Here is a 72,089-nt window from a genome sequence, read left to right on the forward strand (position 1 = left end):
GTTGTATGGATAACCCTGCTTCTAATTTTTATCAGGTTTTGCACTGTGCAGAACATTTATGAGTGGAAGAGCACCACATCTTTACTTTGCTCACAGTATTTGAATGAGGTACTACAGTTGGTACCCAGCGTCAGACTGGAACACCTTGGGCCCACCAGAGAAAATCATTCTTGGGGCCCACTATGTAGCTGCATAGAGTTAAATACCAGACCACCAATTATGCGGTAAAACACGCTAATATCCGGGTATAATATAAGGTTGTACATGTCTTAATTATGTAGCAGGAGTTGGGGAGAGATAGAGATAGAGATAGAGATAGAGATAGAGATAGAGATAGAGATAGAGATAGAGATAGAGATAGAGATAGAGATAGAGATAGAGATAGAGATAGAGATAGAGATAGAGATAGAGATAGAGATAGAGATAGAGATAGAGATAGAGATAGAGATAGAGATAGAGATAGAGATAGAGATAGAGATAGAGATAGAGATAGAGATAGAGATAGAGATAGAGATAGAGATAGAGATAGAGATAGAGATAGAGATAGAGATAGAGATAGAATAATAATAATAATAATAATATAGACATATATAGATAGATATAGAGATAAATATATATAGATAGATGGCTATAAATAAAAATAGATATAGAGAGATAGATAGATAGATAGATAGATAGATAGATATAGAGATAGATATAGAGACAGATAGATATAGAAAGATAGATATAGAGATAGATATAGAGATAATAGCTAGATATAGAGATATGTATAGAGATAGATAGATATAGAGTTAGAAAGATAGATATAGAGAGATATAGAGATAGATAGAGATAGCTAGATAGATGGATAGATATAGATAATAGAGATAATAGATAGATATAATAGATAGATATAGAGATAGATATAGAGATAGATGGATAGATCAATAGATAGATAAAGAGAGAGATTGATAGATAATGAGATATAGAGATAGATATAGAGATATAGTGTTAGATAGAAATATAGATATAGAGATAGATAGATATAGAGATAGATATGGATAGAGAGATAGATATGGATATAGAGATAACAGATATAGAGATAGATATAGAGATAATATATAGATAGCTATAGAGAGAGCGATATAGAGATAGAGATAGAGAGAAACAGATATATATAGAGATAGATATAGAGATAGATAGGTAGATAGATATAGAGATAATAGATATAGAGATAGATAGATATAGATATAAAGATAGATAGAGATAGAGAGAGATAGATATAGAGAGAGATAGATACAGAGATCGATAGATAGAGATATAGATAATAGATAGAGATAGATAGATAATAAATATAGAGATAACAGATAGATATAGAGATAGAGTAAGATAGAAAGATATAGAGATAGGTAGATATAGATAATAGAGATAGCTAGATAGACATAATAGATAGATATAGATATAGATAGATATAGATAGAAAGATAGATATAGAGATAGATGTAGAGATAGAAAGATAGATATAGAGATAGAGCGATAGATAGAGATAGATATAGATAAAGATAGATAGATAGAGAAAGATAGATAGATATAGAGATAGATATAGAGATAGAAATATAGATAGATATACAGAGAGATAGATATAGAGATAGAGATAAATAGATAGATAGATAGATATAGAGAGAGATATAGAGAGAAATGGATATAGATATAGAGATAATAGATATATATATAGAGATAGATAGATATAGATATAGAGAGATAGATACAGAGAAAAGATAGAGATAAATAGATAAAGATAGATAGATATATAGAGATAGAAAGATAGATATAGAGATATAGAGATAGATAGAGATATATAGATAGATAGCTATAGAGATAGATATAGAGAGAAATAGAGATAGATATATAGATATAGATATAAAGATAGATATAGATATAGATATAGAGATAGAGCGATAGATAGCGAGAGATATAGATATAGAGATAGATAGATACAGAGAAAAGATATAGAGATAGATAACGGATAGATAAATAGATAGATAGGTATAGAGATAGATAGATATAGATATTAGATAGAGATATATATAGATAAAGATAGATAGATATAGATGGTAGCTAGATAGATAATAAATATAGAGATAATAGATATAGAGATAGATAGAGTAAGATAGATAGATATAGAGATAGATAGACATAATAGATAGATATAGAGATATATATAGATAGATATAGAGATAGATGTAGAGATAGAAAGATAGATATAAAGATAGATAGATAGAGATAGATAGAGATAATAGATAGAGATAGATATAGAGATAGATAGATAGATATAGATAATAGATAGAGATAGAAAGATAGATAGATATAAGAGAGATATATAGAGATAGATAGATAGAGAGAGACAAATAGAGAGAGCGAGAGAGATATAAACAAAAAAAACAAAACACAATACTCACCTCTCCTCCTCGCTCCCACGCTGATCCCGGCTTCAGTGTCAGGAGCTGTCCCATCTGCCAGACACACAGCGGGTGCGCGATGTAGTGACGTCATCGCGCACTGGCTGTGAGTCAGGAGCAGAGAGGACTGAGGGCGGCGCCGGCCCTGATGCAGAGCAGCTTACTGGGCTGGGGTCGGGGCCTCTGGGGGTGGAGACCTGAAATGAGATTCACTGCTTCGCAGTGAATATTCATTTCTCTTTAGCAGCGGGGACAGGGGCTCCTGCCTCCTGACACCCGCTGCTGCTCCGCTGGCAGGGGCCCCCATAGCAGCTGCATGGTGTGCGACACACCACTGGCTGGGGGCCCCTGGAGCAGCGGGGGCCCTAGGCAACTGCTGGCCCTGTATGCCTGCAGGTGCCAGGGCCCACCAGATGCCAGGGCCCACCGGAGAATCCTCCGGTTCCCCGGTGGGCCAGTCCGACGCTGTTGGTACCTACGATGGTGTATAGATTACCCTGCTTGCAATCTTTGGAAGGCTTTGCACTCTGCATAACTTTTAGGAGTGTAAGACTACCACAACTATACTTTGCTCACAATATTTGAATGTTTTATTACAATTGGTGCCTTCAAGGTTGTATGGATGACCCTGCTTGTAACATAATATGCTCACAATATTTGAATGAGGCACTACAGTTGATGCCTTCAAGGGAGTATTAATGACCCTGCTTGAAAGACGTAGTGCATAGCCTTTATGAGTCTAAGAGTACCACTACATGAGTACCACTGCATGACAATATGAATATAATTATGTATGACGCAGGTTATATCTTAGTCTCTCTGTCATCAAATTTTTGGCAGTTCTTGCTTCCTTCATAAATTATGTAGAAATTTCCAATTTTTTTTACTAAAAATTAAAATTTTGGTTACTTAAGTTATTTTTTAAAATGCTTTTTAAATTGTGCTTTATATAAAAGTCAATACACAGGAAACAATGTTTTTTAACATTTTTTATTCATTTTAAGTCCAATGTCTTGTCAATTTTGAATGTTTTTTTGTCAGTCCTTTAAGTGGAGTAAAATTGTGACACCATTGTTCTCAGCAGCGATCTAGGAGTCAGAGATGCTTCCATGGGTCATCCCCATTCTGTTCTCCATTCATTCCTCACTTTTTCCTTCCATTTCAACATTTTCACTGCCCCTCAGAGTATACTCGTTACTCAAAATGTGCATTCGAGCATTAAGACTCAGTGTGAGTAACGAACAGACGAACATTTTAGTGCTGACTTGTCTTTATTAGTTATGCTTCAGGCACACGGGCATAACAACCGTGGTCGCAGGGCATGAGACCAAGACTAAGCCTGTGAGTAATGTTGGTCCTGTCCCTGCAGGGCCGCCATCAGAACTGCCATGAGGGCATTATTACTGCCCTTATTGGTGTATTGGGCCTGGTGAAGATGGGTTCCCGGTCAGGGCCCCCCTGCTTATCGTGCCTCAGGGGCAGGATTCGGCCATTTACTCAGTAACAATCTCTTTCCATTCAGGACCAGCTTCCTGCACTACAATAGGAGCCACCAGCCAATCAGAGGCTGACAGCAGACATTGACACATACGTCGAAGGTGTATGACTTCATTGTAATGCTCTGGCACGTCCGCACCCATGTCTGCCCACAAAATCCTCTTGGGGTGGGCAGACTGATACCCATCCCCTGTGCTCATACCTATGAACCCTGATGAACCCCCTAATAAATATGGATGGTGAGAAATGCGTCGGGACCAGGGATGAGTTTACCTCTAGAGCTGGATTAAGGGATTGACCTTGAACATACTGCTAAGGCTTCCTTTACCTTTGGAGCTATGTACTGTATTGAGCACATCTGCTCTTTATCTTTTGGAGGATTATCCTCCTTGATAGTGCCTTTTTGTCTCCCTGTTAGCATTATCTGAATAGGTGGATAATATAGCCTTTTTTTGCTACATTTGAATTTTGATTTCTATGCCATAGTGTTTTTTTTTTTGTTTTTGCTTCTTTTTCATATTGATCACCACACTAGTATTGTTAGATTGCTATTATATATATACTGAATATATATATATATATATATATATATATATATTCAAAATTCTTAAACAGACTAAGATCTTTCATCTAGGCCATACTAGTGGATACCTAGACTGTGCAACTATCAGTAGAGATGTATATGTTTAGAGGCTAGATGTGCTTTATCTGATACAGGTGCATTGGATCCACCTGGACCCAAGTGCATTTCTGTTTTTTTATGTCCTTTGTATTGAATAGGGATTGCTATGGATTGAAGGGATAGTCGTCGCTGAGCGGGGGTGCCACATCACAATATTAGGGTGCCAAACTCCGCTGTTAGGTAGGCTATCAGATTCTAGAGCCTGCTAGGGGAAGCTTTAGGTATATTATTTACACCTTTTTTCACCATTTTTTATCCTCTACCCCTTATCTGACCGCAACCTTGATTCCCTAGTCAATATCCCTAATCGGGTGTTTTTAAACATATATTGATGTGTAACTATCATTAATAAAATTCATTTTTTAGGGGAGTTTTTCTTTTTGGTTTAGTTTGCTACATATTACCCCCCCTTTTTAGCTTATCGGTATAGGTTTTTGGAGATGAGGGCAGGATGAAGACAAATAGAGGGGCAGGATTGAGACATGGGGGCAGGATGAAGGCATTTGGGGCAGGATGGAGACATATGGGGGCAGGCTGGAGACATATGGGGTCAGGATGGGAGGACATATGGAAGCAGGATATAAGAGCATATGGGGGCATGATGGAGACATGGGAGCAGGATGGAGACACATGAGGAAGCAGGATGAAGAGTTATGGAGGGGTAGGATGGGAGGGCATATGGTGGGTTAGTGGAGCGCCCCGCAGGGCCGTGGGTTACTTGGTACCGGGCCCGTTAACTTCAATGGGGGACATCACGGTGGCAGTGACCCTGTCTGTGGCCCTGGGATTCCAGTAATAAAATTGAGGAAAGCTGTGTGATGTTGAAGTATGATGCCACCCGTGGTGTTCAGCAATGAGTGGCTGACGCTGCGGTTTTGGTCCTCTGGGGCTTAGGGTGACGCAGCAAAGAATGGTTTAGCTCCCCACGGGTAGAGCGGGTGCCCCAGGGCAAAGATATATTTGATTAATTGTTTGGATGGCGGTGAACGTTGGGGTGCAGAAAAATAAGAGAAGGACACAGAGAGGTGCAGGTTTCTTTACCTTTTAATTGCAAGCGGTTGCAATCCGGGGTACCACATACAGGTGATGGATTGAGTCTGGCTCTCCTGGAGGCATTCAGGGGATCCACCCTGCCAGGTGGGGTTTGGGACCTTCCTTCTGCGCTTTGTTTGTGGGTCCCTGCTATTTGTAACTAAGCTGCGACCCTCTCTTGCGTGATGGTTTCTAACCTGTATGGCTGACAGCATGAGCCTATATCACGGGTACCGCCCTTTTCACTGTCAGACCCAGGCTCTTCATCTGTTGCCATGCCTTCAGGTGTTCAATGTCGCTAAGGAACTTGCAGTCCCCTGTACTTCCAGATTCAGCGATCAGGGCGTACAGCTCCTTTTCAACCTTGGACTCTGGCGTCCTCTTTCTATACCAGCGCTTTGCTCTGGGGTCAGCTATATGCAATTTTAGCTTCCCCAGAGCCTCTTATCTCTGCTCCTGTCCTTTTCCCTCTTCACAGATCAACTCCCCGTCACCAACTGACTAACTGTCGTGTCATGAGCCCTCAGGCTGCTCTCCTTTCCATGACAACTCCCTGTTTGCTCTCTCAGCTGAATACTTGCTGACTCACTAACCCCATCTGCTGGTCAGAATTTATAAGGAAGCTCCCCTTTCTGACCTGCAGCAGGAATTGTCATTTAATCTACGTTACCTGGCATGGGGGCCCCCCTCCTGCGTTCAGGCATGACTTTACCCCTTAGAGGGAGGCAATGTCACTGTGACAACAGGACTCTGGGGTGTCACATTCCCCCCAGTGAAGTTCAGTACGCCGGACTGAGGAAACATAACAAGAATTGTTAACAACAACAATTAATGAAAATCTACAAAGTCATAAAAAAAGTAAAAATTACCAAAAACCATAAAAGAAAAAGAAACAATAACACAGTTACTGCAGCGACCAGTCCTTACGCTGCCATCCAGGAATTTTCCTTGTCCTTGTACCTGGGGTTTGGTTGGTGAAAACCGCCTTAGCCCACTTTGTGTGTCATCCCTGGGCATGGCTACAGGGCACTCTGTAGATGGGCCTGTTTTTCAGCCACGCCGGTGGCTTATTTTCAAGGCCAAGATGGGGTAACTATTTACAAATAAATTTCTGACCACACATAGTCCTGTGGCCCAATTGTCCTTTAACTGGTTATTATGAATGCTTAAAAAGTTCATACAGTAGGTCTCTGTAGGCTATCATGCTTAACGGTTACAACTATACATTCTTATTAATTTATTTACATTATGTATTCTTTATAACGGACAGGGATCTAACCTCTGGTACCATACGAGTGAATCTATGCAGTTTAGGTATCTCTGATGACCTGACATAATCTCTAAAGTCTACTGCTGGTGCACTAGTCACTATGCTATAAGTGGTCTTGCGTAATATTGGTATTCTGGACTGCTTTCTCTTGACTCTTAGACTCACCATGAAATTGACAGATTCGCTGCTAGCAAAGGACAGATTTCCGCATTCCACTGCAGATGTGGCATCTGTTACTGGAGCCATTTCATTAAGAGTCTCTGCTTCATCCAGTGCAGTAGGCTGGTGAAAGGTTAGGACTGGTACTACGATTGCCCGATTCACTTGTGTCCACGTCCGAGGAAATTCTCCAAGGATAGTATGGATCTTCTCTTCCACCTCTACTGTAGGCTGTGGAGTGTCTTGGACTTCCTCTTTGTCTTTCAATTGATCAGGGCACACCTTTAGATGATCTCTTGAGACTGCCTCTGAGGTTTCTCCTCCATCCTTGCTGATGAGGCATACCTTGGTATTTTTAAACTCTGAAGGTATAACGGTGTATGGCTCTGCCTCCCACTGGTCATCTAGTTTGTGAACTTGTCTCTTTCTTTTGAGTACTTGTTCTCCTGGTGTCAAGGGAACTGCAGGGTCGTGTTGATTGTAATTCCTTTCCTGCCTCTGTCTTGCTTGGAACAAACTTTTCTCCACACATTCTTGCACTTTGCGTTATTGTTGCTGCTGCTCTGTACCCCAGCCTGCATCTGGTGATGTCGTCTCAGGTGTTAAGACTCCCATGTCTAAATCAATGGGTAACTTGCCAGGTCTTGCCCTCATCAGGTAGGCCGGAGTGCAATTGGTGGCGTTTACTGGTATATGATTATATAGATCTACCAGATCTGGGAGTTAACGTCACGTGATCCAAGGCTGCCAGTTCAAGCGGCTGTTTTGTGGTGATCGTCTGTAATGGGGCTCACTGGCTGTTGCGGTCTTTCCTGCGCAGGTTGCATGGGCCACATTCTCGGCACCACTTCTCAATGACCCTCCTCATGCCAACCCAGTAGAATCTTTCACGAAGTAGGACCTCCAACTTCTTCCATCCGAAGTGTCCTGCTCCTTTGTGGTATGCCTCCAAGACCATTGGCGCATCCCGCTTCGGGACTACCACCTGCCAGACCAGTTTGTGTGTGCGCGAGTTGATGTTCCTCCGACACAGTTTACCCTCGTATATGAACAGCTCGCCTCTCTCTTCCATAACTGCTGTGCTTCCTGTAGGTCATCTGGACCACGGTGTGGATCAGCTTGTGCCAACCACTCCTTTACTAGGCGAACAGCTGGGTCACTATTTTTTGTCTCTGCCCACTCATGATGGGGTCATGGATTCAACGTTACCTCTCGTACGATAAAGCGCTTATTCCTCAACCCTTGGGAACGCTGGGCTGCAACTGGACGGTGGAAGGCTGGTAACTCGATTTCTTCGAGCTCTTCTGGATATTCTCCCCCGTCTGGTGAATTGGGCATCCTGGACAGCGCATCCGCATTAGCGTTCTTATGTCCTGCTAAGTACTTGATGGTAAACTCGTAGATGGACAGCGGGGCCATCCATCGCTGCTCAAGTGCCCCTAGCTTTGCCGTTTCAAGGTGGGTTAATAGATTATTGTCCGTGTAGATGGTGAACTTTGCTGAAACCAAGTAGTGCTTGAAGTGCTCTGTTACTGCCCAGACTATGGCGAGGAACTCCAGTTTAAAGGAACTGTAGTTGTCGGGGTTCCTCTCAGTGGGATGAAGCTTCCTTCTGGTGTAGGCAATCACTCTCTCTCTGCCTTTCTGCACTTGTGACAGCACTGCTCCCAATCCCACGTTGCTGGCGTCAGTGTAAAGTACAAATGGTTGGTCATAGTCAGGGTAGGCCAGGACCTCATCTCCCGTGAGGGCCAATTTCAACCTGATGAAGGACTCTTCTATCCTTTTGTTCCACTCGAACAGAAGACTCTTGTTCATGGCTTTCTTGGATTGACCCACTAGAAGATCTTGCAGGGGTGCAGCTATTTTGGTGAAGTCCTTGATAAATCTTCAGTAGTAGACTACTAACCCAAGAAACTGCCTTACTTCATGAATAGTGCTGGGTCTTTGCCAGTCCCTGATAACGGTGACTTTGTCAGGATCGAGTGCCACACCTTCCACGCTCACCATATGGCCTAGGTACTGCACCTTGGGTTTCAAAATGTGACATTTGGACGGCTTTACTTTCAAGCCAAAGTTGTACAGGGTTTCGAATACCTTGGCTAGGTGCTTCAAATGGTCTTTGGAGGTTTTGGAGAAGACGATGATGTCATCCAGGTACAGCAGAATGGTTTTAAAGTTCTTATGTCCATGGCAGCTGAAATGTTCCTGGCGCATTGCTGAGCCTGAACGGCATGTAGTTAAACTCGCAGAGGCCCATTGGTGTTGTAAATGCTGTCTTCTCTTTATCTGCCTCTTCCACAGGAAGCTGCCAATACCCACTGGTGAGATCTAAGGTAGAGAAATAGTTAGCGGTTCTCAGTGCAGCTAGTGATTCCACAATTCTAGGTAATGGGTAAGCATCCTTATGTGTAATGCTGTTAATCTGCCTGTAGTCTACACACATTCTCATAGTACCATCTTTCTTTTTAACGAGGACTAATGGAGCTGCCCAGGGGATACAACTATCTCTGATTACCCCAGCCTCTTTCATCTCCCGTAGCATACTCTTGGCACATTGATAGTGTGCTGGGGGTACAGGCCGGTACCTCTCTTTAATGGGTGGATGATCTCCGGTGGGGATATGGTGGGACCCCTTTTGCCTGCCCAAAGTCTAGAGGATGTTTGCTGAAGACCCATTCAAATTCTCAAGCCACCTGGTAAGCCCCATGCTTTTGGTGCGTAGGGGTGGAGTCAGTGCCTACGTGTAGCTGCTGACACCAATCCTCCTGCTGCCCTTCAGAGCCATTCTCTTCCACCTTGTCAGATGGAAGCAAGGGTTCTAGTGCCTCTATTGCATTGTTACTGAGAGTGAACAGCTTAGCAAGGGTGGCATACTGGGGTAAATGGACCTCTCTCTCCCCACAATTTAAGATGCGTATTGGTACTCTCCCCTTGCGGACATCAATTACCCCTCTGGCTGTCAGGATAGTGGGCCTACTATCAGAGTACATGGGTTCTACCAGGGCTTGTTAATCTTGACCCCTGAGGCCTATTGCTGCCCGACACCAAATTAACATTTCACTTCTGGGCGGTACTGCAATGAGGAAAGGATCACTTACTCTGACACTGCCGACTTCTCCACCAGACAGCTTTACCTGTTGTCTCTGCATCAGGGCTCTGATCTCCTTTTGCAGGACCCGCTGCTGACTGGAGCTGGCGGTCTCGGCTACCTGTTGTAACAAAACAATAATTTCTCCAAGACAATTTTCAATTACATTAGTGCCTAAAGTGATCATAGGATGGCATTCTCGTTTGTCAATATCAACTATAGTTAAACCTTGCGATTGCAATTCTACTCGGCCAAGCTTGATGGTCACCTCTTTATATCCCATCTGAGGCAAGGGCTGACCATTGCTGGCAAAGATGGCAAGGTCTTTATCTGGGCTGTGAGTAATTTCTGAATCAGCCCAGTACTGCTTAAAGAGAACATATGGCATTGTTGTCACCTGGGAGCCGGTGTCCAGTAAATCGTTCATCGGAAAGCCGTCAATCACGACGGGCAGGACCGGCCGTCCTCCTACGTACTTGTCTCACCAATTTGGTGGGCCTGGTCGTCTTACTCCTGAGGGTTGGACTTTTGCCCCAGGGGTTGCTTGTTTAAATGACAGAATCTTGCTAGGTATTCCACCTTGTTGCAGCGGCGACAGATGGGCTGTCCTTCCTCGTCGTAACGATCACTATCTCTCCCTCTGGTCGGTGGGATTCTCCTCTGCTGTTGCCATGGGACATTATCTGAACTGGAGGCCAGCTGGATCTTTTTCTTTGGAGCCACTTGTAGGGACTATACAGTTTTTATGAGTGCAGCCACACTTTTGGTTAGTTCCTTGACTTGAAGACGTAAGTTTGCAGCAGAGTTATCATCTTGGGACGGCGTGTCAGTCTCAATAGGGGTCTTTGGAAAGGATGCTGCCTCCTGATGGTATGTAATTGCTGGATGCCTAGAGGGCTCTATGCTGCAAGGATTTGGTTCACGCAGCACTCGGATGGCTCTATCCTTAAAGTGCACAAAGTCCAATTCAGGATTTTGTAGGGCCATTATACACAGCTGTGTCCTTTGATTGTTAGACTTGAGTCCCTCTATAAACTGCTCCATTAGTAATCTATCTTCATCTTGCACGATCTCAGGGTCAACCTGCTTTACGGCCCATAGCGCCGCCTGAAGGTTAAGGGCATAGTCCCGTATACTGTCCTGCACCCTCTGTTTGCACCCAAAGAATCTCATTTTTATCTCTGTTGCAGTGCGGATATCAAAAGTGTTCTTCAGTCTGGCCAAGATTTGTTTGACAGTTCCTTTATCAGTGTCCAGCCAGGACTTTACTTCCCTCTGGGCCGCACCAGTTAACTGGCCAATGAAGATACTGACTTTTTGACTCTCAGACAGGGGGTACTGTTATGAATGGGTCACCGAGGAGAAAAAAGCAAAACAAGCTAAGCCACAGAAAACCAGAGTGCTTGGTAACTATGCAGATTGCAGATCCCTGATCTTACCACACAACTAGCAGTAGCCGTGGAGCGTGCCTACGATGAACCTAGACGCCTCGTCACAGCCGGAGGACTACATAAGCTAAAGCAAGAAAAGGGAAAACTAACTGCACCAGAGCAGACCCCAAAGGAATAGATAGCCCCCACACATGTATTGACGGTGAAACAAGATGAAGGCACAAACACAGGCAGGAAAATAGGCTGAGCAAATGATGAGGCCCAAACTAACTAGACAGGAAAGGAAAGGGAACTCACAACTGGTGAACCCGAGAATGAACTCACAACAGTACCCCCCCTTGAGGAGGGGTCACCGAACCCTTATCCACGCCACCAGGCCGATCAGGATGGGCCCGGTGAAAAGCACAAACCAATCTATTGGCATGAATATCGGAGGCAGAGACCCAAGAATTATCCTCCTGACCATAACCCTTCCATTTGACCAAATACTGGAGTCTCAGTCTAACCAAACGATAATCCAATATTTTCTCTACCTCATATTCCACATTGCCTTCGACCAACACAGGGTCAGGAGGTGCTGCCATAGGAACCACTGGCTCAACAAACCTCTTCAACAGAGATTTGTGAAATATGCTATGGATCTTGAACGTAACTGGAAGAGCCAATCGAAACAAAACAGGATTAAGAATTTCCAAAATCTTATAAGGACCAACAAATCTTGGCTTAAATTTAGGAGATGCAACCTTCATAGGAATATTCTTAGACGACAACCAAACCATATCACCCACTTTAAACCGGGGAGCAATGGTCCTATGCCGGTTGGAAAATCACTGGGCCTTTTCCTGAGAGAGTGACAACTTATCCACCACTTGGTCCCATATCTGCTGCATTCTCTCAACCACAGTGTCCACACCTGGGCAGGACGAAGATTCCACTTGCCCTGAAGAGAATCGAGGAGGAAACCCAAAATTACAGAAAAAGGGTGACATCAAAGTGGCAGAACTAGCTCTATTGTTCAGTGTGAATTCGGCCAAGGGCAAAAACGAGACCCAATCATCCTGATCAGCAGATACAAAACATCTCAAATAAGACTCCAAGGTCTGGTTTGTTCTCTCAGTCTGTCCATTGGTCTGGGGATGAAAAGCGGAGGAGAAGGATAACTGAATTCCCAGATTGGAACAAAAGGCTTTCCAGAATCTGGAAACAAACTTGACTCCTCTGTCGGACACAATGTTCTCAGGAATCCCATGTAACCGAACCACCTGTTGTAAAAACAAGGGCACCAACACAGCAGAAGATGGCAACTTTGGGAGTGGTACAAGATGGACCATCTTCGAAAATCTATCACAAATCACCCAGATAACAGTCATTCTCTGTGAGACAGGAAGATCAGAAATAAAATCCATTGAGATATGGATCCATGGCCTCTTGGGCACCGGCAAGGGCATCAGCAACCCACTAGAACGAGAACAGGGTATAGACCGAGAACAAGTCCCACAGGACTGCACAAAATTCCTGACGTCATGAGATATGGCAGGCCACCAAAAGGACCGACTCACCAAATCTCTGGTACCAAAAATACCTGGATGACCAGCCAATGCGGAGCAATGAATTTCAGACATCACTCTCTTTCTCCACTGGTCAGGAACATACAATTTTCCCATAGGGCAATGCTCAGGTTTATCCTCCTGAAATTCCTCCAGGGCGCATCTCAAATCTGGCGAAATGGCGGAAAGAACTGCCCCCTCACCTAGGATGGTAGTAGGCTCAGTCACACTAAGAGAATCGGCAAAGAAACTCCTAGAAAGGGCTTCTGCCTTAACATTCTTAGTGCCCGGAAGAAAAGAGACCACAAAATTAAAACACGTGAAAAGCAAGGCCCATCTAGCCTGTCTAGGATTCAAGCGTTTGGCCGACTCCAGATAAATCAAATTCTTGTGATCGTTGAGGACCACAACTTGATGTCTAGCTCCCTCCAACCAATGTCTCCACTCCTCAAATGCCCACTTCATGGCCAGCAATTCCCGATTCCCCATGTCATAGTTGCGTTCAGATGGGGAGAACTTTTGAGAAAAGAAGGCATTCATCTTAGAAGTCACAGGGTCTTTTTGGGACAAAACAGCTCCTGCCCCAATCTCAGAAGCATCTACCTCCACCTGAAATGGAAGTGAGACATCAGGTTGCCGTAAAATTGGAGCTGAAGTAAATCTCTGCTTAAGCTCCTGAAATGCTGAGATAGCCTCAGGAGACCAATTCAGCACATCAGCGCCCTTTTTGGTCAGATCAGTCAGTGGTTTGACAATACCAGAAAAATTACCTATAAATTTACGATAGAAAATAGCAAAACCCAAAAACTTCTGGAGGGCCTTCAAAGAAGTAGGCTGAACCCAATCATAAATGGCCTGTACCTTGGCCGGGTCCATTTCAATAGTCGATGGAGATAAGATAAATCCCAAAAATGAAATCCTCTGTACACCAAAGAGGCATTTCGATCCCTTAACAAACAGGGAATTCTGCCTCAAAATCCGGAACACAATCCGGACGTGTTCCACATGAGAATCCCATTCACTAGAAAAGATCAAAATATCATCCAGATAGATGATCAAAAACTTATCCACAAAGTCACGGAAAATATCATTCATAAAGGACTGGAAGACAGAAGGGGCATTAGTGAGCCCAAAAGGCATCACCAGGTACTCAAAATGTCCCTCCGGAGTATTAAACGCCGTCTTCCATTCATCCCCGTGCTTGATGCAAATAAGATTATACGCCCCCTGAGGTCAAGCTTAGTAAAACAGCAGGCACTCTTAACTCTGGAGAGTAAATCAGACATCAGAGGTAACGGGTACTGATATTTAACCGTCATCTTGATAAGGGAACGATAATCAATACACGGTCTTAATGAACCTTCTTTCTTGGCCACAAAAAAAACACCAGCACCTAAAGGTGACAAGGATGGTCTAATACGACCCTTCTCCAATGACTCCTTAATATAGGATCGCATAGCATCATGTTCGGGTACTGATAAGTTGAAAAGCCGACCCTTGGGAAATTTACACCCAGGCATCAACTCAATTGCACAGTCATAACTCCTATGAGGAGGCAAAGACGCAGACTTGCTCTCACTAAATACATCAGAAAAATCGGCTAGATAATCAGGAATATCATGAGACTGGGGAGAGGTGGAGAAAACAGGAGCGTCCCTAAGAACACACTGACAACCCCAACTCACCACAGACCCAGATTTCCAATCCAAAACTGGATTATGAGTTTGCAACCAAGGAAAAACCAGAACAAAAGTATCATGCAAATTATGCAGCACCAAAAATTTACAATTTTCTTGGTGGTCTGGGGCAACCCGCATCGTCACCTGGGTCCAAAACTGAGGTTTATTCTCCGCCAAAGGAGTAGCATCAATACCCCTCAAAGGAATAGGCATCCGCAGAGGCGTCATGGAAAAACCACAACGTTTAGCAAAGTCCAAATCCATCATATTCAACGCTGCTCCTGAATCCACAAAAGCCTTCGTGGAAAATGTGGATAGGGAGCAGATCAGAGTAATTGCCAAAAGAAACTTAGGTTGTATACTGCCCACAGCAAATGTGTGTGCAAAACGTTTCTCTCATTTTGGGCAGACAGAAATAATATGAGAGACGTCTCCACAGAAAAAACACAGCTTATTACGCCTTCTAAACTCCTGACGTTGCGCCCTAGACAAAACTCTATCACATTGCATAGGTTCAGACATTTGTCCAAAAGGTATATAACAAAAATGGGGCGCACCAACTGTACCAATCACAAATATATAAATGAAGGTTTAGGTGCAGCAACAGTGGAATAATAAACATGAGAAGAGGTGACAACTCCTCTCGTGTAGTTTTGCGTTCACGTAAACGCCGATCAATTTGAATGGCTAATAACATAGAATTGTCAAGACCAGAGGGAACAGGAAATCCCACCATAGTATATTTTACGGTTTCTGACAAACCATTCCGAAAGAGAGCTGCCAAGGCACCATCATTCCAGGTAGTAAGGACCGCTCACTTTCGGAATTTTTGACAGTATAACTCTGCAGAATCCTGACCCTGGTTCAATGCCAATAGGGCTTTCTCAGCTTCATCAATAGCATTAGGTTCATCGTACAACAAAATAACAAAGCCATTGAAGAAGACTCAGGTCTTCAAAAATTCATTTATAACAACAAGCAAAAAGGCAGCAACACTTACCTGCCCAGGTCTAGAACAAATGCACTGCAGGGTGCAGCCAGCCCATATAGCAAGATGTCAGCAACACAGGTGCAAAATACCAGACTAACAGCCACTCTCCACATACCCATTCCTGGAGGGGGTGACTGCCCAGTACACAATTGCACAATGAGGGTCCGCATAGGGTACCGTTCACACAAGGGAACTGCATGGTGTCTGGTTCACAGCCCATTAGTAACACCCCCACTATTCGATTAGGCGGGCTGGCCAGCACCCTCTCAATGCATCCCAGTGTGAACACCCCTCATACGAGACCAAACGTGTCTGGGCTCGGCTGCACCCCGAATAATGTAGTGCAAAAAATTTTTTTACCAATTAGTGAGGTATTAGCTGATATTTTGGCCAAAATACTTGAGCCCGTAAACTGCGCCAAAGTTCCTCACGCTTACGGGTCCCTACACTAAACTAAACTAAATAACAAAGCCATTGAAGAAGACTCAGGTCTTCAAAAATTCATTTATAACAACAAGCAAAAAGGCAGCAACACTTACCTGCCCAGGTCTAGAACAAATGCACTGCAGGGTGCAGCCAGCCCATATAGCAAGATGTCAGCAACACAGGTGCAAAATACCAGACTAACAGCCACTCTCCACATACCCATTCCTGGAGGGGGTGACTGCCCAGTACACAATTGCACAATGAGGGTCCACATAGGGTACCGTTCACACAAGGGAACTGCATGGTGTCTGGTTCACAGCCCATTAGTAACGCCCCCACTATTCGATTAGGCGGGCTGGCCAGCACCCTCTCAATGCATCCCAGTGTGAACACCCCTCATACGAGACCAAACGTGTCTGGGCTCGGCTGCACCCCGAATAATGTAGTGCAAAAAAATTTTTTACCAATTAGTGAGGTATTAGCTGATATTTTGGCCAAAATACTTGAGCCCGTAAACTGCGCCAAAGTTCCTCACGCTTACGGGTCCCTACACTAAACTAAACTAAATAACAAAGCCATTGAAGAAGACTCAGGTCTTCAAAAATTCATTTATAACAACAAGCAAAAAGGCAGCAACACTTACCTGCCCAGGTCTAGAACAAATGCACTGCAGGGTGCAGCCATCCCATATAGCAAGATGTCAGCAACACAGGTGCAAAATACCAGACTAACAGCCACTCTCCACATACCCATTCCTGGAGGGGGTGACTGCCCAGTACACAATTGCACAATGAGGGTCCGCATAGGGTACCGTTCACACAAGGGAACTGCATGGTGTCTGGTTCACAGCCCATTAGTAACGCCCCCACTATTCGATTAGGCGGGCTGGCCAGCACCCTCTCAATGCATCCCAGTGTGAACACCCCTCATACGAGACCAAACGTGTCTGGGCTCGGCTGCACCCCGAATAATGTAGTGCAAAAAAAAATTTTACCAATTAGTGAGGTATTAGCTGATATTTTGGCCAAAATACTTGAGCCCGTAAACTGCGCCAAAGTTCCTCACGCTTACGGGTCCCTACACTAAACTAAACTAAATAACAAAGCCATTGAAGAAGACTCAGGTCTTCAAAAATTCATTTATAACAACAAGCAAAAAGGCAGCAACACTTACCTGCCCAGACACCATGCAGTTCCCTTGTGTGAACGGTACCCTATGCGGACCCTCATTGTGCAATTGTGTACTGGGCAGTCACCCCCTCCAGGAATGGGTATGTGGAGAGTGGCTGTTAGTCTGGTATTTTGCACCTGTGTTGCTGACATCTTGCTATATGGGCTGGCTGCACCCTGCAGTGCATTTGTTCTAGACCTGGGCAGGTAAGTGTTGCTGCCTTTTTGCTTGTTGTTATAAATGAATTTTTGAAGACCTGAGTCTTCTTCAATGGCTTTGTTATTTAGTTTAGTTTAGTGTAGGGACCCGTAAGCGTGAGGAACTTTGGCGCAGTTTACGGGCTCAAGTATTTTGGCCAAAATATCAGCTAATACCTCACTAATTGGTAAAAAAATTTTTTGCACTATATTATTCGGGGTGCAGCCGAGCCCAGACACGTTTGGTCTCGTATGAGGGGTGTTCACACTGGGATGCATTGAGAGGGTGCTGGCCAGCCCGCCTAATCGAATAGTGGGGGCGTTACTAATGGGCTGTGAACCAGACACCATGCAGTTCCCTTGTGTGAACGGTACCCTATGCGGACCCTCATTGTGCAATTGTGCACTGGGCAGTCACCCCCTCCAGGAATGGGTATGTGGAGAGTGGCTGTTAGTCTGGTATTTTGCACCTGTGTTGCTGACATCTTGCTATATGAGCTGGCTGCACCCTGCAGTGCATTTGTTCTAGACCTGGGCAGGTAAGTGTTGCTGCCTTTTTGCTTGTTGTCATCGTACAACAACCCCAAGGCTTGAAAAAATGCATCCACATTAGTCAGAATAGGATCTTCAGGTGTCAAAGAAAACGCCCAATCCTGAGGATCGCCGCGCAGAAAAGAGATGACAATTTTAACCTGCTGCGCAGAGCTTCCCGATGAATTAGGCTTCAAGGCAAGAAATAATTTACAATTATTCTTAAAATTCAAAAATTTAGACCGATCCCCAAAAAACACATCAGGAGTAGGGAACCTTGGTTCAGCAGCATGTGAATGAGCGAGATAGGTGGAAATTCCCCACACTTCAGCAGTGAGCTGCTCCACACGATCAGACAATTGCTTAATCTCCATTAAAAAAAAAAAATCCTCATACGGCCCCAAAGAAAAAGAGGAAAAAATATACATATAAAAAACGTTTTTTTTCTTTTTTTTTTACAATTCTTTCCTGCTTTTGAGTACCTTAGAATCTGCATTATGGCTGGTGATTCTGTTATGAATGGGTCACCGAGGAGAAAAAAGCACCTAAACGCCTCGTCACGGCCTGAGGACTACATAAGCCTAATGCAAGAAAAGGTAAAACTAACTGCCCCAGAGCAGACCCCAAAGGAATAGATAGCCCCCACACATGTATTGACGGTGAAACAAGATGAAGGCACAAACACAGGCAGGAAAATAGGCTGAGCAAATGATGAGGCCCAAACTAACTAGACAGGAAAGGAAACGGAAGACACTCTCTGCAACCTGCAAAAAACCCTACAAAAATAATGTCCAACACTTCTGATAACAAAATAAACCCTGAAGTCACTAGACTTCTCCCACTATATCAGCACTCTGAAATATTCTGAGACAGAGCAAAAAGAGACCGAACAAGTAAGGGACAAAAAGCCAATTGGCAAAATACTGATAAATAAGAGTGGAAATTCAGCTCAGCCCCCAGCCGGGGCTGGCAGACCACACAAAAAACTGAATAGACCAACAAAATCAAGTGTGAACATTAACAGAAAAACTTAGCTTTAGATGACTGGAACAGAGCTGAAAACCAAGAGCTGACAAGCCAGAAGGAATCACCACCAACTGAATAGGGCGTCGGCTCTCTTAAATCCAATCTCAGAATCCTGAGATCCAATCGTCATCCTCATTCTCAGGTGGCAGATCTCCACCGATCAAACCAGCCACACCACCTCCCATCACCACCAGAGGGAGTCCAGAAGGGGAACTCACAACTGGTGAACCTGAGAATGAACTCACAACAAGGTACACTTTGATCAAACTACATAGTCTTTCCTTAAAATCGCTCAGGGTGTGTGACTCCCCTGAATACTGTGGTAACCAGGCCACTCCTGGTATATATGGCATTGATAATGGCATTATGGAGGCTGCGGCTGCGACCGCCGCTGAATCTCCACCAGAGTTTGGCATTTTCTTCCTCCCTGAGTGTTCCTTTACTGTTGTCAACAGCTGCTCTCTGACGGGCTGGATTGAGCTCTTCCTTGTCTTCAAATCAGATCTTCCTGCTTTTCACTTGCTCACAATAGAGCTCAGCTCCAGCTTCACTTTGCCCACTTACGTCAGAGTGCTGGCAGGGCTTCACGTCGTGCTTTATTTCTGGCTCTGCCCACAATGGCACGCCCCTCTCTGCTCGCACACTGTGTGACACAGTTATGGTGGTTATTTGTAAGCTCATTAAAGTCTCTAGCACACAATTTAATAAAGTCTATGGCACACAGTACCCAGCTTTGCCAGGCGCCTTGTACCCAGCTTTGCTAGGCTCGATAAATCCTGTTCATCGTGACGCCAGTTGGAGCGCCCCACAGGGCCGTGGGTTACTCGGTACCGATAACTTCAATGGGGGACGTCACAGTGGCAGTGACCCGGTCCGTGGCCCTGGGCATCTAGTAATAAAATTGAGGAAAGTTGTGTGATGTTGAAGTGTGATGCCACCCGTGGTGTTCGGCAATGAGTGGCTGACGCTGCTGTTTTGGTCTGCTGGGGCTGATGGTGGCGCAGCAAAGAATGGTTTACCTCCCCACGGGTAGAGCGGGTGCCCCAGGGTAAAGATATATTTGATTAATTGTTTGGATGGCGGTGAACATTGGGGTGCAGAGAAATAAGAGATGGACAAAGAGAGGTGCAGGTTTCTTTGCCTTTTACTTGCAAGCGGTTGCAATCCGGGATACCACATACAGGTGATGGATTGAGTCTGGCTCATCTGGAGGCAATCAGGGGATCCACCCTGCCAGGTGGGGATTGGGACTTTCCTTCTGTGCTTTGTTTGCGGTCCCTGCTGTTTGTAACTAAGCTGCGACCCTCTCTTGTGTGATGGTTTCTAACCTGTATGGCTGGCAGCGTGAGCCTATATCACGGGTACCGTCCTTTTTACCGTCAGACCTGGGCTCTTGATCTGCTGCCGTGCCTTCAGGTGTTCAATGTCGCTAAGGAACTTGCAGTCCCCTGTACTTCCAGATTTGGCGATCAGGGCGTACAGCTCCTGTTCAACCTAGGACTCTGGCGTCCTCTTTCTATATCAGAGCTTCAGTTTGTGGTCAGCTATATGCAATTTTACCTTCCCCAGATCCTCTTATCTCCGCTCCTGTCCGTTTCCCTCTTCAGAGATCAACTCCCCGTCACCAACTGACTAACTGTCGGGTCATGAGCCCTCAGGCTGCTCTCCTTTCCATGACAACTCCCTGTTTGCTCTCTCAGCTGAATACTTGCTGACTCACTAACCCCATCTGCTGGCCAGAATTTATAAGGAAGCTCCCCTTTCTGACCTGCAGCAGGTATTGTCATTTAATCTATGTTACCTGGCATGGGGGCCCTCCTCCTGCCTCCAGGCATGACTTTACCCCTTAGAGGGAGGCAATGTAACTGTGACAACCGGACTCTGGGGTGTCACATTAGGATAGCGACATATGGGGGCAGGATGGAGAGATATGGAACAGCAGGATGAGAGCGCATATGTGAGGACAGGGTGGGGAAATATGAGGGCAGGATAGAGACATATGGGGTGGGACGGAGTCATATAGGAGCAGTTTGGACACATAAGAGGGGGCAGGATGGAGCGATAAGGAGGGGCAGGATGGGAAAGCATATGGACAGGGTGCAGACATATTGGGGCAGGATAGAGACATATGGGGGGGAGGATGGAGACATATGGGGCCAGGATTGGAGAACATATGGGGACAGGATGGGAAAACATATGGGGGCATGATGGAGATGCGGGAGCAGGATGGAGACATATGAGGGAAAGGATGGAGAGATATGGAGGAGCAGGATGGGAAGGCATATGGTGGGTCAGGATAGAGATATATGGGGGCAAGATGGAGAGATATGGAATGGCAAGATGGGAGCGCATATGGGAGGACAGGGTGGAGGCATATGGGGGCAGGATGGAGACATATGGGGCCAGGATGGGAGGACAAATGGGGGGCAGGATGGAGTCATATGGGGCCAGGATGGGAGGACAAATGGGGGGCAGGATGGAGTCATATAGGAGCAGTATGTAGACATATGGGGACATATGGAGAGGAGACTTGTGGGGGGGCAGAATGGAGACTTTTGGGGGCAGGATGGAGACATGCTAGAATTTGCTCTTATATTGTTGTAGCCTTATAGTGTCCAATTCAAGGATTTTATACCTCTTATCTCATATGAAATGTTTTCAAGAGTCTGCAAAACCATGTTCTGGGTGCATGGTAAATAAAGATCATCATGACCTGGGTAACAAAGGGGGCTACATGAGTTACATTGATTCACATTGCTGTAAATGGTATAAAATACTGCATTCTTGTGTGAATAAATGGGAAAGTGACTTGCTCACAACCAGTGTGAATTCTTCCCTCCGAGCGCTCATTATCTGAGGGCCAAATCTCTTAATTCAGCCTCACTGGTGATCCAATATATCTGAATTTGGGTCACAACAAAAACAGCTACAGTGGCGAGGATGGGAGAACATATATATAGCCAGGATGTGAGGACATATGGGAGCAGGATGGAGACACCTGGGGTCATGATTGAAGAATATATGGGAGCAGGATGGAGACACATGGGGCCATGATGGAGGGGACATATAGGAGCTAGATGTAGACACATGGGGTCAGGAATGAGACACATGGGGCCAGGATGGGTTACACTATTGCAGGAAGGTGCCAGGATGTAGGACATTATTACTTTACAACCTAATTAAGGGATATTATTACTGCTGTTATTGATTTTATTTTTGAGGATGCTGTTTTCAGTGGGGGTCCTGGTGCTGTGCAGGGAGACACTGTCGCTTTTTCTTCATCCAGCATAGTGTAGAAGTTGTGGAAAAATTGAGGAATGTGCTCTAGATAACTGTGTTATTTTCTGCAGAGACGAGTCCTGACAGGAAGAAGTATTGGCGATCTGCGCTGGATGAAGAAGCAAAGTGAAGATCAATATCTTCAACTGGAGATGTCACTGGTAAGTCAATGTGTTACCTGTACACTGATACTACATAAAGAGTTCCTGTGCGTATTGTCATTGGTTATCACTGTACTACTTATACACTGACATTATACACTGTATGCTATGTACAGAGCTCCTGTGTACAGTATAATGGTACTTATGGTAATAGTAGTATTGTGTTTTTTTATTAATGATCAGTATTGTAGTATTCGGTGGTGGTAATATGTGGTCTGGTCATGGTGTGGCAGAATCTCTTCCTTGTATGTGGCATTATTTTGTCACTATGTGGTGATAATATGTGATCTAGTCATGGTGTGGTAGAAGTTCTTCCTTGTATGTGGTATTATTTTGTCACTATGTGGTGGTAATATGTGATCTGGTCACGGTGTGGGGTATTTGTCCCTTGTTAGTGGTATTATTCGACCATTATGAGGTGGTAATATGTTGTCCGGATGTGGTGTGATGGTATTTTTCCCTTGTTTGTGGTACTATTGGTCATTTTAAAAAATGTATGTGACACATTCCCTTAAAGAAAAATGAATAAAAATATATCTAAAAAGAGTATTGAATATGTTAACAAATGTTTAATAGTTAAGAGTAGAGTAAGGCCCAGCTAGAAGAGTCTGACTTGTTATGATGGTGGCTTAAAAAATCTTTTGGCCTAAACAGAAGCTGATGACTATGTATGTGATGTGGTGTTTGATGGGAACTGTTAATGTGTGATTGGTGAGGAAGTGGTGCACAAGTGGAGTTTTTCCAAGGGTGGGCGGTGGGACTGTGGAAGGCTCGTGGGGTGGAGGCAGAGCTGGGGCGTAGCCTGAGCGGAGTCTCGAAGGGACCCGGAAAGTTTGCCAGTATGGGGCCTTGAAATTCCTTGTGGCAGCCCTGCACACCAGTACTGTTTTCAACTGTACAACATACCTCCAGTTGAAAATGATTGGAGAGGAGAGAACCACTGACTTAATTTCCTATACTTACTCTACAGTTGCAGGCCTATCAGCATACCCGCAGCTACAGAGCACTATGACATAACATCAGCATTATACCATCATGACGTTATTACATCACCTGCAGCATGACTTCAGCATGCTCTGTAGCTGTGGCCTCAGACAGGCCTGCAGCTGTAAAGTAATTGTGGGGCAGGGACAGGAGAACAAATAGGAGGATCGAGTGGCTCTGCAGGGTGTTACTACATGGCAGCTAGAATTAGGAAACAGTATTAATTTGGGGGGACCAGATTTGAAGCACGCTGTTAATTTATAAGGGCAGGAACTGGAGGCCAATATTGACTTATGAGGACCAGATTTGCAAGACATTATTAAATAATGGGTGCCGGCAGAATTAATGGACAATATTAATTTATGGGATACTATAAATTAAGGACATTATTAATTTATAGGGGGCAGAATTAGATGATATTATTAGTTTATGGGGCCAGAATTAGAGGGCATTATTACTAAATGAGAGCTAGAATTGGAAAACATTATTGATTTATGGGGGCCAGATAAGGGGACATTATTACTACATGAAATCCACATAGGAGACATTATTATGATATTGGGGCTACATAGTGGGTCATTATTATTATTATTAATTTTTTATTATTATTATTATTATTATTATTATTAATTTATATAGCACCATTAATTCCATGGTGATGTAAATTAGACGGGGTTACATCAAAATACAAATATCACTTACAGTAAACAAAATTAACAATGACAGACTGATACAGAGGGAAGAGGACCCTATCCTTCCAGGCATACATTCTGCAGGAATATGGGGAAGGAGACAGTAGGTCGGGGGGTTGCAGTAGCTCCGAAGTTGTTGAGGTGGCTTTGTGGTCATTACAGGTTGTAAGCTTTTTCGAAGAGATGGGTTTTCAGGTTCCCTTTGAAGGATCCAAATGTGGTGGATAACCGGACATGTTATGGCACAGATTTCCAGATGATGGGGGAAATTCGGGAGAAGTCTTGGAGGCAATTGGGTGAGGAGCAAATAAGCATGGAGGAGAGTAGGATGTCTTGGGAGGACCGGAGATTACGTGAGGGAAGATATTGAGAGATTAGTTCGGAAATATACGGAGGAGAAAAGTTATGGAATTTTGTAGGTCAGTGTTAGTAGTTTAAACTGGATAAGCTGGGAAATTGGGAGCCAGTGAAGGGATTTGCAAAGAGGCGAAGCAGGAATGTAGCGAGGAGAAAGACTAATTATTCGGGCAGCAGAGTTAAGGAAGAACTGGAGGGGTGTGAGAGTGTTAGAAGGTAGGCCACAGAGGAGGATGTTGCAGTAGTCGAGTAGTCGAGACGAGAGATGATTAAGGCATGAACAAGCATTTTGGTAGAGTGAAAGCTGAGGAAAGGACAGATTCTGGAAATATTTTTCAGCTGGAGGCGACAGGAGGTGGCGAGAGCTTGGATGTGCGGTTTGAAGGACAGGGCAGAGTCAAGGGATACTCCAAGGCAGCAGATTACCGGGACAGGGGAAAGTGTGGATTCATTAATTGTGATAGATAGATCAGGTAGGAAAGGTATGCGAGATGGAGGAAAGATAATTAGTTCAGATAGACACTCTGGGATTCTGTAGACCAGAGAGGTGACATCTGGGCCAGAGAGGTACATCTGAGTGTCATCAGCATATAGATGGTACTGGAAGCCATAGGACTTTATGAGTTGTCACAGGCCAAGGGTATAGATTGAGAAGAGAAGGGGTCCTAGAACAGAGCCTTGAGGGACACCAACACAGAGGAGGCGAGATGAAGAGGTAGTATAGGAGTAGGAAACGCTAAATGTGCGGTTGGTAAGGTATGAGGAGATCCAGGATAGGGCAAGGTCTTTGACATTAAAGGAAGAGGATCTGTAGTAGGAGGTAATGGACAACTGTGTCGAAGGCAGAGGACAGGTCTGGAAGGAGGAGTATAGAGAATTGTCTGTTAGCTTTGGCTGTGAGTAAGTTATTAGTAAGTTTGGTCAGGGCAGTCTCAGTGGAATGGTGGGGACGGGAAACAGATTGTAGGTTGTCGAAGAGTGAGTTAGATGCAAGGTGAGAGGAAAGTTCAGTGTGAACGTGCTTCTCAAGGAGTTTGGAAGTAAATGGGAGCAAAGATATGGGGCGATAGCTGGACATAGCGCTTGGGTCAAGGAATGGCTTTTTGAGGATAGGTGTGATTGTGGCATGTTTGAAAACAGAGGGGAAGGTACCAGAAGTTAGTGATAGATTGAAGAGATGGGTTTGGGATGGGATAACTGTGGTGGTGATGTTGGGGTGGAGGTGGGATGGGATGGGGTCAAGTGCACAAGTGGTGAGGTGTGATTTGGAGAGAAGATGAGCAAGCTCTCCTTCAGTAATTTTGAAGAGGGAAGTTATGGGTTTAGGGCATTGGTCTGGCATGCAAAGGGGTTGTGGTGGTCGGACAACAAACACTTGCCTTGTTTGGTCTATCTTATTTTTGAAGTGCGTGGCAAAGTCCTTGCAGAGATTAGGGAAGTCGAAGGGGGCCGTGGTGGGCGGAGGATGGAGTTAAAAGTGTTGAACAACTGTTTGGAGTTGTGAGATGAGGAAAATAGAAGAAGTAGGCCTGTTTAGCAGAGGTGAGAGCTGATTTGAATGTGAGTGTTGCTTGTTTGAGTGCAGTGAAATTATCTTGCAAATGCATTATTATGATGTACGAGCCACACAGCGTGACATTATTAATTATAGGGCCAAAAAATGAAATGTAACTATTATGTCAAGGACATTATACCTGTGTAGGGCCATAATAGGCTGACAATATTACTGTATGGTTTTCATGGAGGAGGAAATTCTACTGCATTTAGGCAGAAAGGGAACACAACCTTTAATATTATATGGGGGACACATACGGAAACATTAGTAGTGTACTGTATTTTATTTTTGAAGATAATGTTTCTGTGGAACAAAGAGGAGGTACTGTTACTGTAGAAGTAGGGAAATAAAGGAAAGGGTGATCTAAAAGTGATCAGCCATAAGTATCTGTGTTTTGCAGAGACCAGTACTAGCTGGAAGAAGTTATAGGATCTTGCGTGGATGAAGAAGAAAAGTGAAAATTAATTACTTCAATTACATATTTCGCTGGTAAGTATTGTGAGTTATCTGTTTATTGCAGTTTTTGGTTTATGTGGTTGACATTTATGGCATGAGTTTATGATGCTATAATGAGGTGTTTGGGCTGTCATGTGATTGAGATTATGTAAAAGGTGTAAGTATGGGAGTTATAGTCTATAAATGAGATTCACAAAGATGCAGAGAAAGAATAAAACATTTTATTACACATTATGCAATATATGGAGTCCAAACGTTATTGCAGTGCTTTTTTCATTATGTAAGACAATATAAATAGTGATGGGTGAACCCATGGCTGTTTAGGTACGTCGGGTTCTTCATAACATCTAAAAAAAAGTTTGGTTGGGGTACATAAACCTTAACCCAGACCCCAATCAAATGAATGGGGGGCCTAAACATCTGTTGTTTGCCACACTGTCATCTGCATGACAATGCGGAAATCACAGGCTTTGATTGGCAGTAAGGTTATTATCACCGGTCAGAGAGCTATGGTTCCCATGATGTCAGAAGACTGGTTGAGGCAGCAGCAGCGTCCGGTGGTAAAATGTTTACAGCCGGCCACAAGCGTAGAATGATGAAAGAGTACTACTCCCATCAGTGTATGCCTGCTGTCACAGATAACAGTGACAGCAGGAGCCTCTGATGGAAGTATTCTTCAGCCGGCACCTGTGCTATAAATAAAGTTTAAAAAAAAATTAAGTGAGGTCTCCTCTATTTTTTATAACCAGCGCAGGCAAAACTAACAGCTGTGCACTGTCCCCATGTGTTTTTTTTAATTATTGAAATAAATAATTTAAAAAAGCAAAGTGGAGTCCTCACATTTTTGCCAACCAGCCAGGCTAAAACAGTCATCTGGGGATTGGTATTCTCAAGCTGGTAAGGTGCCATAGAAATTTGTGCCCCCCAAGCTTAAAAATAGCAGCTTGCAGACGCCTCTCCATTACTAACCCAATAGTTAGATTGTAAAAAAGACACAACCAGAATAAAATTCTTTATTTTATAGAAAGACACTGACCCTTTATTTTAAGTAAAAATAAAAAAGCAAAGTTATACTCACATTATACCCATTCCATTGAAGCCCTTGTCCCTTGTAAAAAAGAGAAAAATAATAACCAACCATATCCCCCATCTGCACAAAGTGAAGATGTCCCATGCTGTAATCCATGCTTGCGATATGTTGTTTACAACCTGAACATGTTTGGTATGGACCCCAAACTTTGCTGTTTGTGTTTGCCCATCTCTACATATGAAGATTTTGCATTACATGTAACTCTCCATTCCATATTAATTTTGCATCCAAGGAAGAAGCATCATTCTATTTCCAAAAAAAGCAGTAAAAAAGCTAAATTCATCTCTGCCTCAAACCTCTTAAAGAAAGAAAAAAAAGAAGCATCATTAAAAACCTATAAAGTCACCAAAAATAAAGTACTTCTATCTGTTGTTTGCATACATGTATACTGTACATATATACAGTACATGAAGTATTTTGCATCATACTTTGAAATGAAATGTTTCCAATAATTAAATATCAGAGTTGATGCAGCGAGGGTTATTTCTAAGGCTCAACAGTTAAATTTACAAAGAAATCTCAAATTAAAAAAAACTCAAATCATTCTAAATAAGAAGTAGAAATAATTAAGAAACCGCATAATCTTGAAAAAGCATTCCCATGATTATTAAAGCTATGGATACTTTTTTTTAATCTTTTTGTGATGTTATTATTATTGCATTAAAATTTATAATGTGGAAAAGATATATTTCAGTAATTGGCTTTGAAAACTTTTTTTTAACTAATTTGCTTTTGCAACTTGTTAGTGTTACAGTACATTAGAAGCAACTACAGCTCTGGCAAAAATTAAGAGACCACTGCAAAATGTTCAGTTCGTCTGATTTTTCTCTTTATGGGTATATTTTTGAGTAAAATGAAAATTCATCTTTTATTCTATAAACTACTGACAACATGTTTTTGAATTTCCAAGCACTAAGTTTTGTATTTACATAGTAACATAGTTTTGAAGGCTGAAGGAAGACCTTATGTCCATCTAGTTCAGCCTATTTCAGAAATTCATTTTCATTCAGAAATTCATTTTTCATATTACATTTTCAGAAAATGAGAAACGGCACCCTGGTTGGAAATCTGCCAGAGCTAGCTATCTATCTATCTATCTATCTATCTATCTATCTATCTATCTATCTATTCACACGTAATGTCAAGCTTGAGGTTTAGTAATGAACAGTAGTGATGGGCGAGCACTAAAATGCTTGGGTGTTCGTTGCTCGGGTCGAACAAATTGGAATGCTCGGGTACTCGACCTGAGCAATGAGTCCAATGTTAGTCTATGGGAGACCCAAGCATTTTTACCTCGATCCCCCCCGGGGGTCCTTTCAAGGCCTAAAAACATCTGAGAATGATGGAAACACTGCTCAAATGACACGGGGACATCATCGGGATCGCCCCTGGAAGCATTCCTGACTCCTAGTTCACAGCTTTAAACAATGTTGTCAGAGTTTCATGCCATTTTTACCGGTGCACCAAAAAACATACCAAAACAGATTTTGCTGGGAAATACTGTAGGTTAAGGTACATCCTTTCTAGGTTAATGACTTGTATATAAGGCAAAATAATTAACCCCAGACCAAAATGTTTCTCCACCACTTTGGCTATGTTCAGATGCAAACACACCAAGTATGACATGGACACATGGTTTAAATTACTACTCTATGTCTCATGCTTTCCATGTGCCCATTAGGATTACAACACCTATCATCACTATCTCATAGAGTCACAAACAAGAAAAAAGATGATCAAAAGGCTATGTTTTATCAAAAAACATATAAATTTTATTATTTGTAGAAAATTCCTTTTTAAAAAAAATTACATAACATTAGTAAGGGAAACCAGGAAGATTGAACATCACGCTTGTAAGATGTGTATACACCGACGCATTCATCCAGGTACAGAGCAACCTTGTACTCTTTTATAGAGATTAAAAAACTATAAAAACTCGCACTAAAGTGTATATCTAAAGGGTTAAATCATATAGGACAATATTATACACCAACAAATGTTTATAGATAGGGCTAAAATTGTATATATATTCCCTTATATGCAAACATGGAAATGCTGACACCAGAAATCAGATAGTCCTTTTCTTGAAAATTTAGGAGCGCACAGTAATAATATACTATATACCTAGAGGGTTAAATCCTGTAAGGTAATTTTATATGCCCAAAAATAGTGCCTCCAAATAGGGTTAAAGTGGCAAATGTATTACCTTTTATGCAAGCATAGGCATACTGACGCTGAGATCCCAAGAACAATCCTTGTCAGCCAGGGAATCAGGTAGTCCTTCACATAAAAATTCCACGGTGAGATAAGATCCAGAAGTCTTGAGCCAGAAAGTGAGCAAGGTATGAAGAACAGACGTAGTCCCGGCCGGTGACTAACGTCTGTCTGTAGATCTGCATCAGCTGTCTGTGTGAAACACAGGAGCCGCGCTGGAGAAGCCTGCAAGGTGCAGAGAAACTGCAGGACCTTGCGTGACGTCACAGTCACGTGGGTTAACACGTGACAGGCTAGGGAGCGCTGCTGAACGCTCAAGGGGCTTGAATGCTAGTCCTACGCGTTTCAGAATCTCGGATTCCTTCCTTGGCTGACAAGGATCGTTCTTGGGATCTCAGCGTCAGCATGCCTATGCTTGCATAAAAGGTAATACATTTGCCACTTTAACCCTGTTTGGAGGCACTATTTTCGGGCATATAAAATTACCTTACAGGATTTAACCCTCTAGGTATATATAGTATATTATTACTGTGCGCTCCTAAATTTTCAAGAAAAGGACTATCTGATTCCTGGTGTCAGCATTTCCATGTTTGCATATAAAGGAATATATATACCATTTTAGCCCTATTTATAAACATTTGTTGGCGTATAATATTGTCCTATATGATTTAACCCTTTAGGTATACACTTTAGCGTGAGTTTTTATAGTTTTTTTTTTTCCTTTTGGTATATTTCATTGGATGAACTGAGTGGTTTTGTCCTGAAAACTTGCTGCTTAGGTGGTGTAAAACGCAGCGCCGATTGTTATTGTATTTATTTCTTTTATAGAGATATATGTGCACATTTCATCTCTGTCCATAAATTCATATGCATAGATAACTATCATTATAGCTCATGTATATTGCTATACCGCTATCGCTAATCCAAGATTCCATCCATAATTACAAATCATAGCGGCCCATGCATATAAGAAGCCATGCTTCCTACTAGCCACTCAAATCCACTATAGTAAATATCCCAATAATAAAGAGACACTGCTCAAAAAATCATTATATTTACCTGTGAATGGCTGACAGGGAAAAGGGCTATGCTGCTGACCGGATGAGCGCGTCTGCCACCAATGTGTGATTTGGACCTCACCTTTCTCAAAGGGCTTTGTGTGCCTGTGGCACACACAGACACACAAAACAAAGACTAAGACAACTTTTGCCCTTGAGAAAGCTGTAGTTTTTTTAATTATGTTTTAATTGTGATTGTGTATCAATAAAATTCATGTTATTATATTGCAGTGGTGTGCATATTTTCCAGTAGTGCTTTTTCTCTCAGTTTCTTGGCTTCCACTATGTTAACCCAGTGTGTCGTCAGCGAGATGTAACGCCCCTAGTCACAAGCACTTGTTGACGTGTCCGTGGTTAGGTGTACTTTCCCAGTAACTCTATTGTTGAGGGCACGGGTAATGTTGTGGGACACGTGCTTGTGTAATGCCGGGACAGCACAGCGGGAGAAATAGTTCAGCTGGGGACTGAATACCTTGGGATGGCCTCCGCCATCAGGTTGCGGAAAGCTTCCATCTCCATGAGCCTAAAAGGCAACATTTCGACTGCAAGCAGATGAGAAATATGGGAATTGAGTACTGTGGCCTGTGGGGCATTGGTTGCGTATTTACGCTTACGTTCCAATGACTGGGGTATGGACAACTGAGGCTGCGCTGGGACAAGAACGTGGACGTGCTTGATGATGCTGGTATTTGACTGTGGCCAATGGCAGGTGCAGGACGGAGGCATCTTCGCATGCACCGTGGACAGGGGATTGGCTTGCATGCACAACAGTGAAAGAAGCAGTGGTGTCACCTGCAGACACTGTTCCTGGAGCCTGGGGTGGGGCACACAAATTTGGGTGCTTTGCTGACATGTGCTTGATCATGCTGGTGGTGGTAAGGCTGGTAGTTTTGCTACCCCTGCTGATGCTGGCATGACAGGTGTTACAAATGGCCTGTTTGGGGTTATTGGCAGAGTCTTTAAAAAATAACCAGACTTGGGAAGACCTAACAGTTGGACTGGCAACTTCCGTCAGGTTGGTGTTACGGGGAACGGTTGCATGCCTTCTGTCTGTGGCCACCACACTTCTTCTTCCTGACATAAAATGATTCCAAAATGGGGTTGGAATAGAACAAGTTTAGATATAAAACCCTCTTTCAATTTTTAAAAAGCCGTAATAGCATCTGGTGGCTAAACCTTGAGATTGGCCCCATCACGTGTGAGGTCAGTAAGAGGTTTAGCAATCTGATTTAAAAAATCCTAATGAATTTCCTATAATAGTTGTCAACGCCTAGAAAACATTGCAATGCTTTCAGGTGACTAGGTTGAACTCAATCATTTATGGCTTACACCTTCCCATGGTCCAATCCTAAACCCATCAGCCAATAAGATGAACCCCAGGAATGAAATTATGAAATTTTCTAAACAGAAAAAATAAATTTCTCAATTTTAACAAAAAAAGAATTATCCTTTTGAGAGTTAAAATAAAATTAAAATATCATCAAGGTATAGCACAAAAAAATCAGAAAAAATATCATTCATAAGGTGTTGAAATACTGATGGTGCATTGGTTAACCCAAATAGCATGGCAAGATTTTTGAATAAACCCTCGGAAGTTAAAAATTCCACTCATCACCCTTCTCGATGCGTATCGAATTGTAAGCTCATCTAAGGTCAAATTTTGAAAACAATTTAGCCCCCATCAGCTGATTATATTGATCGGTGATGAGTGGAAGTGGGTATGTATTCTTAACCATGATCTTGTTCAGTTCTCGGAAATCGAGGCAAGGACAGAGGCCACCATGATTCCTTTTTACAAATTCGAAACATGCTGTTAAAGAGTCAGAAGGACAGATATGACCTTTCCGTAATACCGTAATGTGACTTTTGTTTACATAATTATTCATGGCTGTAAGTTCAGGCCCACACAAATTGTCCAGGTGAACTTCAGGTAATTTAATGCCAGGGATAAGATCAGTAGCACAATCATAAGGACAACAGGTAAAGTATCCACCTCTCTTTCTGAAAACACATCTCCAAAGTCTTTTAGGCACCCTGGTAGACGCTCCAGACTAACAGAGCATATACTGTATGTACAAAACTGAGACATTTATTGTGTCATTTAATGCTCCACTTAACAATTTCCTTCTGACACCAATCAATAATAAGATTGTAAATAAGAAGCCATGGAAGTCCCAGAACCACCCCAGCAGGCAAATTATCCAAGACAAAGCAGGAAATGGATTCAAAGAGAAGTGCTCCCACTTAAAAAGTGTATTCTACTGCTACCTGTTTAACAAAGTTAGGAAGTAACTGTTTTGTCAATAGCAAGAATTTCAATTAATATTTCCAAACGAACTGCTTCTAATCCTAATTTCATATGCAGTTCCTAATCAATAAAATTATCTGCACACCTGCAGACAATGAAAGTCAATGCTGCCAAGAACTGGTTCTTGAAAGAAAAAAAGTATTAAGCAGTACTTTATCTGAGGATAAAAAAGGTACCTAGAAGTCTGCGTGACCCTCTCGACAACCACCAAAATTTAGACAATTTCCTGACGGCTTATTAACCACAAGGAGAGTTAGACAGTCCTTTATAAAGATCACAGTATAAAGTCCAAGATCTTTTCTACGTCTTTTCTCCACAGCACGAAAACTGGCAACTCCCACCTCCAATGGCGCCACCTCCGATAAATGGACCTGGTCCAAACAGACAACTTGCTGCTCACTATGTATCTCATGAATTCTGCAGTCTATTCATATGGCCTGCGTCAAGGCCTTCACCAGAGAACAATAGGAATCATGAAGAAACAGAGTGTCCTTAAGAATCTCTTAAAGACCTTTGCAAAGGCCGGCAGCAGAAGGCTATAGAAAATTCTCAATAAACTAATTATCTAACCCTGCAATTGATATTGTGACAATTCAAGACTCTGAAATTCATTAGCCAGATCCTGAATCATCAATGTAAAGGCCCCATTACACGCAATGATATTGTGAACAATATTGTTGCAACGTCACCAGTTTGGTGATGCTGCAGCAATGTCGAAACAACATCACTGCGTGTGACACGTAGCAACGATCAGTTGGCTGATCGTTAATCGTTGCCTAATAGTCTGGGCCATAAATTTATCATTGGTCTCCCGCTGGGCACCCACACATCGCTGCATGTGACAGTGAGAGACCAATGATCAGCGAGCTCCCAGCACCATACAGCAGATGCTGGGAGCTGGTATCCAGGGTAAACAACGGGTTACTAAGATCCGCTCAATGCTTAGATACCTGCTGTTTACCCTGGATACCAGCGTGCTCACTGGTCCTAATTGGGTATCCAGGGTAAGCAGCAGGTAACTAAGAGCCGCGCGGCGCACCCACGGTTTACCCTGGATACCAGCGTCCTCGCTGGTCCTGATCGCTGGTGAGTCTGCCTATGTGACAGCTCATCTGCAATCAGCTAACTATGTCCCAGTGATCTCATCCACGTTGGATTGTTGGTGGTGGGATCGCTGGGACATTGAAGCGTGTAATGAGGCCTTTATATTCACCACCTGGTCACAGAGCATCCACACTGGAAAGCAAGACAAACGTGTCGGCCAGTTGTAATGTGATGCTAGTCAATACTCATGGACATGCTGTGAGGTGGGGAAGTCAAGGAGTCCGAGGTCAAAAGCAAGAAGGGCATGTCATAAACAGAGAGGTCATGTGCAACTGGAGAAAGTGGAGATAAGCCCACGCTGCCAGTAGTATTAGATGCAGTACAAATAAATAATTGGGTATAAATGGCATTTTTATTTATCAATGCGTTTTGAAGCACAGCTACTTCTTCCTCCAGACAAACTGCAGAAGTAAAAATACAGCTCACGGGACGTTAAAATAAATAGACATCTTGTTTAAAAAAGGTCCTCTGAAATCATATGACCAAGAATAACATCATCATATTGAAAAAAATGCATGTAAGTGTGTGACTGCAATCATTTCAAAATTAATATATGTATTTAGAAAGGCAAGGGAAGGAAAAATTTAAGGTCTGAATTGGGCTAAAATATGACGCAAAATATTATTATTATTTCAATACAATTAATTTCTTACATTTTTCCTCCCCTTGCCTTTTCTTGCAAGATAATAGCGTTATTTTACATGACAGGTTGTCTTTAAAATTCAATGGCATCTATCAAAATTCAATGGGATTTGGAAATGGATCAAACATATCATAGCTCCAGTGAGAAAGAACAAAGCCATAGGAAAAACAGGATTACCTGCTTTTTTATGCTCAAAATACGTATATTTTTATGTTGTTGCTTTAATAAAAAATATACTGAATAGAGTAAATATGACTGAAAACAAAGATCTTTATTCATTCACCTTTTCTATATACTTTTTGCCTGGCATACATTATAACATATTCTATACGATAGATATAATATATAAAAAAAAAGGATTTTTCCTCTTATTCCCTCAAGTGTTTATCTATTTTATATCCAGAAATCTCCCCCCTCCATATTTTTCTAGGTTAACTATGCAAGTTCACAGGTATTATGAGGCAGCATAAGCCCTCTCTGTCCTTCCTCACAACAGCAGAAATAAATCATAGTACACTGGAGACTTTGGTTTCAGGTATCATGCTGGGAACTTCATTACTTGAGCTGTGTCACATATTACTATGCATATTGCTACTGATTGGACACAGTCTCATAAATGCAGCCTATTTCTGTCATAGTCTTTGGGAGAAGAGATCTGTTTTCTGCTTAGACAGATGCTCTACCAGAGGGAGGGGTGTAGGGAAGGGATAATGACAAAGCTACGGTGCAGCTGTGTGTCCTTGCCCCCCTAAAAAAGATGCCTTTGCTTAATGATATGTCTAATTCATTGTTACACTTCCTTACACCCCCATTGCAATCATTCTCCTTTATAATTTACAGGTTAAATTTTGTCATGCCGGGTAGTCTCCGTTTCTTGTTGCATGAGCAGATTCTTTCACCTAGGTTGTCTAGGTTTATAGATATTACATGCAGAAAAATGATATAATATACTGTAATCTTCTGCCATCCTATCAGCAATGTCAAGCATACAAGTGTTTTTACTTTTTTTTTTCAACAACATAAAATTAATGAACCAAATGTAGCAAATTAATGAATATATCCATTAGCAGGCTTTTGATAGACTAAGCAAGCAATTATTGCGTGCCATGCATTTCCATAAATTATAATTTACTTGTTCAGAGATTACTTCATGAATGGCATATAACTTTATACGTGGAAAAATGAAAAGGTAGATAATATTACTGGATCACTGGTTTTTCCCACTTATTTTCTCTATTTAGTGGTTTAATCAAGCTGTAGCTTGGAATAGACATAATCACTTTACTCACATAATATTTATTTGTTAACTCAAGTAGCTGTAATAAATGTATTAATTTTCTTTTTTCAGTATTAGCTAAACTGTCTGTCGAGGCTGTTCAGTGGCACATGGATTACCTTCTGCTCTGTACGGCATGTTCTGCCATATTGTTCCTCTGGACAACATTGTGCTTTTGGAGATATCACCAAAGAAGCATCGTTTCTTGGTAAGATACTGTCTGTAAAAAATAACCAATGTAATGATTTTTCTCACCTGTCCTGGCTCTGGTGTTGGACTCTCCAAAATCTGACTTTGGCGGCTTGCTCTGTCTGTTCCTGTGATTATTAGGTTGTCCTGGTAGACCTGCAGACACCAAACCAGGGCCATTTCCCCTCCACAGAGATATAGACTTCAGTCCTAACAGAGGATTTTTCATAGGTTCCCATTCAGAAGGAGACTACAGTCTTAGTGAGGATTGGCATAGAATAGGGACCTGGAAAACGAGAAATGCCTTAACGGGGCTTCCAGGTACACATAACTTGGCCATTTTATGCGCTAAACTTTCTCAATTTTTCATACTTCTAATGCAGTAATGCAATTCATTTTTCATGATTGCATGGTTTGGTGCTACAGTGTGCTTCCTTTTTTGCTTGAATGTATATGAGTTGGTGACTCTAGGTTAAGCACCTGTTCACACTATGCTTATGATTGGATGTGACGGTCAGTTTTTGAAATGACTATAGGGAAAATTCGGGGTCCGACTGAAACACGAAACCCAATGCAAGTCAATGCAGACGGTCACAGGCTCAGTATGGATTAGACAAAAATATAAAAATTTACAAAAGGGTACAGTATTAGAGTTGAGCGACTTTTGGTTTTTTAGGGTCGCGTTTCGTTTCGTGAAACCCGACTTTTCCAAAAGTCGGGTCGAGCAAGATCGTCCGATTATAGGGAAAAGTCGGGGTCGTCCCGAAACACGAAACCCAATGTGTCAATGGGGAATAAAAGTCGGCAGTGAGAGGAGGACAGGAAACACACCTACAGTGCCCATTTGAATGCCAAAAGCATCAATTCTTCTTACTTAAGCTTGTCAACCTTAATTAACTTCATAATACAAGTTATGCACTGAAAAATGGGGGTTATTTGGCTAAAGTTGTGGGGGGGGAGGGCTGGCTGCAGGTTTTCATGTGCCCTGGGCGAAAGAGCGCCCCTTTAACACATACCACAACTCATCATGCTCCGATACGGCAGATAAATAGCGGTATAGTACAATGAAAAATACCTCACTTTTTACATCTCATGACGAGGCCCATCTATTTCTCCATACAGAATCATTGGTCCCATATAATGTTTGAAACAGTATATGATGAGCTCCACATAATGCTACAGTATATGTTGGTCCCCATGGATGAAGCTCCACTGTCTTATGGGCCCAAATAATGCTCCAAACATAATGGGCCCCATTTCTAATGCTCTAGTGTATAATGGGCCCTGTAAATGCTGCTCCAGTGTCTGATGTCCACCTTTGGAATGTTCCAGTGTATGGTGGGCCCCATCTATCATTCTCCAGAGTATAGTGCTCCCCAAAAATTGCTGTCCCAACATTGAAAACAATCAAATAAGTCTCCTCGCTAGGGAATCCCTGTACTTGTCTGGACAGGTGCTGTAGCTTGCTTAACAGCTCGCCAGCCGTTCTCACGCCCAGTATGGATTGCACGTGATTGCACAAAGGTTAGAAAGGGTACCGTATCCCTGGATAACATGTATGGATAGCATACACATTCAAAATATATGTCTCAGGAGGCAGGCTCAGACGGTGTTAGGCCCAGTATGGATTGCACGTGATTGCACAAAGGTTAGAAAGGGTACCGTATCCCTGGATAACATGTATGGATAGCGTACACATTCAAAATATATGTCTATACAGCATGAGGCAGGCTCAGACGGTGTTAGGCCCAGTATGGATTGCACGTGATTGCACAAAGGTTAGAAAGGGTACCGTATCCCTGGATAACATGTATGGATAGCGTACACATTCAAAATATATGTCTATACAGCATGAGGCAGGCTCAGACGGTGTTAGGCCCAGTATGGATTGCACGTGATTGCACAAAGGTTAGAAAGGGTACCGTATCCCTGGATAACATGTATGGATAGCGTACACATTCAAAATATATGTCTCAGGAGGCAGGCTCAGACGGTGTTAGGCCCAGTATGGATTGCACGTGATTGCACAAAGGTTAGAAAGGGTACCGTATCCCTGGATAACATATATGGATAGCGTACACATTCAAAATATATGTCTATACAGCATGAGGCAGGCTCAGACGGTGTTAGGCCCAGTATGGATTGCACGTGATTGCACAAAGGTTAGAAAGGGTACCGTATCCCTGGATAACATGTATGGATAGCGTACACATTCAAAATATATGTCTATACAGCATGAGGCAGGCTCAGACGTTGTTAGGCCCAGTATGGATTGCACGTGATTGCACAAAGATTAGAAAGGGTACCGTATCCCTGGATAACATGTATGGATAGCGTACACATTCAAAATATATGTCTCAGGAGGCAGGCTCAGACGGTGTTAGGCCCAGTATGGATTGCACGTGATTGCACAAAGGTTAGAAAGGGTACCGTATCCCTGGATAACATGTATGGATAGCGTACACATTCAAAATATATGTCTATACAGCATGAGGCAGGCTCAGACGGTGTTAGGCCCAGTATGGATTGCATGTGATTGCACAAAGGTTGGAAAGGGTACCGTATCCCTGGATAACATGTATGGATAGCGTACACATTCAAAATATATGTCTCAGGAGGCAGGCTCAGACGGTGTTAGGCCCAGTATGGATTGCACGTGATTGCACAAAGGTTAGAAAGGGTACCGTATCCCTGGATAACATGTATGGATAGCGTACACATTCAAAATATATGTCTATACAGCATGAGGCAGGCTCAGACGGTGTTAGGCCCAGTATGGATTGCACGTGATTGCACAAAGGTTAGAAAGGGTACCGTATCCCTGGATATCATGTATGGATAGCGTACACATTCAAAATATATGTCTCAGGAGGCAGGCTCAGACGGTGTTAGGCCCAGTATGGATTGCACGTGATTGCACAAAGGTTAGAAAGGGTACCGTATCCATGGATAACATGTATGGATAGCGTACACATTCAAAATATATGTCTCAGGAGGCAGGCTCAGACGGTGTAAGGCCAAGTATGGATTGCACGTGATTGCACAAAGGTTAGAAAGGGTACCGTATCCCTGGATAACATGTATGGATAGCGTACACATTCAAAATATATGTCTCAGGAGGCAGGCTCAGACGGTGTTAGGCCCAGTATGGATTGCACGTGATTGCACAAAGGTTAGAAAGGGTACCGTATCCCTGGATAACATGTATGGATAGCGTACACATTCAAAATATATGTCTATACAGCATGAGGAAGGCTCAGACGGTGTTAGGCCCAGTATGGATTGCACGTGATTGCACAAAGGTTAGAAAGGGTACCGTATCCCTGGATAACATGTATGGATAGCGTACACATTCAAAATATATGTCTATACAGCATGAGGCAGGCTCAGACGGTGTTAGGCCCAGTATGGATTGCACGTGATTGCACAAAGGTTAGAAAGGGTACCGTATCCCTGGATAACATGTATGGATAGCGTACACATTCAAAATATATGTCTCAGGAGGCAGGCTCAGACGGTGTTAGGCCCAGTATGGATTGCACGTGATTGCACAAAGGTTAGAGAGGGTACCGTATCCCTGGATAACATGTATGGATAGCGTACACTTTCAAAATATATGTCTATACAGCATGAGGCAGGCTCAGACGGTGTTAGGCCCAGTATGGATTGCACGTGATTGCACAAAGGTTAGAAAGGGTACCGTATCCCTGGATAACATGTATGGATAGCGTACACATTCAAAATATATGTCTCAGGAGGCAGGCTCAGACGGTGTTAGGCCCAGTATGGATTGCACGTGATTGCACAAAGGTTAGAAAGGGTACCGTATCCCTGGATAACATGTATGGATAGCGTACACATTCAAAATATATGTCTATACAGCATGAGGCAGGCTCAGACGGTGTTAGGCCCAGTATGGATTGCACGTGATTGCACAAAGGTTAGAAAGGGTACCGTATCCCTGGATAACATGTATGGATAGCGTACACATTCAAAATATATGTCTCAGGAGGCAGGCTCAGACGGTGTTAGGCCCAGTATGGATTGCACGTGATTGCACAAAGGTTAGAAAGGTTACTGTATCCCTGGATAACATGTATGGATAGCATACACATTCAAAATATATGTCTATACAGCATGAGGCAGGCTCAGACGGTGTTAGGCCCAGTATGGATTGCACGTGATTGCACAAAGGTTAGAAAGGGTACCGTATCCCTGGATAACATGTATGGATAGCGTACACATTCAAAATATATGTCTCAGGAGGCAGGCTCAGACGGTGTTAGGCCCAGTATGGATTTGACAGCCCAGATTACACAGCGGAGGAGCAGGGAGAGGTAAAGATTGCAAATGCTGGGGCCCTGCCCAAGCAAGGGGGACCACTCGTGGGCGTCGGTACTGGCACTGGGCCCCTCATAGTACAGCGGTGTGTCTGACGTTGGGTGTGCACCACCACCGTCAGAGACACTTGATTGCACTATGAGGGACCCTGTGCCAGTGCCCGCGCCCAAGAGTCGGCCTACCCACCTGTCCAGGGCAACGGCACTTGCACGGTGTCGTGCGCTAGGTGTTGACCCCGGCCATGGGGGGGGAGGCAGCACAGTTAGGGAGTTTTAGAAAGTGGCATATGTTGATTTTGGACATTCAGCTGATGCAAAAGGCGAAATAAGTGAAGTACCAGGAAGAGGTGGACCAAAGCAAGCCATTTTTCTGTCACCCTATGTGTCATCAGGGGAAGGTGGGACAAAATCCTTGGAAACCCATGCGTGGTTCATTTTAATGAAGGTTAGATCATCCACATTTTGGGTTGACAGACGGGTCCTTTTTTCTGTCAGGATTGATCCAGCTGCACTGAAGACTCTTTCCGATAGCACACTTGCAGCTGGGCAAGCGAGCTCCTGTAAGGCATATTGTGCCAATTCAGGCCAGGTGTCCAGTTTAGCGGCCCAATAGTCAAAGGGGAATGACCTGTGTGGGAGAACATCGATATGGGAGGAAAAGTAGTTTGTAACCATTGTTGACAACTGCTGTCTCCTGTCACTTTCCATCGATGCAGTATTACCAGTTGTGTGAGCGGTATTTGAAAAATCAGTCCACAACATTGTCATGAAACCCCTGTCTCCAATGCCACTTCTGCTGTGTGCACCACGAACACCTCTGCCAAGCTGCCCCCGGCCCGTACGGCTCGTGTGAGAACCATCACCGCTGCTGTGTGCTGGGAATGCTTCAAGCAACCGATTTACCAGAGTTGCTTGTTTATTAGCCAATATTAGGTCAAGGTTCTCCTGTGGCATGATGTTTTGTAATTTGCCTTTATAGCGTGGATCCAGGATGCTGGCCAACCAGTAGTCATCATCGTTCATCATTTTGGCAATGCGGGGGTCCCTTTTTAGGATCTGCAAGGCATAATCTGACATGTGGGCCAATGTTCCCGGTGTCAATGATGCACTGCGAGTGCTGGGTGGAGGAGCACTTTCTGGCAAATCCACATCCCTCCAGTCACACACAAACCCTGTACCAGACCTTGCCACGCCAACATTTTCACTTGCCCCACGAGATGCATCCTCCTCCCCTAAGTAATCATCCCCATCATCCTCCTCCTCTTCTTCCTCCACCTCGTCCAGGAGAGGTCCCTGAGCAGACAATGGCTGAATGTCATCAAGGATTCCCTCCTCCTCTTCCTCCTCATCAACATTGGCTGCAGACGCCTGCTCCTTAAGGTGCGTCAAAGTTTGCATGAGCAGACGCATAAGTGGGATGCTCATGCTTAGGATGGCGTCGTCTGCGCTTACCAGCCGTGTGCATTCCTCAAAACACTGAAGGACTTTACAAAGGTCTTTCAGCTTCGACCACTGCACGCCTGTCAACTCCATGTCTGCTCTCAAAGTGCCTGGCCGTGTATCCTCCCACAAATGCATTATGGCCTGCCTCTGCTCGCACAGCCGCTCCACCATGTGCAGGGTGGAGTTCCACCTTGTTGCAATGTCGATAATGAGGCAGTGGTTGGGAAGGTGGAGCAATCGCTGCAGCTTCTGCATACGAACGGAGTGTACAGGCGACCGGCGGATGTGCGCGCACAGTCTTCGCACCTTCTGGAGCAGGGCTGTTAACTCCGGATAATTTTTGAGGAAGCACTGCACCACCAGGTTCAAGGTGTGAGCCAAGCAAGGTATGTGGCTGAGTTTTGAAAGGGCTATGGCTGCCACAAAATTACAGCCGTTATCACTAACTACCTTGCCTGCCTCAAGATGTACACTGCCCAGCCATGACTCAGTTTGTCGCTTCAAGTACTCGGCCAGCACCTCGGCGGTGTGTCTGTCGCCCAAACACATCATCTGCAACACAGCCTGCTGACGCTTTCCACTAGCTGCTCGATAGGGGGACACATCGTGTGCAACAGTGGCAGCTGCAGATGGAGTGCTCGTACGACTGCGCTCTGTGGACGAGCTTTCGCTTCTGGAGGAGGAGGAGGAGGAGGAGGGTCGAACGCCTACAGCCAACTGTTTCCTATACCGTGGGCTAGGCAGCACTGTCCCACCACCGCTGTCCCCTGTGGACCCTGCATCCACCACATTAACCCAGTGCGCAGTGATGGACACGTAACGGCCCTGACCATGCTGACTGGACCATGCATCAGTTGTGAGGTGCACCTTTCCGCTCACTGACTGCTTGAGTGCATGGACAATGCGGTCTTTCACATGATGGTGGAGGGCTGGGATGGCTTTGCGAGAGAAGAAGTGGCGACTGGGTAGGTCATAGCGTGGTACTGCATAGGCCATGAGTTCGCGGAAAGCTGTGCTTTCCACCAACCAAAAGGGCATCATCTCAAACGAGATTAGTTTGGCAATGTGGGCGTTCAAACCCAGTGTACGCGGATGAGAGACTGAGTACTTTCTTGACCTACTCATAGTGTCTGGGAGGGTGAGCTGGACTTGAGAGCTGCATATGGTGGAAGTAGCGGTGGACAGGGCGGACTGAGAGAGGGTTGATGATGGTGATGGAGTTGGTGTTCTTTCTGATGGCCTAGAATCAGTCTTTCGTTGATATAACAGTGGGATTCCCTGACTGCTGTGGTCTTGCAACGACACCTCAACATTTGCTGCTGTGCTAACCGGTGGGCTTACAGTGGGGGAAACAATGTAGCGTTGCTGACTACCTTCGTTGTGATCAGTTGCACATGTGGCACTTGAGGTTTGGTGTTGTGTCCACGCTTGCAAGTGCATGCTGGTTAAATGTCTAAGCATGCAACTGGCATTCAAATTTTCCAGATTTTTCCCTCGGCTAAAGGTCTTTGCACACTTCTTACAGATAACCTTGGCCTGATCATGAGGATTTTGTTCAAAAAAGTGCCACACTGCACTCTTCCTACTTTGGCAGACATTTTGTGGCCTAGCACGCTGTGATCTTTTGACCCTCTGGACAAGCTGTCCAGCAACTCTTTTGATGTTTGGAACCTGTCTTTGGAGTGCTCCGGGCCTGCCAGATAACAGCTGTTGCGATGTCGATGTCTGCTGTGGATGCTCCTCATCTGAGCTATTGGAAGCAGCACCCTCTTCCCCCAATGGATGCCAATCTGGGTCAACAACTGGGTTATCCATCACCTCCTCTTCTATGTCATGTGCACCTTCCTCTGTGTCACCGTGTATGGTGGTATAGTGTGCGGGAAGGGGCACCTGAGTCTCATCAGGGTCAGAATCTGGCTCTGTACACTGCGAGGACAATGTAGTGCTCTGAGTGAATGTACCAGCAGAATCATCCATCAGCGGCTGTGCATCAGTGCACTCCATGTCAGATTCATCTTGGCCTGGGTAATTCACCATTTCACTTGATAATCCAGGCATGGTATGTGAAAGCAGCTCCATGGAGTAATCAGTAGTATGGCCTGTGTCATCCTTCAATCTTGGTTGGGGTGAAGGACACAAGGAAAGGTGTGGTTCATGAACATGAGCCTCCAATGACGACTCAGTGCTTTTACTTTTTACAACTGAAGAAGAGGAGAGGCGATAGAGCTGGAGGCTGAGTCAGCAATGTAAGACAAAACTTTTTCCTGATGCTCTGGCTTTAAAAGCGGTTTGCCAACTCCTAGAAAACTAAGCGTTCGAGGCCTTATGTAGCCAGACGATGACGCAGGGTCAGCACCTCCTGCATTCGGTCCTATTTTGCTCTTGCCACTACCATCAGATCCACCACCAACACCATCATTACCAGCTGCCAACCCCCGCCCAATTCCACGGCCTCTTCCACCAGCCTTCCTCATTTTTGGTAGAAATGTAGACAAAATCCAACAAACTATATAGTAATGTAAAACAAGGTACAAGGTGTCTATAGGACAGGGGAGATTTAGAATTTCTGCACACACTTGTGGACAGTGGACACTTTTGGATTGTGTGAGGCCCACTGATATCTGAGCGCTATGTGACAGGCTCGATGGCACAGCTGTGACCAAAGTGACGAGAGGATAAGGGAGATTTTGAATCTCTGCGCACACTTTTGGACACTGGACACTTGTGGATTGTGTGAGGCCCACTGATATCTGAGCGCTATGTGACAGGCTCGATGGCACAGCTGCCTGTGACAAAAGTGACGAGAGGATAATGGAGATTTTGAATCTCTGCGCACACTTTTGGACACTGGACACTTGTGGATTGTGTGAGGCCCACTGCTATCTGAGCGCTATGTGACAGGCTCGATGGCACAGCTGCCTGTGACAAAAGTGACGAGAGGATAATGGAGATTTTGAATCTCTGCGCACACTTTTGGACACTGGACACTTGTGGATTGTGTGAGGCCCACTGATATCTGAGCGCTATGTGACAGGCTCGATGGCACAGCTGCCTGTGACAAAAGTGACGAGAGGATAATGGAGATTTTGAATCTCTGCGCACACTTTTGGACACTGGACACTTGTGGATTGTGTGAGGCCCACTGCTATCTGAGCGCTATGTGACAGGCTCGATGGCACAGCTGCCTGTGACAAAAGTGAGGAGAGGATAATGGAGATTTTGAATCTCTGCGCACACTTTTGGACACTGGACACTTGTGGATTGTGTGAGGCCCACTGCTATCTGAGCGCTATGTGACAGGCTCGATGGCACAGCTGCCTGTGACAAAAGTGACGAGAGGATAATGGAGATTTTGAATCTCTGCGCACACTTTTGGACACTGGACACTTGTGGATTGTGTGAGGCCCACTGCTATCTGAGCGCTATGTGACAGTCTCGATGGCACAGCTGCCTGTGACAAAAGTGACGAGAGGATAATGGAGATTTTGAATCTCTGCGCACACTTTTGGACACTGGACACTTGTGGATTGTGTGAGGCCCACTGATATCTGAGCGCTATGTGACAGGCTCGATGGCACAGCTGCCTGTGACAAAAGTGACGAGAGGATAATGGAGATTTTGAATCTCTGCGCACACTTTTGGACACTGGACACTTGTGGATTGTGTGAGGCCCACTGATATCTGAGCGCTATGTGACAGGCTCGATGGCACAGCTGCCTGTGACAAAAGTGACGAGAGGATAATGGAGATTTTGAATCTCTGCGCACACTTTTGGACACTGGACACTTGTGGATTGTGTGAGGCCCACTGATATCTGAGCGCTATGTGACAGGCTCGATAGCACAGCTGCCTGTGACAAAAGTGACGAGAGGATAATGGAGATTTTGAATCTGCGCACACTTTTGGACACTGAACACTTGTGGATTGTGTGAGGCCCACTGATATCTGAGCGCTATGTGACAGGCTCGGTGGCACAGCTATGACAAAAGTGACTAGAGGATAAGGGAGATTGGATTGCTTTTAAAAAAGCAGTTTGTGGAGCAGTGGGTAAACAGCAATGCCAGCATGTCAGGAAGCCTTAAAAGGCAGCCCAACAACCAACACCACTGATACACCACAATATAGCCTCCCCTTGCACTGCACACACAGTGACTGGTGTGTTGTGCAGGCCAAATCGCTAGCAGCAGAAGCAGTTTTTTTGTCTTCTTCCCTGCCTAACGCTCTCCCTACAGAATCAGCAGCAACCTCTCCCTATACTAAGATCGGCAGAAGTAAGATGGCGGTCGGCGTTCACGCCCTTTTACACCCCCTGTGACGCCCACCAAAGCAAGCCAATCACTTGCATGCCCTTCTGAAAGATGGTGGTGACCCGTGCCTAGGTCATCACGTTGCCCACAGTGTCCGTGGATCCTGATTGGCTGAAAAAGAGCGCAAAACAAACTTTTGAAACGCGACTTTGGCGCGTAAGTCGCCGACCTCGTGGCCGACCTCATCCTAGGGTCGGGTTTCGTTTCATGAAACCCGACTTTGCCAAAAGTCGGCGACTTTTGAATTTTTTCGACCCGTTTCGCTCAACTCTATACAGTATCACTAGATACAAGGTATATATATAGTATAGTTTAAGCATACTGAATCTCCGTTTACATTTCAGGAGACAAACACAGGCGCTCTCAGGCCCAGTATGGATCTGACAACAATATAGAAAGTTGAGAAAGGGTACTATGGCGCCCCTGAGGGTACGGTCACCACAGAGGTACTGTACCTCATCCAAAGGTGTGGAATCCCACCCTCAGGTAAGGAGGGATCACCACTCAGGACTCCTAACCCTGCACTCAACACACACTAGTTAGTAAGTGATTTCTGAGTGTACCCGGCGGAAGGATGGCCTCATCCCAGACTGACTAGGAAAGGGTGTTGGGGGTTAGTGTGGAAGGTAGGTACAGTGGGAGCAGCTTAGGTAGTGGAGTGATTGTGGGCATCCAATCAGAGAGAGCAAGGTGACAGTTGGTGAGTGGAGCTAGTCTGACGTAAATGGATCTTTCTAGAGAGTTGTCAGTCGGTGACAGGACAGAGTAAGAGCAGGATTGCTGTGAGAGGGATGAGGGTCAGAGAAGAGAGAAAAATCTTGTCCAAGCTCCTAGACTGGAAGGAAGGTGTCCTTGGGGCACGGGAAGTGCAATAAGTCACCTGTGAAGCCCGTTTCTGGAGACGGAAGGACCAGGCCTCGTTGGGTAAGGTGGCTCCTGAAAGTAGTGGAGAAATACAGGGCTCAGCTAGAAAGACAGAGGCTGAGGTAACTTTAAATGCCTCAGTCACAGCCGCATTCAATACTCAAAAAGGCAGCAGTTGGAATAAAGGACCCTGGAGCCTGACCCACGTCGCCCGGTGTGATCCGTGGCTGCTGGCTTGGGACACTGTTTGCGAAGGCGCACAACAGGAAGGAAGGGAGAGATCAGCGCAGAGACACAGCCTAGAAAGGATACAAAAGGGGGAGTCTTGAACAGGTGTTTCTGATCTACCTGGGAGTTTGCCGGACCCCGCCCTCGGATGACACAGTACCAAGCGGGTCATCTTGTGCACAAAACTTTTGAGGAAAACTTAGAAACTGCACCCAACTGTGTCCTTAGTGTCTTTTACAACTCACCTGCTACACACGCTACACTCACCATCCCCGTCATCGACTCACAAACACCATCTGCCCTGGGATACAGCTCTGCCCGTGGAGTGCTTCATCATCTTGTCTGCTTTAACACTGGCCCAGAGGATCTGCATTGCAGCGTCGACTACCCTAGCCAAGTACCACAGGTGGCAGCATGATCCCCCTTTTCCAAATTAATTATCATACCATCTTCCCCCTCATCTGAACTGTAATCTTTATTGGATACCAAGGGCCACGGACCGGGTCCCAATCACCACCGTGACATACTTCCCCCTTAAAATAGACTGAAAGGCCCGGTACTGAGTAACCCCCGGCCCTGCGTGGCGTTTCATTTTAACACCAGATAACAATGATATATTGTATAGTTTCAACATTATAAATCTACGTACAGTGGGGCAAAAAAGTATTTAGTCAGTCAGCAATAGTGCAAGTTCCACCACTTAAAAAGATGAGAGGCGTCTGTAATTTACATCATAGGTAGACCTCAACTATGGGAGACAAACTGAGAAAAAAAAATCCAGAAAATCACATTGTCTGTTTTTGTTTCATTTTATTTGCATATTATGGTGGAAAATAAGTATTTGGTCAGAAACAAGCAATCAAGATTTCTGGCTCTCACAGACCTGTAACTTCTTCTTTAAGAGTCTCCTCTTTCCTCCACTCATTACCTGTAGTAATGGCACCTGTTTAAACTTGTTATCAGTATAAAAAGACACCTGTGCACACCCTCAAACAGTCTGACTCCAAACTCCACTATGGTGAAGACCAAAGAGCTGTCAAAGGACACCAGAAACAAAATTGTAGCCCTGCACCAGGCTGGGAAGACTGAATCTGCAATAGCCAACCAGCTTGGAGTGAAGAAATCAACTGTGGGAGCAATAATTAGAAAATGGAAGACATACAAGACCACTGATAATCTCCCTCGATCTGGTGCTCCAAGCAAAATCCCACCCCGTGGGGTCAGAATGATCACAAGAACGGTGAGCAAAAATCCCAGAACCACGAGGGGGGACCTAGTGAATGAACTGCAGAGAGCTGGGACCAATGTAACAAGGCCTACCATAAGTAACACACTATGCCACCATGGACTCAGATCCTGCAGTGCCAGACGTGTCCCACTGCTTAAGCCTGTACATGTCCAGGCCCGTCTGAAGTTTGCTAGAGAGCATTTGGATGATCCAGTGGAGTTTTGGGAGAATGTCCTATGGTCTGATGAAACCAAACTGGAACTGTTTGGTAGAAACACAACTTGTCGTGTTTGGAGGAAAAAGAATACTGAGTTGCATCCATCAAACACCATACCTACTGTAAAGCATGGTGGTGGAAACATCATGCTTTGGGGCTGTTTCTCTGCAAAGGGGCCAGGACGACTGATCCGGGTACATGAAAGAATGAATGGGGCCATGTATCGTGAGATTTTGAGTGCAAACCTCCTTCCATCAGCAAGGGCATTGAAGATGAAACGTGGCTGGGTCTTTCAACATGACAATGATCCAAAGCACACCGCCAGGGCAACGAAGGAGTGGCTTCGTAAGAAGCATTTCAAGGTCCTGGAGTGGCCTAGCCAGTCTCCAGATCTCAACCCTATAGAAAACCTTTGGAGGGAGTTGAAAGTCCGTGTTGCCAAGCGAAATGCCAAAAACATCACTGCTCTAGAGGAGATCTGCATGGAGGAATGGGCCAACATACCAACAACAGTGTGTGGCAACCTTGTGAAGACTTACAGAAAACGTTTGACCTCTGTCATTGCCAAAAAAGGATATATCACAAAGTATTGAGATGAAATTTTGTTTCTGACCAAATACTTATTTTCCACCATAATATGCAAATAAAATGAAACAAAAACAGACAATGTGATTTTCTGGATTTTTTTTTCTCAGTTTGTCTCCCATAGTTGAGGTCTACCTATGATGTAAATTACAGACGCCTCTCATCTTTTTAAGTGGTGGAACGTGCACTATTGCAGACTGACTAAATACTTTTTTGCCCCACTGTATATATTTGAGGAGGCAGACACAGATGCTGTCATGGCCAGTATGGATTCGACAACAATCTGTAAAGTAGAAAAAGGGTACAGTATCACCAGATACAAGGTATATATATAGAATAGTTTCAACATTAAAAATCTCCGTATTTATTTCATGAGGCAGACACAGACACTCTGAGGCCCAGTACGGATTACACAACAATATAAAAAGCAGTAAAAGGGGAATGGATCCCAAGCGTACTGCTGTATACAGTGTTGGGGTGATTTGCCGATCTACATATATATTTCAAGAGTAACATACAGCCTCTCACTGGCTCAGTATGGATCACACCATAATATAAAAAGAAGATCCGCAAGAAATAATCACACATGTGGGCCAATGTTCCAGGTGTCAATGATGCACTTTGAGTGGTGGGTGGAGGATGAATTTTGGGCACAAAGGGTGCGGGATCAACAGATACAAGGTATACATAGTATACTTAAAATACAAAAAATCTCTGTATGTATTTCAGGAGGCAGACACATATGCTCACAGGCTTAGTATGGATTAGACAATAATCTAAAAAGTTGAAAAAGGCTACAGTATCACCAGATACAAGGTATATATAGTATAGTTTAAACATTCTAAATCTCCATAGACATTTCAGGAGGCAGACACATATGCTCACAGGCTTAGTATGGATTAGACAATAATCTAAAAAGTTGAAAAAGGCTACAGTATCACCAGATACAAGGTATATATAGTATAGTTTAAACATTCTAAATCTCCGTAGACATTTCAGGAGGCAGGCACAGATGCTCTCAGTCCCAGTATGCATTAGCCAAGAATATAAAAAGTATAAGGTTTTGTTTAAACATTATAAATCTCCTTATTTTTTTCAGGAGGCAGACACAGACGCTCTCAGGGTCAGTATGGATTACACAATATAAAAAGCAGTAAAAGGGTAATGGATCAGAAATGTACAGCTGTTTACAGTGTAGGGGTCATTGTAAATCTCAGTATATATTTACAGAGTCAGAAACAGACTCTCACTGGCTCAGTATGGATTAGACCACTATATAAAAAACAGTAAATGGGTAAGGTATCACAAGCGTACAGCTGTACACGTTCTGGGAAATAATGAACGATCGTTCACTTTGCAGAAAAAAAGAATAAAAGTATTAGTGCTGTGTAAAAAGCTGTCTGCACAGCACTGTACACACAGCAATACTGCTATAAGGTAGGCTAATAATCGGCGCTGCTGCACACAAGAAAATCCTCCCCTGTGACTGCACCTTAACTGTACCCAATGATTGCATTCAGCACAAGCACATCAGAACTTCTGTTTACAGGCCTAAGTGTCTCCTGAAAGACAGGGGCCAGAGTGAGCCAAACCCCGCTCCCCAGAGGCGTAAGTGGAGGCCCACATGATAGTGGGTTGGAGGTAGGGGGTTAACTGTCCCTGGGGGGTAGAGTATGAAAATAAAGGGGGTATTTGAAGTTGGCTTATGGGGCGGTTACCTCAGTTCCCGCTATGGAGTCGCAGAGACTGTCCCATGCCCAGACGGCATGGAGTCCATATCAGCTGGATTGGAGAGGCTGCGCGCTGCAGAGGAGTTGCAACCTGCCAGTTTGGATCAAGGGGCAGGTCGCAGGGATCAATGGTGGAAGAAGCAGGTCGGCCACTGGTGTCTCTTCCCATCCGAGGCGGCGGTCAAGGGCCATGGAGCGTTTTTCCCCCGACGCAGATCCCAGGACCCAGTGCTGGCGATGGAGCCCCTTCCACAGGCGGAAGCCCCCATGGCTGTCCAGGCCACTTGCCTCAGCAGTGGCCGGAGAAGCAAACATCCCTGAACGCAGTTCCACGTGAGGGCGGCGGCCTCGAAAAAGCCTGTTTCACAAGGTGGCGGACCTCTGGGGACAGATGGTCTGAGCGGAAGCTCCGTAGTCGATACACAGTGGGATGTGGGATTAGCGCCTGGAGAATTCACAGTGTCATCGCAGCCCGGTGAGTATGGCTCCGTGTCTTGTTTGTCCTCATCTCTAGTGAGGTCCCCTGCGGTCGGGAGTGGGTTGGAGGGCCGGCCAGTGGCGTTAGGTCAGGGAGTTGTGGACCAAGTTCCTTCATGGATTGGGGGGCTGGGAGAGATGTTGACTTCCATGCGGGATTTGTTGTCGCGGATGGAGGGATTTTGAGCGCCCCCGGTGCATTTAGCCGCTTGGGTGGGGTCGCAGGTGCGAGGGACCAGTTTGTCGGGGGTGGATACTGGGGTGTCAGTTGGCCGAGCTGACCCTGTGTCTGTTTCAGTTCAGACTGAGAAGGAAAAGGAATGTCTGATCATGTAGGGTGCATGGGGAGGTATATGTATGCTTTGAGGGCCCACTGGGCGCTCATCATAAGAAGGAGGTGCAGGAAAAGATATAGAAGGATGAATATATCGCGATCTTGTCACTGCTTCCTTTGGAAAAGTTGATCTTTGACAAAGGGAAGAAGGCTGATAGCCAAAAAGAGGAGGAGGAAAAACAGAGATGGCGATTGATTCCGCACAGATTATCTAATTGGCTACAGGCATTTCATATTTTGGCTAGCGTGTTTGGAGAGAAGGCGCCTGAGAAGGGTTCTCTTCTTTTTTGTTTTTTTGGATTCGATTGGGGAGGCTTATAGGGTGTAGGGGGTTCAGGCTTGGCTCCATTACGACAAACAGTTTAGGCATAGGAAGGCGGGTCGTCCGACAATTCATTGGGAAAAGAAAGAGTTACATCTGTGGTTGAAGGTTATGACGCCGACTAAGTTCGGCCATTCCTTTCCTGGGGGTGCCGGGGGAGCCAGTTCGTCAAATGCACAAAGCTGTCGACAAGGGCAAGGGGGTCAGTCGGGCAATCGGTCAGTCAGAAGCAGGGTCTTTGCTGGCAATTGAATGATGGCCACTATAAATTTGGGGCTACGTTGCTGAAAATTCAAGCACCTTTGATCCCATTGCAAAGGAACCTCGCATTGTGCTTCCAGATGCTTTGGGAAGCAGAAAGGAGAAGCAGAGTAAGAGTGCTAATTCAAAAGAGGTAGACGCCATTGAAACTCGCCGCGGTGGTCCATTATGTAAGTAGGCTTCCGGATGGGTTTAAGTCGGAACTGTTGTTGTCCGTTTTCAGTGACGGTAGAGATGAGCGACTTTGCCTTTTTTCGGGTCGAGTCGGGTTTCATGAAACCCGACTTTTGCAAAAGTCGGGTTGAACGAAATCGTCCGACTATAGGGAAAAGTCGGAGGCCGACTGAAACACGAAACCCAATGCAATTCAATGGGGAAGCAAAGTCGTCAGGGAGTGGATGACAGTAAACACACCTACAGTGCCCATTTCAATGCCAAAAACATCAATTCTTATAACTGAAGCTTGTCAACCTTAATTTACTTCCTAATAATAGTTACGCATTGAAAACTGGGGGTTATTTGGCTAAAGTTGTGAGGGGGTTGGGCTGGCTCCAGGTTTTCGTGTTCCCTGGGCCAAAGAGTGTCAGTGCGCCCCTTTAATACACACAACAATTCATAATGCTCCGATACAGCACAGAAATATAGGTATAGTACAATGACACATACTTCACTGCTTACATGACATGACTGATCATAGCTCAAAAACAGGACAGTATATTTCTCCATACAGTCTTATGGCCACCACATTGTGCGCCATACAGAATAATGAGCCCCATATATTTCTCCATACCAAATAATTAGTCACATATAATGTTCCATACAGTATATGATGAGCTCCACATAATGCTCCATATATAATGGGCTGCATTTGTAATGCTCCAGTGTATAATGGGCCCCTTAGATGCTGCTCCAGTGTCTGATCTGCCCCATTTACAATGCTCCAGTACATGATGGGCCTCATGGATTATGCTCCAGTGTAACATGGGCCCTAATAATGCTCCATATATAGTGTTGAGCATTCCGATACTGCAAATATCTGGTATTGGCCGATATTCGCTGTATCGGAATTCCGATACCGAGCACCGATATTTTTTCAATATCGGATACCGGAATCGGAAGTTCCCATAATGCAATGAGCCACTGTTGTGGCTGTGATTGGCTGCTGAAATGATGTCATCATGATGTGCGGTCTGTGCACATCATGATGCGTGGTCTGTGCCGACTGCGAGGGGGTCTGTATGGGCCTGCCGGGGGCCTGTGCCGGCTGCCGGGGGTCTGTATGGGCTGCCGGGGGTCTGTACGGGCCTGCCGGGGGCCAGTGCCAGCTGCCGGGGGTCTGTACAGGCCTGCCGGGGGCCTGTGCCAGCTGCCGGGGGTCTGTACGGGCCTGCCGGGGGCCTGTGCCAGCTGCCGGGGGTCTGTACGGGCCTGCCGGGGGCCTGTGCCGGCTGTCGGTGGTTTGTAAGTGCCTGCCGGGGGCCTGTGCCAGCTGTCGGGGGTCTGTGCGGGCCTGCCGGGGATCTTGTGTGTGCAGGCATCGTCCGATGGGACTACAAGTCCCATCGGGCTATGCCTGCAACAATGACAGTGATTGACACATTAGCCAATGATGGGACAGTAGTAGTCCCATCATCCGGCTAATGTGTTGAATGTAAAAAAAAAAAAAAAGAAAAAATACTACATACATATTACATACATACTACATATTCAAACAATGTGAAATATATAGGACCGTGAGGAAGGCACATAGTGCTGAAACATGTAGTCCCTTGCTGGAATGCTACTAATTGATTGGAGTTCCTCATACTTTTTATGACATAATGGATTAATAAAGAAGAAGTTTTTACGAATCTGGGGAACTTTCATCCTTATGCTGGATCCCAATTTCTACATACTATATATATACAACATTCATACAACATACATACTACATACATACTACATACATACTACATACTACATGCTTACTTCATATATACTACATTCATACAACATACATACATACTACATACATACTACATACATACTACATTCATACAACATACATACATGCTACATAATACATACATACTTCATATATACTACATACATACTACATATATACTACATTCATACATTCTACATATATACTACATATGTACTACATATAAACTACATTCATACAACATACATACATATATACTACATTCATGCAACATACATACTACATACATATATAATACATTCATACAACATACATACAGCTACATACTTACTACATACATACAACATGCTACATACATACAACATACAATACATACTACATGTATACTACATTCATACAACATACATAAATAGTTCATACTACATACATACAACATGCTACAGACATACAACATACATTCAACATACATACTACATACAACATACATACTACATACAATACATTCATACAATACATACATACTACATATATACTACATTCATACAACGTACATACTACATACATACAACATACATACAACATGCTACAGACATACAACATACAATACATTAGTACATTCATACAATACATACATATAGACATACAGTACATATAACAGAGTACATACTCACCATCACTTGTCACTTTGATCCCCGAAGCCAGTGTCATCTATGAAAAAAATTGGAAAAAACAAACAAGCAATATACTCCCTGATCCGCAGAAATCCACGAGTGTCCCACGACGATATGCTGCACTGCATCACTGAGAGGTTACTATGGTTCACTGGTCTCACTTTATGGCAAAAGCTGCATGGGAACTTTCTCACACAGCAATGCCAAAAGTGAGACTAGGGACTATTTTTTTACAGTGGCGGAGGAATACAGTGCGGAAGGATACCCACCTCCCATCACTGGATTCCTGGAGCCCCGTAGAGAGTGGTCGCATCAGCTGATGCTGCTGTTCTCCACAGAAGGTCAGCGTGGGACACGCATGGATTTCTGCGGATCAGGGAGTATATTGTTTGTTTGTTATTTTGATATTTTTCCACAGATGACACTGGCTTCGGGGATCAAAGTGACAAGTGATGGTGAGTATGTACTCTATGTTATATTTACTGTATGTCTATATGTATGTATTGTATGAATGTATTGTTTGCAGTATGTATGTAGTATGTATACAGTATGTAGTATGTATGTATGAATGTTGTATGTCTGTAGCATGTTGTATGTATGTATGTAGTATGTACTATGTATGTATGTTGTATGAATGTAGTATATATGAAGCATGCATGTAGTATGTATGTATGTTGTATGAATGTAGTATATATGTAGCATGTATGCAGTACATATGTATGCTGTATGAATGTAGTATGTATGTTGTATGAATGTAGTATATATGTAGCATGTATGTAGGATACCTACCTCCTGTCATTGGATTCCTGGAGACCCTAGAGAGCGGTCGCATCAGCTGATGCTGCTGTTCTCCACGGCAGATCGGCGTGGGACACTCGTGGATTTCTGCGGCTCAGGGAGTATATTGCTTGCTTTTTACTAATTTTTTTCATAGATGACACTGGCTTCGGGGAACAAAGTGACAAGTGATGGTGAGTATGTACTCTATGTTATATGTACTGTATGTCTATATGTATGTATTATATGAATGTAGGAATATATTGTATGTAGTATGTATGTAGTATGTATGTATGTTGTATGTATGTAGTATGTACTGTTGTGAGTTCATTTTCCCCTTCACCATTGAGGTCTGATGAACTCCCTCTTCTGATGAAGGAAGGTAGTAAGGCTGATTACCAAGCACCTGGGCAGGATGATGATGACTGGGTGACAGGAATTGCTGACTGGATATAAGGCAGCCGACGCCCTTCTGCCTTGCTGGTGATCTCTCTGAGGGATTCTAGGAGACCAGTCTGATTCCTGCTCCTCAAAAGCTAAGTTTTCTGCTCTACTTTTTGCATTTGTGTTTTGGTTTTGTTCTTCCTTGTTTTTCTGGATTTCTGCCATTCCCTGCTGGGGTGAGCTGAATTCCTTTTTGCTCTGTCTTCAGAAAATACCTGAGTACTGATATAGTCTTTTTGAAGCCTAGCGTCGTCAGGGCCTTTTTCCTATCAGCCTGTTGGCTCTTGTTTTGATACGGTTTTGGCGGATCGCAGACAGCAGCTTTTCTATCCTGTCCTATTTAGTTAGCTTGGGCCCCATCATTTGCTCAGCCTATCTTTCTATCTGTGTGAGTGTTTTTTCATCTTGCTTCGCCGTCATTATATGTTGGGGGCTGCCTATTGCTTTGGGGTCTGCTCTGGGGCAGTTTAGATTTCCCTTTCTGTCTTTAGGCTATTTAGCTCTCCGGCTGTGATCGAGGGGTCTAGGGCACCACAGGAACCCCCCACGGCTACTGCTAGTTGTTGTTGATAGGTTCAGGGGTCTGCAATCATACGCTGCACCTCTTTGGAGATTACCTCTCGCCGGGCCTCAGGAATACGATACGGTTTCATGTTCACCCGCACATGTGGCTCGGTCAGAACTTCGTGCTCCACTACCTTCATGCACCCCGGCACCTCTGAGAACAGGTCCCTGTTTTTCTGGAGTAACTCCCGGCACTGCTGTTTCTGGGCCTTCGATAGCGTCTCTGCTATGGTAACCGCTCCAACCTCCCCTTCTAGGTTGCCCAGCAAGCACGGAGTTACCGCTGGCTCTCTATCTTGCCACGGCTTGATGAGGTTGACATGGTAAACCTGGTATGGCTTCCGTCTTCCGGGTTGGTGGATCTTGTAGTTTATGTCTCCCAGCTTCTCCACCACCTCATATGGCCCTTGCCATTTGGCCAAGAACTTACTCTCCACCGTCGGGATTAGCACGAGAACGCGGTCTCCCGGATTGAACTGCGTCACTCTGGCTGACCGGTTGTAGACCCTGGCCTGAGCCTCTTGTGCCTGGCGGAGATGTTCTTTAACAATGGGCATCACCTTCGCAACCCTCTGCTGCATCAGTGCCACATGCTCAATGACGCTTCTGTGGGGCGTGACTTCGGCTTCCCAGGTTTCCTTGGCTATATCTAGGAGACCTCGCGGATGCCGGCCGTACAGAAGCTCGAAGGGTGAGAACCCCGTGGAGGCCTGGGGAACTTCACGGATAGAAAACAGTAAATACGGTAAGAGACAATCCCAGTCTCTACCATCTTCCTCTATGACTTTTCTCAGCATGCTCTTCAGTGTCTTGTTAAACCTCTCAACAAAGCTATCTGACTGCGGATGGTACACTGAAGTCCTTAACTGGGAAATTTGCAAGACTCTGCACAATTCTCTCATCACCTTGCTCATAAAAGGTATCCCCTGGTCGGTCAGGATTTCCTTCGGCAAACCTGTCCGGGAAAACACATGGACCAGCTCGCGGGCTATACTCTTCGCGGAGGAGTTTCTCAGGGGAATGGCCTCAGGATAGCGTGTGGCATAGTCCAGGATGACTAATATATACTGATGGCCCTGAGCTGATTTAACTAAGGGACCGACCAAGTCCATGTCAATTCTCTCAAATGGCACCTCAATAATGGGCAGTGGCACAAGATGGTTCCGAAAATGAGATGTGGGGGCAGTTAACTGGCATGTCGGGCAGGATCTGCAATAGTTTGCTATTTCCCGGTGACACCCAGGCCAATAGAACCTCTGTACAATCCGTTCCTGCATTTTTTTCACCCCCAGGTGTCCCCCCAAGATGTGTGAATGGACCATGTCCAACACTTTCTGTCTATAGGGGACTGGTACTATTAACTGCTCCACCCCTTCCTCCCTTATTTTCGTGACCCGGTACAACAATTCCCCACTCAACATAAACCTTGTGTCTGCTCCCGGCTCTTGTGCAACCCCATTAATGACGGTGACATTGTTAAAGGCTTCCCTTAGCGTGGGGTCCCTATGTTGGGCAGTCCCAAAATTCTCCCCGGCCTCCCCTAGATCTGGGATGTCAGGTACAGGGGACCCTTCCTCTTCATCCCCAACAAGGACACATAAAGGAAACCCGTCTGCCTCAGGTGGTGGCGATACCTCAGTGGAGTGGATTGGTTCCCTGCTCTTGCTAGCACCCTCAGAACCCATCCCCCACAGATCCCAAAACAGACAGAAATCCCGGCCAATAATTATAGGATGCAACAAGTCTCGAACAACGCCAACTTCATGCGACTCGGTGCAATGCGCCATTTCAATATTCACCCTAGCCATAGGGTAGTCCTTTGCATCACCATGTATGCACCGAACACCAATCTTTTTACTCGGGAGTATGTTGCGAGGAAAACTGGCCCTCACAAGGGTCACCAAGCTCCCTGAGTCCAGAAGTGCCATTACTGCTCGACCGTTCACCTTAACGGGACACAGTTGTGGCCCCTTGTTAGGTAGCGAGTTCACACTGCAAGCTGGATATGCGTAGTATGAACTATGGCGTCCCATGCTGCAGTCCATCGGCTCGATGGTCTGGGGACAACGGGCCGCTATATGTCCTGGCCTGTGACACTTCCAGCAAATAATATCACCCGAGGGGACCTTGGGCACTGCCTCCCCCGCCCCTTTTGACCTTGGACGCACCACCCCTTTTTGGGACTCCACCCCCTGCTGGGACCCCCAATATGGAATGGGCTGCTTCCCCAAGGAACCTTCCATCCCCTGGTATCTCTCAACCAGCCCAACCAGTTCATCAGCATTTTGGGGATCACCCTAGGCAACCCAAGTCTGTAGAGGTCTCGGCAGAGAATGCACAAACCGATCCATCACAACTCGCTCTACCATCTGTGCAGGGGAAGCCGACTCTGGCTGCAGTCATTTCTGGACCAGGTGCAACAGGTCAAACATTTGGGAGCGCGGGGGTTTGTCCCGGTGATAGGCCCAGCGATGAACTCGCTGTCCCCTGGTAGTCATTGTTACCCCCAAGCGTGCGAGAATTTCCGCTTTTAATTTGGGATACTCTCTGGCATCTTGTAAAGTCAGGTCAAAGTACGCCTTCTGGGTTTCCCCTGTTAGGTATGGGGCCAGTACCTCCGCCCACCGCTCTGGCTGAAGTTTTTCCCTCTCAGCCACCCTCTCAAACACCGTCAGGAAGGCCTCCACGTCATCCTCAGGGGTCATTTTTTGTAATGCGCGTCTTACCGCCTTCTCGACGTCGGTGGCATCAGCCCGACCTGGGGTTGGGGCGCTCGTCCTGCCCTCCTGGATGGCGGTTGCCAGAAGCTGCATCTGCTGCCGTTGTTCCTGCTGGCTCTGCTGGAACTGCTGCCGCTGCTCCTGCTGGCTTTGCTGGATCTGCTGTAACAACAGCTTGTTGGTTTCCTGCTGCAGTGCCTGGGACTGGACCAGGTGTTTCATGAGGTCCTCCATTATTCCAGGCAGTGCTTGTTGCCCGGCTGCAAACTTCACCCAGGACATGCAGCAACTGTCTCAAGTCTCTGCTGGGACCGCTGCCTGCACGTCTACCACCAATTGTGGGGATGTGACTTGCTTAGGTGCAGCGGGAGACAAATATGAGACAGGTTCTTCAACAGTGCATGCGGTTTATTCACGTCATAAGCGCACAAGGCAGTGTAACACCAAAAAGTAGCCTTTAGCTCAGGCAAAATAACACAAAATGTCCGTGGTTGAGGACTCAGAGCAGGAGTCTCAGCACACATGGGAGGCTTAGTCCTCCCCACACACAGCTCCCTGGTTCAGGAGCAGGCCACATTATAAGGCTGTAGCCACACCCACGATCCCAGCAGCTGACTGGTCACCTGACTGTGACCTCACCACAGGTCCTTCAAACAACAACAATAACCATATCTGGTATGCTTTACTTATGCCTTACATTATAGAGACAAGCCATTTATGAGGCACATATCTCCCATCGATTACACGACCCTTAGCCCTGCCACAGAATGTATTGTATGTAGTATGTATGTTGTATGTATGTTGTATGTCTGTAGCATGTTGTATACATGTTGTATGTATGCAGTATGTATGTAGTATGTATGTATGTTGTATGTTGTTTGAATGTAGTATATATGTAGCATGCATGTAGTATGTATGTATGCTGTATGAATGTAGTATATATGACGTATGTATATAGTATGTATTTATGTTGTATGAATGTTGTATATATGTAGCATGTATGTAGTATGTATGTTGTATGAATGTAGTATATATGAAGTATGTATGCAGTATGTATGTTGTTTGAATGTTGTATATATGTAGTATGTATGTAGTATGTATGTATGTTGTAAGAATGTTGTATATATGTAGTATGTATGTAGTATGTATGCTGTATGAATGTAGTATATATGAAGTATGTATGTAGTGTGTATGTATATATATATATATAATTTTTTTTTTACATTCAACACATTAGCCGGATGATGGGACTACTACTGCCCCATCATTGGCTAATGTCTCAATCACTGTCGTTGTAGCAGGCATAGCCCGATGGGACTTGTAGTCCCATCGGACGATGGCTGCACACAGACACAAAGACCCCCGGCAGCCCACACAGACCCCCGGCAGGCCCGCACAGACCCCCGGCAGCTGGCACAGACCCCTGGCAGGCCCGCACACACCCCCGGCATTCGGCACAGACCCCCGGCAGGCCCGTACAGACCCCCGGCAGTCCGCACAGACCCCAGGCATTCCCGCACAGACCCCCGGCATTCCGCACAGACCCCCGGCAGGCCCGTGAAGACCCCCGGCAGGCCCGTACAGACCCCCGGCAAGCCCGCAAAGATCCCGCACACACAGACATGCACAGTGACCGCCCACGCACTGCCAACACTCTTCCCCCCTCCCGAACAGGATGTGCAAGTACAGAAAGTGTTTTTTTTAATTCCGATATTTCTGTCCCATTGACTTGAATGGGACTTCCTTTATCGGAATTGGCGATACATGATACTTTTTGGGTATCGGCCGATCCAATCCGATCCGATATTTCTCAATATCGGACGGTATCGCTCAACACTATCCATATATAATGGGCCCCATTTGTAATGCTCCAGTGTATAATGGGCCTCTTAGATGCTGCTCCAGTGTCTGATCTGCCCCATTTACAATGCTCCAGTACATGATGGGCCTCATGGATGATGCTCCAGTGTATCATGGGCCCTAATAATGCTCCATATATAATGGGCCCCATTTGTAATGCTCCAGTGTATAATGATCCCCTTCGATGCTGCTCCAGTGTGTGATCTGCCCCATTTACATTGCTCCAGTACATGATGGGCCCTATTTTTAATTAACCCAGGCATGGTATGTGAAAAGAGCTCCATGGAGTAATCTGAGGTGTGTGCTTCCACATCCTTCACTTTTGGTGTGGGTAAAGGACACAAGGAAAGGGGTTGCTCCTGACCAGAAGCCTGAAGTTATGACTCAGTGCTTGCATTTTTTACAACTTCAGAAGATGAGGCGATAGAGCAGGAGGCGATAGAGCTGGAGGCTGTTTCAGCAATGTAAGCCACAAACAGTTCCTGATACTCCGGCTTTAAAAGCAGTCTACCTACTCCCAGAAAAGGCCTTCCAAAGCTACACCATGATGCTGGCTCAACACCTCCTGCCTTAGCTGCTATTGTGTTTTTGGCACTACCAGCAGATGCACCACCACCACAACCATCAGTACCAGGTGGCCCTCCACGCCCACATCCGCATCCTCTTCCACCATACTTCCTCATGTTTTTGAAAATGGACCCAAAATACCAGCAGATATATGGTACTGTATCAGAAGCGTTCAGCTCTATACAGTCTTTGGATAACAGTAAATCTCCGTATATATTTCATGAGGCATACACAGACACTCACACACTCAGTATGGATTACCCAATAAAATAACAAGTTGAAAAAAGGTACAGTATCACCAGATACAAGTTATATATAGTATAGTGTAAACATTCTGATTCTCCATATACATTTCAGGAGACAGACACAAACGTTCTCAGGCCCAGTATGGATTGCACAAGAATATGAAAAGCTGTAAATGGGTTATGTAACACAAGCGTACAGCTGTATACAGTGTTGGGGTAATCTTAAAGTTCCAAATATATTGCCGGAGTAACAGACAGACGTTTACAGGCTCATTATGGATTACACCAGAATCTCAATAGCTAAAAAGGTTACTGTATCAGAAGCGTTCTGCTGTATACAGTGTTGGCCAAATTGAAAATATCAGTATATATTTCCATAGTCACCCTCAGACGCTCACTCAGTTTGGTTTTGACCATAATAAAAAATGTAAAAAAGGTCCTGGATAACAAGATAGCAAGTATATATTTTTTGGGTACAATTGAAATCTCCGTATAAATAGTCCTGTAGTCACTCTCAGACACTTACACAGTATGGATTTGACCGTAATGCTAAATGTCAAACAAAGGTACTGTATAACAAGATACAAGCTGTATCAAGTATAGTGTAAAAATTTGTTTCTCCGATTCACCGTGTATATAGAAGGCGTAACCCACACACGCTCACTCACTATGGATGATGTAGGGAAGGTGGACTGACAGACAAACCAGCCTGTAGTGAGAAGCAGAGGTGTAGCGCAGTATAGGTGTGAAACTGCTAAGATAAAGAGAAAGGGTGCAGTGTTTTAGCTTGCCCATTGGAGGGCAGTGAAGAGTGTAGGAGTGGGACTGAATAACTGCCATTGGTCAGAGAAGCTGTTAGGTGATGGTGGGCGGTGTTACCTAAACTGGAAGTATAAAAGGCTGAGGGAAGGTTCTGGAAGACTCAGTCAGTGAAGGGAGCACAGTAAAGAGGAAGTTCTGCTGAGGAAATAGAGACAGTGGAAAGGCTCCAGAGAGGACTGACAGTTGAGGGGGTCAAGGGGGGGTGGCCCAGAGGACGGCAGCCGCAGACGAAGAAGGCCTGGGGCTATCATACGGACGGTGTGCTCAGACTGGTGCAGCGCTGTGGTGGTTGGGCCTAGGCCAGCCACAGTGGAAGAGCCACAGAGGATGCCACGATTATAGTTACAAAGGAAGTGAAGGTACCGGGGCCTGTGTACAGAGAAATGTGAAACGGCTGTGGTGAATTGCTGTTGTCGACAGAACGATGGGCACTAAAAACGGACCTGTTCAATACAAACTCTGTCTCAGCCTCTTGTTTGTCTGCGGCAAGAAGAGGGTCCCCCCCACAGTTGGTTATCCTACAGATGATACCTTCACCCTGCTGTTCTGTTCGTTTCCACTATACACTTGTACTGCTCCGGACATTTTTGACCGGACCTATTAAAATGCTGTTTTAGCTACTTAAAAAATTTTTTTTGAAAACCTGCTGCATTATTATACTGTATGTGAACATGGTTGTCATTATAAAAAAAAATACGTAAAAAACTCAATTTTTTTATTTATTTTGTGTTTATAAAGGTTACAAGGGCTTATTGAATTCTGCACAGAAATTACAAATTTGAGCTTAACTAACTAACTAAAATAACTACTACTACTGCTATAACAACTATAACTAACTATAACTATAACTAAAATTGACTATAGTATAAAAAGCGTGCAAACATTTTAAAAAAATAGTAAAAATAAGAAAAAAAATAAGAAAAAAAATCAGTTTTTTTCAGTAAATCAGGGTAAAAACTGTACTGAAAGCCAATGCGTATGGTTTGTACTGAAAGCATGTATAAATCTATACCTAAAGCAACTGTTTACTTCATAAACAATTGTAGATGCAATAAGTAGTCTCAAAATAAATTATAACTCATTTGTTTTACTCAAAAAATGGCTGAAATTAGCATAAAATGCTATTCGGTCATTTTTGACCCGAACAGTACAAGAGTAAAAAAAAATGTAGCGCAAAAACTAAACCAATAAAAAAAGAAGTACCCTTAGAAAGAGCCCCTCAAATTAGGAAAATAGAAGTAACCACAAGTTTCAGAACTGCATAATGAATTTTTTAAAAAATATCAAAGTTCAACAACGGTCATTTTTAACCAAACATAACAGTAGGGTTAATACAAATTTTTTAAACAAGGTACTGTATCAGCACATACCAGGTGTGTCTAGGGTTAAATTTCTGTCTATACTTCCGGATTCAGACACAGACACTCACAGGCTCACTATGTATTACACCCGAATTAAAAAAGTAGAAAAAGGGAAAGGTATTCATAGCATACACCAGTATACATTGTTGTGGTACTTTTAAATCTTCGTATATATTTCAATCTCAGTAAGCCAGTCCAGAATCTGCGCTACTGGAAACTACATGGATACAAGTATAGACGCAAAGTCGAGTGTTAGCAGAAATTTTGGAATTACTCATCGCGGGAAAACCTCCCGGTAGATGTAGCAGAGGCGATGCAGAATGAGAAAGCGAAAAAGGTTCTTTGTGAAGAAAGTATTGCTTTATCGCAGTAGCGTGGATCACATCACCGTTACTAGTCTCCATCAAATTGTGATAACAGGGAGAGATGTACCCATTGTCCTCACTGCCTATCATGATGTGTCTGGTCATTTTGGAGTGCAAAAGACAGAAGCCACAGGCCGTAGGCGATTCTATTGAATTGGCATGAGAGGAGACATTGAAAAATGGTGGCAGGAATGTCACACGTCTGTGACTATCACAACTGTGAAAGGTGATCATAAACCACCACTGCATCCGCTTGTAAGTTGACGTCCATTTCAAATGGTAGCCATTGATCATCTGAAGGTAGAGGCCAGCAGGACAGGCCATAGCTACATCTTAACCATCATTGATCAATACACCAAATTTCTAGTGGCCGCCCCTGTGAAGGATTTAACTGCCCAGACTACACAGCGGTGGAGCAGGGAGAGGTAAGTATTGCAACTTGCAAGTGCTGTGGCCATGACCAAGAAGGGGGGGCACAATCGTGGTCGACGGTACTGGCACAGGGCCCCTCATAGTACGCTGATGTGTCTGACGGCGAGTGGACCCTCCCACCATCTGAGACACTGCATTGTACTATGAGGGGCCCTGTGCCATTGCCGTCGGCCATCAGTGGGCCCATCCACCTGTTCAGAGCAACGGCACTTGCCCGGGTGCGCCAGGTCTTGACCCCAGCCATTGGGGGAGGGGTGGGCAGCCCAGTCAGGGAGGTTTAAAAATTGGCATATGTTGATGTGTTGGCTGGACATTCAGCTGCTGCAAAGGGCGTAATTGGGGAAGTCCAAGGAAGAAGAGGAACCGAGGCACTTTTCTTGTAACCTATGTGTCATCAGGGGAAGGTGGGACAAAATCCTTTGAAACCCATGCATGGTTCATTTTAATGAAGGTTAGATCATCAACATTTTGGGTCGACAGACGGGTCCTTTTTTCTGTCAGGATTGATCCAGCAGCACTGAAGACTCAGATAACACACTACCAGCAGGGCAAGCGAGCTCCTGTAAGGCATATTGTGCCAATTCAGGCCAGGCGCCCAGTTTAGAGGGCCAATAGTCAAAGGAGAATGACCTGTGAGGGAGAACATCGATATGGGAGGAAAAGTAGTTTGTAACCATAGTTGACAACTGCTGCCTCTTGTCACTTTTAATCGATGCAGTATTAACAGTCGCGTGAGCGGTACTTGAGAAATCATTCCACAACATGGTCATTAAACTCCTGTCTCCAACGCCACTTCTGCTGTGTGCACCATGAACACCTCTTCCATTGTGCCCACTACGGCTCGTGTGAGAACCAACACCGCTGCAGGGTGCTGCGAAAGCCTAAAACAACCGGTTTACCAGAGTTGCTTGTTTGTTTGCCAATATTATCTCTCGGTTCTCCTGTGGCATGATGTTGTGTAATTTGCCTTTGTAGCGTGGATCGAGGATGCTGGCCAGCCAGTAGTCGTCATCCCTCATCATTTTGGCAATGTGGGGGTCACTTTTTAGGATCCGCAAGGCATAATCGCATATGTGGGCCAATGTTCCAGGGGACAATGATGCACTGCCCATGGTGGATGGAGGAGCAGTTTCTGACAAATCCACATCCCTACATTCATGCACAAACACTGTACCTGACCTTGGAACGCCAACATTTTCTCTTGCCCCCTGAGAAACATCCTCCTGCCCAAAATAATCATCCCCCTCATCCTCCTCCTCTTTCTCTTCATCCTCCACCTCGTCCAGGACAGTTCCCTGACCAGACAATGGCCGACTGTCATCAAGGCTTCCCTCCTCCTCCTCCGCTGCAGACGCCTGATCCTTAATGTGTGTCAAACTTTGCATGAGCAGATGCATAAGTGGGATGCTCATGCTTATGATGGCGTCGTCTGCGCTTACCAGCCGTGTGCATTCCTCAAAACACTGAAGGACTTTACAGAGGTCTTTCAGCTTTGACCACTGCACACCTGACAATTCCATGTCTTCCCTCAAACTGCCTTCCCATGTATCCTCCCACAAATGCATTACAGCCTGCCTCTGTTTGCACAGCCTCTCAAAAATGTGCAGGGTGGAGTTCCACCTTTTTGCAACGTCTATGATTAGGCGGTGCTTGGAGAGGTGGAGCAATCGCTGCAGCTTCTGCATACGACTGGAGTGTACGGCCGAGCGACGGATGTGCGAGCACAGTCTTTGCACCTTATGGAGCAGGGATGTTACAGTAACTCCAGATAATTATTAAGGAAGCACTGCACCACCAGGTTCAAAGAGTGAGCCAGGCAAGGTATGTGTGTGAGTTTTGCACGGGCTATGGCTGCCACAAAATTACGGCCATTATCACTGACTACCGTGCCTCAAGATGTAGACTGCCCAGCCATGACTCTGTTTGTCACTGCAAGTAGTTGACCAGTACCTCCGCGCTGTGAGTTTGTTGTCGCCCAAAGACATCATCTTTAACACAGCCTACTGACGCTTACCACTATCTGTTCGATAGTGGGACACCTCGTGTGCAACACTGCCAGCTGTGGAAGTAGTGTTCGTTCGACTCCACTCTGTAGACGAGCGTTCTCTGATAGACGAGGAGGAGGAAGAGAGAAAACCTACAGCCAACTGTTTCCTATACCGTGGGCTAGGCAGCACTGTTCCACCGCCGCTGTCCCCAGTGGAGCCTGCATCCACCACATTAACCCAGTGCACAGTGATGGACACGTAACGGCCCTGGCCATGCCTACTGGTCCACGCATCTGTTGTGAGGTGCACCTTTCCACTCACTGACTGTTTTAGTGCATGGACAATGCGGTCTTTCACATGCCGGTGGAGGGCAGGGATGGCTTTTCGAGAAAAGAAGTGCCGACTGGGTAGGTCATAGCGTGGGACAGCGTAGGCCATGAGTTTGTGGAAAGCTTTGCTTTCAATCAAATGGTAGGGCATCATCTCTAATGAGATTAGTTTGGCAATGTAGGTGTTCAAGCACAGTGTACGCGGATGAGAGGATGAGTATTTTCTTGTCCTTCTCAGAGCGTCTGGTAGGGTGAGCTGGACTGGAGAGCTGCATATGGGGGAAGTAGCGGTGGACCGGATGGAGTGAGAGGGGGTTGGTGATGGTATTGGTGGTGATGGCCTAGATTCAGTGTTGTGTTGCAAAACCATTGTGATTCCCTGAGTGCTTTGGCCTTGCGACGACACCTCCACATTTAGTGCTGGTGGTGTGCTTAATTGTGGCGGTGGTCTTACAGTGGGGGTAGCAATGGAGCGGTGTTGGCTACCTTCAGTCGGAGCAGGTGCATATGTGTTACCTGAGGTTTTGTAGTCCGTCCACGCTTGCAAGTGCATGTTGATTAAATGTCTAAGCATGCAACTGGTATTCAAATTTCTGAGTTGTTTACCTCGGCTAAAGGTCCTTCCGCACTTCTTACAGATAACCTTTGCCTCATCATTAGGATTTTGGACAAAGTAGTGCCACACTACACTCTTCCTACTATGGTAAACATTTTCTGGCCTTGCACGCTGTGCTAAGTTGACCATCTGGTCAAGCTGTCCTGCAACTCTTTTAGTTTTTGTTCCACGTTTTAGAAAAGCTACGGGCCAGCTAGATAACCGCTGCTGCGATGTCAATGCCTGCTGCGGATCCTTCTCCTTATCTGAACTATTGCCAGCGTTACCCTCCTCCCCCAATGGATGCCAATCCAGGTCAAGAACTGGGTCATCCATCTCCTCTTCAAAGTCATCTGCACCTTCCTCTTTACCTTCCTCTGTGTCACTGTGTAAGGTGGTATAGTATGCAGGAAGGGGCACCTGGGTTTCATTAGGGTCAGATTCTGGCTCAGTAGACTGCGAGGGCAAAGTAGTGCTGTAGGTCAATGTACCAGCAGAATCATCTAGCAGTGGCTGTGCATCAGTGCACTCCATGTAAGATTCATCTTGGACTAGGGAATTCAGGATTTGACTGGATAACCCAGGCATGGTATGTGAAAAGAGCTCCACAGAGTAATCTGAAGTGTGGGCTGCCGCATCCTTAACTTTTGGTGGGGTGAAGGACACAAGGAAAGGGGTTGTTTATGACCAGAACCCTGCACTGACGACTCCGTGCTTGCAGGTTTCGACCGTTCAGAAGAGGAGGCAATAGAGCTGGTGGCTGTTTCGGCAATGTACGCCAAAACCTGTTCCTGATGCTCCGGCTTTAAAAGCGGTTTTCCTACTCCAAGAAAAGGCAGCCTTACAGGCCCTCTTGGGCCAGAGGATGACGCAGGCTCAACACCTCCTGCCTTAGTTGCTATTGTGCTTTTGCCAGAACCAGCAGATGCACCACCACCATCAGTACCAGCTGCGCCCCCCGCCCACTTCCGTGGCCTCTTCCACTATACTGCCTCATGTTTGGGAAAATGTACCAAAAATACCAGCAGAGAGATGGTACTGTATGAGGAGCGTCCAGCTGTGTAAGGTGTATTAAACAAATTAAATCAACGTATATATTATGTTAGTCACAGACGCTCTCACAGTATGTTTTGGACCGTAATCCAACAAGCAGATATATGGAAAAGTATCAGAAGTGTACAGCTGTATACGATTTTTGTGCAACTAACAATCTCTGTATCTGTATTTATGGAGTGTCACACACACACGCTGACTAGGTATAAAAGTGACTGTAATGCAAACGCAGATATACAATACTGTTGGAGAATCGGACAGCTCTATACGATTTGTGTATGTAAAATTGTCAAGCTCCGTGTATTTGTATATGGACTGACACACGCTGTCTCTGTCTAGTTTTGACCATAATCAAACAGCAGATATACGAAACTGTTTAAAAACGGACACAACTCTAAGGTGTAGGTCTGGAAAAATGGACAAACTCCTTGGCTTTTTCTTCCAGAGTCACACTTAGATAGCTTCTATTTGTCTGTGATACCAGCCGGTACACGGTAGAGTGTGAGGAGCATACACCGCTAGACGGTGTGTGAAAAACTGAACGCTCAGTACCTCACCAGGACAAAATAATAAAATTTGGAGTGCTTTGAAAAAAGCAGTTTGAACAGCAGTGTGCACACGGCAATGCAGCTAGCAGGTAGCCTTAAAAGGCAGCCTAATCACCACCAGTGCTGCTGCATACAACAGAAATCCTCCCCTTTCACTGCACACTAACTGTACAGTGAAAAGCGCTATCAGCAGAAGCAGTTCTTTTTCTTCTTCCCTGCCTAATGCTCTCCCTGTTCAGAATCAGCAGCAGCACCTCTCCCAATTGTAAGATCGGCAGAAGTAAGATGGCGGTCGGCGTTCACAGCCTTTTATACCCACTGTGACGCCACACAAAGCTAGCCAATCACTTCAATGCCCATCTCTAAGATGGTGCTGGCCGCTGCATATGTCATCGCGTTGCCCACAGTGTGTGTCCTCCATCATTTGGTGAGAAAAGGCGCTGAAAGCATCATTTGAAATGTGACTTTGGCGCGCTGATCGGCGACCTCATGGCCGACCTCACACTAGGGTCGGGTTTCGATCGTCGAAACCCGATTATGGAGAAAGTCGGCGATTTTTGAATCTGACCGACCTGTTTCGCTCAACTCTAGTGACGGGTTTAAAATTCCCGCCCCTCCTTTTCAGATACTACAGGTGATTAACAATCTGAGGTCTGCTGACCAATATGCTGAGGTGGTGTCATAACAGTTGGGGAAGGAGGTTAAGTTGTGAAGGATGTCTGTGCCGTTTAGGGATCCTCCGTTTGAGGATTTGGTAGTCTCGCCCCTGGGTGTAGTGCCTAAGAAACAGCAGCATAAGTTCCGGCTCATTCATCATCTGTCTTTCCCTTGTGGTAGGTCGGTGACTGATGGAATTGACCCGGAGCTTTGCTCTTTGTTTTATAAGTCATTTGAGGAGGTGGAAAAGTTTTTTCCGGAAGTGTTGGAAGGGGGCACTATTGCCTAACACGGATATTGAGTAGGCGTTTATGTTGATCCATGTTCATCCGGCTAGTGTTAAGTTGTTGCTGTGTTACTGGGGTGGTGCTTTTTGGGTTGATAGGTGTTTGACAATGGGTTGATCGGTGTCTTGTGCGTTTTTTGAGGCATTCAGTTCTTTTCTATAACGGGTTGTCCTTGAAGTATCGGCTTTTGATTCCTTGCTTCATTACCTGGATGATTGTTTGTGTATCGGTCAGGCTAATTCTGGTTGTTGGGAGAAATTACTTAGAGCGGTGGAATGGGTGGCGGAGCGTTTTGTTGTACCGCTTGGTCCCGGTAAAATAGAGGGACCTTTAACGTGCCTATCAATTTTGTGAATCGTGATTGATTCGTTAAAATGTGAGTTCCGTTTGATAAGGTTAAGGCATTGCGGATTGAGGTGTCTCGGGCAAGACGGTTGAAGAAATTGTCGTTGACATAGGTACAGTCACTACTTGTGAATTTGACTTTTGCTTGTCGCATTATTACAATGGGTTGGGTCTTTTCTCGACGGTTGTCGAGCGCTACGGCGGAAGTGCGGGCTCCGCATCATTTTGTTCGGCTTTACAGTGAACATAAGGCTGATTTTTAATTGTGGGACTATTTTTTGGAGCAATACAACGGACGTTTTTGGCTCATGGAGGAGGCAGTTGTAAATGAAGGCAGTTGTAAATGATGACTTGGAGTTGTTCACAGATGTGTGTAATGGAGTGTGTTTTGGGTCATATTTTAGGGGCCTGTGGTTTCAGCTGGACCTTCTTAGGAATATTGCTTGGTTGGATATTTTTCCTATACTGGTGGCTGTGAACCTATGGAAGGAGGAGTTTCGGGACCAAAGGATCCGTTTTAATTGTGACAACCTGGGAGTTGTATGTTCCATTAACAGCTTGACGGCATCCTTTCCTCCAGTGATTCGAGTCCTGCGGCACTTAATTTTGGCTTGTTTAACGCTTAATGCTCATGTGATGATTTCTCAGGTGGCAGGTATTTGGAATTCCATTGCTGATTCTTGATCTCATTCACAGTGGTAGCGTTT

The sequence above is a fragment of the Dendrobates tinctorius genome, unplaced genomic scaffold (genome assembly GCF_039654945.1).
Source record: "Dendrobates tinctorius isolate UK_male_01 unplaced genomic scaffold, ASM3965494v1 ptg000003l, whole genome shotgun sequence".
Lineage (NCBI taxonomy): Eukaryota > Metazoa > Chordata > Amphibia > Anura > Dendrobatidae > Dendrobates > Dendrobates tinctorius.